Raw genomic sequence first — 72,089 nt, forward strand, 5'->3', positions numbered from 1 at the left:
GTGTGTGTGTGTGTGTGTGTGTGTGTATACCCATGTGGAAGCCAGAGGAAGATGTCAGCACCCCTCCCTCCCTCTCCTTTTCCTTCACTTCCTCCTTATTTCCTTGAGGCAGGGTCTGTCACTGAACACGATGCTGGCTGTTTTGTCTGGGCTGTACAACTAGTGAGTTCCCCGGATCTGCCTGTCTCCAATTCCCAGACGATGCTAAAATTTTACCTAAGTACTAGGCACATGAACTTGGCTCCTCATGCTTCACGACAAGCCCTATCATCCGCTGACTCCTCCCCTCAGCCTCCAGCTGTTTTGTTGAAACAGGCTTTGGCAGGGCTCAGGCTGGCTTCAAACTAACTGTGTAGCCAAGGATGACCTTGAAGTCCTGATCCTTTGGGTTCTACTTCCCAAGTGATGGAATTATCAGATCCTGGATTTAGACTCAAAGTCACACAAAGACGACTAGCCAGCATGCTAGGGTGCTGGTGGTGCACCCCTGTAAGCCCTGGGGAGCCACAGACAGAAAGGTCACCGAGAGTCCAGGCTACTTGTCACAAACAGGCAAGAAAATAAGAGCAATTATTTCATCTCTGTGTGTTTCTCTTTTGTTTTATTCAGCTTGTTCTGTTTGAGATAGGGTCTCATGCACTAGCCTAGACTAGCCTGGAACTTGGGGCCATCCTTCTGCCTCATTCCCCTAGTGCATTAGGACGCCAGCCCTCTGTTTACAGACTGTTTGACTCAGGGCATTATACATGGTAGGCAGGCACTCTGCCAACCAAGCTACATTCCCAGCCGCTGTTCTGTTCTTTGTATCTTCTAAACACACACACACACACACACACACACACACACACACAATATATATATATATTGTGTGTGTGTGTGTGTACGGGCATATATGGATGATATGTGTATTATGAGTGGGGGTGTATTATGAATATGTGGAGAAGTCAGAGGACTGTGTGCAGGTGTTGACTCTCTCCTTCCACCACGCAGGTCCTAGATATCAAACTAAAATCATCATGCTTGGTGGCAGGAACTTTTGCCTCCCAAGACAGCTCCCCACCCCCATGCCCCATTCTGCTCTTTAATGCTGAGTTGCTGGTTTTCCTCAGAGCCATAGATTTGAATGAACCTTAATTCCTATAATTCGTCTTAGCATCCCCGACCCAGCAGCTCTCTAAGTAGAGACATCCCATCAATGTCTTGGACTTGGTCTCTTTGGACTAGCAGGGAGAGTTCCCTCTAGTCTCTGCAGGGTTCCTCTCTTTCTCTTTTGATTTTCCTATGTTCAAAGTTGCTACTGTTCTGAGCCAAGCCTGGATTCCCAGCCTGAGAGGGAACCCTTTGGAAGGGAAACCGGATCTGCCTCTTCCTTTCCCAACCAGCCCTTCACTCAGAAGAGGGTGGGACTAAGTCCCAGTACCACCCACGGGCAATTCTGAGACCCTAGGGTCTGAGCGGTTCCGTTCAGTCAGTTTCCACGCTTGCTGTGGCATTGCACATGTGCACATGTACGGGTGGGTGCATGCTTCTTCTGTGAGAAACACTGGACATTCTGCAGCAATCCTTCCTGCCTCCGAACAGACCCATTAGCTGCTCTTGGGCCCTGTGTTCCACTATGCTAACATCTTCTCCCCTAGCGGGAAGCGAGATAGCTGTGATTAGTCTAATGAGTGATTAATTAGCGAGCAGGCTGCCTAGATAATGGGAATATGCTGACCCTACTGAATGATGGCCAGGAGGGACGTGGCCAGCAATGCCCAGTGGTGCAGCTCGTGTGACTTTAACCCTTGCATCTGCTCTGCACGAAGCACACTCGCCTTTCTTTGTGCAGAAGTGCTGAGGTTACATCCGTGCACATGCGTACCCTGGCGCGGGGCATGCGGCGCCCCATGCCTGCACGGCATCTGGTAAACAATGTCTGTCAAGGGACGTACGCTGAGTTTCTGTCAGCGCTCACATTCAGAGTGTATGTGTGTTCCTGTGCACATGTATCAAGCAGACACAGAGGAATAGTCCGCCATAATTAATGATAGAAATGAATTTATTTATTTATTTTGGTTTTTCAAGGTAGAGTTTCTCTATGTAGTCCTGGCTGTCCTGGAATTGTCTCTGTAGACCAGGCTGGCCTCACACTCAGAGGTCTACCTGCCGCTGCCTCTCAAGTCTAGACAAGTGGCCCCCAACCAGTCTTTAGCTGAAGCCAGGCCACAGTGACCATAGAGTATGCTAGTAGAATCCTGGCAGGATGTTCACCTGACCCAGTACATCCCAGTCACCTTCCTCCTTGTCTCCTGGGGCTCCAAGAGGACTGTCTTGGGGGCTATTCTCCTCAGCCACAGGCTACTTCAGGCGAGGAAGGAGCTGTTCTCTGGCCTATAATAAGAGCAGGCAGAGGCCACACCCAGGGAACACCCTTCATGGAGACCTGTGACTCCAGAGGCTGTGGGATGAAGCTCCACAAAGCATAGCTTAAAACCACACAGACAAACCGAATCACAGTTCCAGAAGCCAGAGGTCAGAGGTTAGATATCATAGACACCCCCCCCTCTCTCTCTGAAGGCTCTGGAAGAGGTCCTGCCCACTCCTGGATTTCTGGCTTAGATACTTCTTGACCAATGACCCTATCCCTCTTCCCTACCCCGTCCTCACGGGGTCTACTTGAGTGGTTTTTTGTTTTTGATTTTTGGGGGATTTTTGTTTGTTTGTTTGTTTGAGACAGGATTTCTCTGTATCTTTGGAGCCTATTCTGGAATTAACTCTGTAAACCAGGCTGGCCTCAAACTCACAGATTCGCCTGCCTCTGCCTTCCAATTGCTGGGATTAAAGGCATTTGCCACCACTGCCCAGCTTGCTTGAGTGTTTTAAATCTTTGTCTTTTTTTATTAGAACTCTCTCTCTCTCTCTATTTCTCTCTCTCCTCTCCTCTCTCCTCTCTCTCCTCTCTCCCCTCTCTCTTTCTCTCTCTCCTCTCTTCTCTCTCTCTCTCTCTCTCTCTCTCTCTCTGTGTGTGTGTGTGACTGCAGACACAGGCATGCCATGGCCCACATGTGAAGGTCAGGGACATCTGTTTGGAGTTGGCGCTTTTCCTATGATGTGACCCAGGGACTGCTTAGGTCCTTAGGTATGCGTGACAATCAACTTCACTCACTGAGCCATTTAACCATCTCCCCACCCCTTCAGCTTCTTACCAGGGTGCTAATTGTTAATTTGGAACCTACTCTAATCCAGGACAATTTTAGCTCGAGATCTTTGCCTCACAAACACCTGCAAAGGGGGCTCCGTGGGTAAAGTGCTTGCTGTCCAAGTGAAAGGACTGGAGTTTGGGCTCCCAGAACCTACAGAGATCCTGGGTGTGTGTGACCCCCCGTAATTCCAGCCTTGGGGTGTCAGGAGATCCCCAGAGCTGGCAAGAGGACTGACTGAATGGGATGGGTGAGCTCTAGGCTTGATTAACAGACCTTGCATCAAATAATAGGGTAAAAGAACTCTAGAGGATAATTCCCCACACCAGCCTCCAGGCTTGACATGCACATATGTCTTCATGCATCTCCACACATGTGTGATGGAGGATTCTCATTGGTTAATAAAGAAACTGCCTTGGCCCATTTGATAGGCCAGCCCTTAGGTGGGTGGATTAGACAGGACAGAATGCGGGGAAGAAGGGAAGTTAGTGAGACACATGCCTCTACTCTCTGAGAGAGATGCGATGGAGCCAGCCACCAGGTCAGACATGCTGAATCTTTGCCGGTAAGACACCACCTCGTGGTGCTACACACATTACTAAATATGGGTTAAAGCAAGATATGTGAGAATTAGCTAATAAGAGGCTGAAACTAATGGGCCAGGCAGTGTTTAAAAGAATACAATTTGTGTGTTGTTATTTCGGGTCATAAGCTAGCAGGCAGCCGAGAGCCGGGTGGCAGAAAGCGGCCCGCTGCTCTCACTACACATGTGTGCCCCCCACACATGCAGACATGCACACAAATTCAAGTATACACTTTGGACACACATGAAAATGGAAAAAAATAACTCTTGCAGAGACTTTTATCCTAAATATAGCCAAGAGCCAGGCCTTGTATGTATGTGTGTATGTGTGTATATATATATATAGATAGATAGATAGATAGATAGATAGATAGATAGATAGATATATTCACACACACACACACACACACACACACACACGTGTGTGTTTGTAGTCCAAGACTTTCAGTTTGTGGGTATCTTCTGTCCCCCACCTCTAGACATATGATCTCTGTTCCTTTGCCACTCCTTCTGGAATATGAAAATATGTGTCATTGCCCACTTTGCGCCAATACGAAAGAACGGTAATACACACAGTCCTGGGAGGTCAAGCCTGAGGGGTGGCAGGAAGGTGGGGGACTGGCATGGCGTGCTGGAGACGGTACGTTGTGAGATGTCTGTGCGGCTCTCCACCACAAGGCAGCTGCTTTGATCTCCCTGTGGCTCACTGGCCACTCAGAAGTCAGCGGAGACCTTGGCTCCATCCACTTGCGGAGGTTGCCATTAGGCTGAGAAAGGGGGCCAAGCTAAAGGCCGGTCACAAAAATCCCAAACTGTTTTGAATGTTACTGCAAACAAACTCGCATTTGCTGGGCATGCGTCAGAGGCCATGTAGAGAGATGAGTGGAGGCTGGGAAGGGTGGTACCCAGTCCTTGCCAAAGGGCACCCAGTTGTGCTTAGTGTGAGCAGGGTAGGATGTGTGTGCGACCTGGGCACAGCCGTGCTGCTCTGTTCCTCCCGACATTATGACCTGTACAGGAAGTGATCCTGTTGCCACTCTCCAGTGATCAGGGATAGAGTCCTGGTTTTGGCGTGTGGGGAAGGGCCTCTGGGACTTTGTGGAAATGCAGAAGAGAAGAATGAGGCTCCGATGGCCACGGTGGGTGGTCCAGGCTGGGGGGCCTCAGAGGAGTTTCTTCCTTCGGCTCCCTTCAGGGGTAGGCCATCCAGGAAGACTGTTCACTTGCCATTTGGCAGTATACAGTGGCACCTCAGGAGTCCCCACGGGGACAGCCAAATAAACAAGCATCTCCAAGTGGTACCAGAGGGAAGAACCATGCCTGCTATGGCCTCCCATCAGATGGGGGCGTTTCTGACCTTTGCTGCCTCCCCTTCTCCACAAAGTCACACAGTTTGGGGATTGTTGTGCAGACCCAGAAAAATTGGAAGGTCCCAGCAATAAACTAAGAACACACCCAGCCAGGCAGCCTCCTGAGAGTCTGAACTCCAGATCATAGGCCAGATGGGCCTTAGCAAGCTCCTCCATAGAGACCTCTAACCCTGACACCCAGACCTCCAACTCTGACTTTGCTGAACCTCAGACAGAGCTTGGTGCTTTCTGTGGACTCCCACTGGGCACTGTGAAGAGAGGGTGTCAAAGGAGCTGGCCCTGAGGTATCTGGAGGTTCTAGGGATCATCATGCTAGTAGACGGCTGGCAGTCCTGAATGAGTCCCTCAGCCTCCGAGACGGAGCCCCCTCCCCCAGGATATGGTGATGTACCAGTAGAAAAACAGCCTTTACTTCCAGGAATCTGGGACTCTGCCAGCCCCTGGACATCCCTCCCTGAGGCCACTGTCATTTAGAAACACATTTTGCGTCCACTGAAGAGTGAGCCTGCCTGGCAGGAAAATGCTCTCCCGGCCATAGTAAGACCAGCAGACATGTCCAAACAAAAACATCGCGCCTAGATCATAGAGTCACCAATAGCAACAGCCCCGGAGTAGAGGCAACCTATACCAACCAGGAAAGGCTGAGATGGCTGTGTACACAGACACAGGACTACGGTGTGGTTGAGGCAGCTGTGAAGCTCTGAGATGCCCTGCAGAATGGGTGAGCCTTGGAGACCTGTGTCAGTGACAGTCCAGACACGGATGAGTCTTCCAACACGGGCTGTCCTGTGAATCTCAGGCAACCTGGGCAGTGGCAGGCAAAGGAGGGAAGAACACATCTGGAGTGAGAGGTGGAAGCATGGCTTGTATGATCTGGAGCTCTGTGTGGAGAGCTCGCTGTGCAGCTAGGCGTAGAAAAGGCTTGTAACCCACTGTCCAGATCAGGCCCAAGGGAAGTGGGGTCTCCACGGTGTGCTAAGAAGGGACAGAATGATACGTGGAGGGTGGCGTGTTGCCTTGGGCTCTGTGTTAGTCAGAGTTCTCTAGAGACACAGAGCTGGTGCTGTGAATTAAAAGGGGGTCTTATAACCCCCAACCTGGTAGCTGCTTGGCTCAGCAGCCCCAGGCAGGTCTGGCTTCAGCGGAAGCTCTGGAGGAATCCTGGAGAGCAGCTAGGCTTCAACCCACACTGGAATGTTGAAGAAACTGGTTTCTGACATCAACTGAGGGTAGCAGCAGCAGCAGTAGCAGCAGCAGCAGCAGCGGCGGCACACAAGCAAGAAGCAAAGACAGAGAAGCAAGCAGTCCTGCTACCCTTGGAGCCCTTCATATCGGGGCCGCCACCAGGTGGCGCTGCCCACACTGGGGATGGTTTCCCCTCTCAGTGAATCCTTCCTGGAAATTCTCTTACAGATACAACCCTGAGGCTTGTCTCTTACTTGGTTCCGGATCCAATCAAATTGACAATCACGATTCACCATCACTAGCACCATGGGGAACTGGGGAGACGAGGGACAGGTGCAGAGGGCTGTAACTGTGTAGCTCAGAGGTGACAGTATGGGGCTCTGGCTGACTCTTGACGTCATGGCGTGGTTGACTTAGGCTGTTAGCGAGCAGTGAGGGGGAGGTTCTGGGTGGGTCTTTTGGTGATGTGTGTACATTCTCAGCCTGATTGGACTCTAAAAGTTTGGAGAATGTCCCCGAGCTGGACAGGACTGTTCACGGGAGAGCATTTGAATGATCATTCAACTACCAGGGGACTCAAAGCTCTGAGATGCAGTGATTCACCTAAGGCTACTGGGCCTCTGCCTGAGGACTGCACTCTGGACCAGACTTGCTGCCCAGCACACTCAGCCGCTCCCATGTGTGGCTCCATCACCGGCCCTTTCTGCCTCCCTTTCCTGGGGGTCTATCCTCTTGTCTTCTCTTCCCACAAGCTCCTCTAGTTCCTCATTCCCCTGAGTCCCCAGGGCATCGACCTGTCTGAGGCTAGAGTCAACAAAGGCCCAGCCACGATGTCTCTAATCTGGCTTCAACTACTCCTGCACGGAGCTGCTGGATCTAAAGAGAGTGTACCAATCTCTTCCAAGGGTGGGGAGCCCAGGAGGCATGTGTACACGGGACAGTGAACAGACGGGGATTTGCGTGTAGTTCTGGGGATGGCTGTGGCTTGTCTGGGCCAACACAGTGCTGGAGGGTAGAGAGCAGTGTGCGTAAGAATAAATAGATCAGGAGCTGGCCTTTGGGACCTATTGCCCCCATGCTGGATTACCTCACACAGCCTTGATGCAGGGGGAGGAGCTTGGTCCTGCCTCAACTTGAGGTACCACGTTTTGTTGATGCCCATGGGAGGCCTACCCCTCTCTGAGTGGAGATGGAGGAGGAGTGGGTGGGGAGGTGGGGAGATAGAAGGGGGAATAGAAGGAGAGAAGGGAGGTTGGTATGTAAAATAAAAAAATACTTAAAAATAAGAATGGGTTTCAGGGTTGTATTGGGGAACCAAAGCAATGACACAGAGACAAGTCTCGGTGTCCCCCCTGGAATCAGCATGAGTCCTGCTATCTCAGTGATCAGGGCAGGTAGGGGTAGGGATGTGTTTCAAGTTCCCCATGAGATTTGGCTACAGACTTCCTTGGTTAAGATAATGCCTGATGAGAAGGGCAACAATAACCCTCGCAGAGGGAGCCGATGGATGGATGGATGGATGGTTGGAGGCAGCGGGGTGGGGAGGTCAGGGCAGGGAGGCCTGACCCCCACAGGGGCAGAGAGTCCCAGGTACCGCAGATGGAACCCTGCAGGCAGGTGGTGGGTGGTGGAGCCTGCTCTGCCCTCGTGGGAACAGTGAAGGGAGGCAGCGCTGTTTCTGAAAACCCAGCAAGCACCATGGAGACGCCCGGCACGTCCACAGGACATGACGGTTCCCTCGGTTCAGATGGATGCAATTAGCTGGTGATAACAGGCACACAGCAGGTTGCCGCGGCCGGGAATTAGCAGAGTGTCACCTTGGTCCAGTAATTCTGGGGGAACTGATGGGCACCTGCCTGAGATAGCCTGGCTCTCTGGTGACTGGTGTCATTGGTGCTGTTCAGCCCACTCATCCTGAGTCACCATCTCGGCTGTGTGGGTCTCAAACTGTCTCAGAATCTAGAGTGGGCACAGCCCTCCCTTTCCCTCACCTGTTTTTCTGTCCTCCCCCGCGTGCCTTTTGTTACCTCTGGGATGGTCTGGCTTATTCATGTCAGAATCAAGAGCAGGGCCTGCCTTGTCCCTCCTTATTGGCCAGGCTGGGGGGGAGGGCATGTATGTGTGTACACGTACATGTATGTAAGCATGCACATGCATGCAGAATATGCATGACATGTGTGTGTACAGGTGATCATGCTCACACACACATATACACTGTGAGCCCCAACATCTCAATGGATACACATTATAACTGTGTGTGTTCATGTGCACATGTGTCTGTGTTACATGTATGCATGTATGTGTATATATGTGCATGCATGTGCATACACAGAAAGAAGAGAGCCTGCACCTTCTGGAAGCCTCTCCAAACCTGCCAGACCCAGCAGTCATGACTGTTGCCCATTGGATGGAACCCTTGGGTAAAGTTACCGGATGTGTGGGTGAAGGAGAGTCGAGATAAAAGAGCTGGGAGATTTGCAGCGTGTTACCTGTTTTTATTAAAAATCAATGGCACGATAGAGCGATTCTGCTCTGTCTTACTTAAACAATAGTCACCGCACAGGATTGGGGCCCCGGCCCTGCAAGCTGCCTCTACCCCCATCCCCACTCTCCCTTCACGAAATACCCAGCTCCTCTCAGCCCCATCAGAGCCGGGATTTACTGCCAGGCCTGCCGATTGCCTGCCACGCGCCTCTCTCGGTTTCATTCCTGCTATTTATCACGCTGGGCCCTGCCTCAGTGCCAGAGGGACAGTTAATCAAGGCAGACTTTCTACCTTGTCATCCCAGGATTCTGCTGGGAGAAAATGTGAACCGTAAAATTAAAACCATGGGAACTGGGGAGTTGGCAAAGAAGCTGGGGCTGAGAAAGGAAGGAAGGAAGGAAGGAAGGAAGGAAGGAAGGAAGGAAGGAAGGAAGGAAGGAAGGAAGGAAGGAAGGCAGGCAAAGATTCCCCTAGCTTCCTGTCCCACGCACGACAGAGCAAGACCCTAGTGGCTGGGGCTTCACCCCTGGAATGCGCTTCCTTCCACTGCTGAACTACAGATGGGTTCTGAGACCGAGGCGCCCATTCCCAAGCTGGGGTCCTTCATTCTGGAGGCCCACTTGTGACAGCATGCTGTAAACAAGAGGATGGCAGGAAGTGGGGACCCCAGGCTGCAGATGGGGTGCCCCTTCCTCCACACTCACGTGTCTTGTGGGGTCTGGAGGGGAGAACACCACGGATGCTCATCCCTGGAGGTGCTGCTATCCCAGCTGCTTGTGAGCCCAAGCCTGAGCCAGAACCTGACACAGACTGTAGTAGAGGGGGATGGGTAACTTCTAGATCTTCCTGTGAGTGGCAGAGTGGGGCTATTTAATGTTTTCTCCTATTGTGGGAGAGCTCTTGTCTGGGGAGACAAGTCAGAAAACAGCGGGTCTGTGGACCATGGGGCCAAGCTGTGGCCAGTGTACAGGGGAACCTGGTAGGACCTGGCTTCTGACAGGGAAGAGGGTCCTTTATCTGTTTCATGTAGAGCTCTTACAGTGATGTGGTGTGTGTGTGTGCGTGTGTGCACATGTGCACGTGAACACATGCGCTCACAAGTGTCTGTGCCACGGCAGACATGGAACAAATGACTTTCCAAAGCCCAAAGCTGGCAGGTGGGGGCCTCCCAAATCCTGATGCCTGCTGGGGTTGGAGTTCAGGATTTGGGAGTCAGGAACATGGCTTTCTTCCTCTGATTGTCTCAGAGGAAGCCGGGGCCTGGCCTGAAAACCCCAGTGTTAGACAGTGGGACAGCAGGTTATGATCTTCAACGCCAGCATCCAGTGTGCTGTCCCTCCTTCCTGACCGTGGGAGTCATCGCTCTGTGACCTGCTCCGTAAGTGTTGTAGAAACAGGGGCAGCCAAGAGACTCCGTGGAAATGAGTGACTATCAGTCAAGGCTAGCTTGTCCTGGACTAGAGGAGACATCTGGAACACCAATGGGGTTCAAGACTCAGAGTGCCCCAGTTTAGGAGGTAGACTGGCTCTGCAGGCCTGGCTATGGGGCATTCCTGAGAAGAGGAGCCCCCAAACTGCCCAGCCACAATAGAAACATAGTCATTCTCACTGTGTACTCCACCCTTGGGCCCTTGGTTCCTAACAGAATCGCTTCTAGAGGAGAAGTGGGGAGAAGGGGGGCTCTCTCACCTTCCTCTAGGGATCAGGTGTGTAGAGACAGGCTGGGTGGGTAAAGACTCTTCACTTCAAAATGGACTTTCAGCTTTGAGACAGCCGGATTGGTCTCGACTTTGGCTTCTTGGAAGGCCACACAGGAACACATACCGTCATGGTTGTCTTCTCTCTGCTTTCTCTCTGCCTCTATCTTTGTCTCTTCCCTCCCCTCCCCTCCCCTCCCCTCCCCACTCTGTGCCTGTGCACATACATCAGTGTGTGGAGACCACAAGTTGGCATGAAGTGTCTTCCTTGACAGGGTCTTTCACTGAACTGGAGCTCACTTACCCTTGAAGTTAGTCTGGCCGGCCAGTGAGCTCCAGGGGGCTGCTTGTCTCCATCTTCCCACTTTCCCCAGTGTGATAGGCACAAACCACTACAACGGGGTTTTACATGGAGGCTGGGGATCCAAAGTCCTGACCTTATGCAAGCACTTCATCTATAGAGTCGCCTCCCTCAGCCTCTCCGTCCCTTGCAGATAGGAAGCTATCTGTGCACGGCTTCACATGGGCATTTCATTCCTTGGACTGGCCAGTCAGCTCCCTCTGTGTGTCTAGATCCCAGCATCCTTTCCCTAGGACAACTTGGAGTATCGCAGGTGCAGCCTATGCTCCTTCTTAACAAGAACCCACCTGTCCCAACCCCAGCTACCCTCTGACCCACAGGCCCAACCCCTTCTTAGGAGTCTTGCTCATTGCTGACCAACTCTCACCCAGCCCTTTATTTCACCTGTGTCCCTGGATCCTGCCACATGCCTGAACTCCTGCACTAGCCTCGGCCGCCAGGCCTGCGTGCTGTTGCGTGGCTCCTTCTCTGCCCTGTCACGTGACCCTCTGCTAGTGTATATGCCTATCCATTTGCACATGCATGCTTCAGCATAATCTAGCTCCCCGCTCTGTGCCATCACCTGCCACAGAGAAGCTCAGATGTGTCTGCCTGTTCCATGAGGCTGGGTATCCCTTGCCCCATGTGACTCTTTGTGTTTGTTTGTAGTGCCTTATGAGGGGAGTAGTTGCTGGTGCTTCCAGAAGCACCAGTTCACCATGTCTTGAAGGCAAGAGCTTTCCTGCAGGTATCGGGCTGCAGGAAGTGATGCGCACATGGGTATCCAGGGAAGCAGATTCCCTGGTGGTATGCTTAGTTCCCAGGACCCCCTGTGACCCCCAGCGAGCTTGCACCTCGGCTGTGGAGTGCATTTTGACACTTAGCTGCTGCTGTGGTTTACCTTCCTAATTATGTTTGGCTTAGAACAATGTTAAAATTGTTTTTGCGTTCCCTGAGTACACAGAGCCAGGCCATGGGAGGCGGCAGCTGGGGATGTGCAAGGTGGCGGAGAGAAGACGTGAGGATTTAAAGGCTGTCACGGATAAGCACATGCTGGTAATCAAGAACTGCCTGTGCGGAGCCTGGTAAACAAACGGGGGTGAGGTGAGGTGGGGCTTGCACACCTCATGTGGGAGAGCTGGAAAGAGGGCTCAGGCCTCACGGACTGGAAGCCCAGCTGAGCCCCTGGCCAGTGCCTGGTGCCGACCTGGCTGAGAACTCTCCTTTCCCTTTGCTGGCTCCCATACCCTTTGATGAACCACAGGGTGTTATTCTTATCCTTTTCCAGAGAGGCAAACTGAGGCAATAAGAGGGAAGTCACTGGCCTGGGGCTCTAAAGGTGAGCTGCCAGGAGACCTGGGATCCTTTGTGGTACAGCCGCTAATGTGAGGTGAAAGTTCTGACCTACTTGGGGGAGGGGGGGGCACGGACATCAGCAGAGCATCGCTTGGTGTATGAGACCTGAGTTACATCTCCAGCTACCTGGAGAGGGCTCTAGGGCCTTCTCTCCTACCGTGACCCTAACACTGGATGCTTGGTCATTGCAGGACATGGAGCATGCTACTCATTTCAGCCTGTTCTGGAGTTTCCACAACTATAGACGATTCCCTCTTGGAAGCTAAGGGGCTCTGGGCCTGCGGGGGGGGGGGGGGTGAGGGGGAGGCTTTGCAAATTTTAACAGTTAGCTCTTGCTGTGTAACAAACAACCCTTTCGGCCAGTGGCGGCACAGGCTCACGGCTCACGTTCCCTCCTCATTCATGAATCCTGTCTTTTTCAATTGCCTTCAATAACCTTGTTGGTTAAAGTTGCCAGTCTCAAGATCAGCATCGTCTCTGTGGCCATTCATGGGCATGGGTGGAGCAGCACAAAATTTAAGTCACGTGACATACAAGTTCCTAGGTGAAGTCTGCCCTCTTCCTGTTTCTGTTCCCACAGTATCGTAGAGAAGTGTCCTTGTGAGGTTGATTTTTGCTTCACTTTTTACATTTTTATGCCGCTTTTATGGGTGATACACTGTTTGAAATGCACCCCCCCACACACACACCGTGAGGAAGGGCTGTCTCATGTTTCAACACACAAAGGCTGTGATGGATGCCTTATGGAGAAAGTGTGTGTATTGGTCACATGTATATGAAGTTTCGTCAGCAATTACATTGAATAAGGTGTCTGCGAAGGGATGCCCTTAGGATAAGGCCGGGAATGGGTAAATGGATGAACCCTGTGACCAGTGACTCCCAGTGTCCTCTGTATCTCCCCAGGAGCATCAATTCAGGGTCTGTTAACTCACTATTCCCTGGGATGGGACTCTAACTGAACTAAGTGAATAGCAAAAGCAACCGTGTCTTTCTTCATCTACACATTTTTATTTAGCGTGTGTGTAGTAAGGGGCGGTGACATGCATGCCGTGGTGAGCATGTTAGTCAGAGGAAAACTTGTGGAGGTCGGCTCACTCCTTATATCACTTAGGTCCTGAACCCTGAACTCAGGTTGGTAGGCTTGGAGGCGATACCTTTACCTGCTGAACCATCTCCCTGACCCGAGAGCAGCTATAGCTTGCAGCTGTGTCTGTCAGTCAGCAGGGTGGCAGCTGATCTGGCCGGTCACCACTGCTTTGAGCTGGGAGACTGCCAGGAGGCAGCTCCTTCCTGGACCCAGGTTTAACCTGCCTTTGTGGGATTAATCTGAGTCCAGGAAAGAATAGCAGCCCCTGGGACCATTTCTTCTCCCAGCCACACAGAGGCAGGAGGGGCTGGCAGTGGGGAACTCAGCCGCACCTCCCTAACTGACACCCGCTGGTCTCAGTCTCCTACCAAGCTGGTGTTGGGGATGAGGTGACGTGTGTTCCTGGGGGATAAGCTTCAAAACTACATGATGAAGCCCACTCATGAGGACTTAGACTTCGTGTCTTTGCTTGGACGGATACCAAATCTCCAGATCAGTTACCCAGAACGCAGGTTACTAGGCCAGTGGTTCTGACCTAAGAGGGACCTAGAAGGTACGAGAAGAGCAACCGTACAGTTTTCTCGGTTGCTCCTAGACACCCTGGTCCCTGCAGGGATCAGCATCTGCTGGAGTACAGGGTCTGAAACGCCAAAGGTGTGTTGCCAAACCCGTACCTGCTGTTGGAACATGGTGGAGCATTTAGGAGGTGAAGCCTCATGAAAGAAAGTTAGGTTATGGGAGGCATGCCTTGAAGGGGAGTGTGGAACCCCAGCCCCTTTTTGTATCTTTCCATGCTTCCTAGCCACCACGGGGCTCTTGCGGTGACATAGTCTGCTGCCACAGGTCTAAAGCAGTGACGGCTAAGGGGACGGAGGGAACCCAGATAAGCCTTACTCCTTACAAGTTGATCGCTCCAGGCAGCATGCTATGGTAGAAAGCCAACTAACACAGTGTCCAAGGGTACTTTCTGCAGAGACATCACTCCTGGTGACACAGGCAAATTGGGGTGGCCTCCTCCACCATCTTGCTTGAATGAAGAAACACATAGGGTGGGCTGGGACATAGCTCAGTTGTGGCGGAGTGCTTGCTTAGCATGTGAAGAGCCTTGGGTTTGTTCCTCAGTGCCACAAAATACAGGGTCCATCTGTCATCCCAGCGCTTGGGAGGTGGAGACAGAAGGATGGGAAATTCAAGGTTATCCTCTCTTATGTAATGAGTTCAAAGCCAGCCTTGAAGTCTCTGAGACCTGGAACCCTGTCTCAAAAAAAAAAAAAAAAAAAAAAAAAAAAAAAAAAAAAAAAAAAAAAAAAAAAAAAAAAAAGCAAAGAAGCAGCCGGGCGGTGGTGGCGCACGCCTTTAATCCCAGCACTCGGGAGGCAGAGGCAGGCGGATCTCTGTGAGTTCAAGGCCAGCCTGGTCTACAAGAGCTAGTTCCAGGACAGGCTCCAAAGCCATAAAGGCAAAGAAGCAAGCATAGGTGTGGCACCCTTCTGTGCCGGTCTTCAAGAGAGGATTCGCAGAGGCAGGAAGAACCACCCTCAACGTGGGTAGCACCCTCAGACAGGCTGGGGTCCCAGGCTGACTAAAGGCCAGGAAAGGAGAAAGAGCGCTGGCTCACAATGTGCTGACAGGGAGAGTGAACCAGAGAGTTAACACTAGGTGTGGGGAGCGGGAGAGAAGCGAAGCTGGGTGTTTTGAACACTTGTCTTGCGGACAGCTCTTGCAATTTAATCATTGAACACTCAGGCAGGTCTAAGGGCCAGGCTTGCACTTGGTTGCAACTTCCAGCTGTCTAGGAAGAAGGGCTGCGGATTCCAAGCTCACTCCAATTATGCAGCCTCTTTCAAAAGCTGTACCCCAGCCGCCTCACTTAGCCGTAGGGCATCTCCCTGGCTTCTCATCAGCAAAGGAGTCTGTTTCCCTCACATCCCTTCCTAGGGCCTTTGATATCGGCGTACACTGGAAGGAGGAGGGAATAGTTAACAAATTGATTAATTGTCCTTTATTTCCACTTCAAACAAATAAGGTAATTTTTAATGGATCAGATGGGGCTTGAATAAAAGGCCATTAATGACCGTTTACAAAAACGAGCCTAGGCATCCAATAGGCAAGTGGACATTCATAGACTTCCCAACGCCCTAGGCATCTGATGACCCTATTTACTTCTCTAAGACCAGGAACCTTGCAGCCTGGCCTAGGATACCACTCTGTGTGGATGTCTTTTTCCTGGAAGGAAAGGACAGGGTGCTACGCCAGCAATCCACAGCTGGGTGCCTCTGCAGAAGCGAGAGAAGGCTCTCAGCGGGATGTCTGCACGTCCGCGTCCATGGCAATGTGTTCACAACAGCCAAAAGGCGGAACTGACCCAAGTATCAAGGGGCAGCTGAATGGATGAACAGGATGTGGTATGCCCATACAGTGGAATATTACTCAGCCTGGAAAGGGAAGAAATCCTGACACATTCTACAACGTGGATGAACCTTGAAAGCTTTGTGTCAACCGCAAGAACACAAATACTGTGTGGTTCCACTCAAATGGGGTCCCTAGTATGGAGACAGAGTAAAGTGCTGGACGGGGAGGGGAAGGGAATTGTTCAGCGGCCCTAGGATTTCAGTTCGGAATGGTCGGGAGAGTTCTGAAGACGGCTGGTGGGGATGGCCGCGCAGCAGTGTGAAGTCACTTATAGGTACCAGACTGTGCCCTTGAGTGATGAAGAGGATTGTGGGTAGCAGGGCTGTGGATTGATGGGTGGCAAGCGTGTTGAGACCAGAAGCTCTTGGGACCCACCCTGTCTCTCTGTCCACACTGCTCGTGTCTCACCTTTGCAGTGACCATGACCACTGTCACGATAGGGGGCCGATGTCAATGTGATTTTTTTTGTGGTGTTGGTCATCTGGTCTCTTGTTCCCCAGTCACATGCCAACATGTACCATCACTCACTGGGTTCTCACTCTTGACCTAACTTAGATTCCCACACTTCGCCTTAAAGACTGGGTCTCTGGCTGCCTGGCATGCTGGAGGACTGCCTTCCATCGCTGCCAGACAAAAGATTCTCTGATCAGAACTGGGAAATATCAAGTGGTTTTTCTGGCCGCACGTATCAGCACATTTCCAATCTTTCGTGCCCAGCAGGCACGCATCCGGAGAAGGGCGTTGACAGGCTGCTGGTGTCTGCAGATGGCCGTCTGAGTTTAGTGCCCGGTGCATGTGTTGGCTTGTTGGTTGAGTTTGACCTCCTGCCCGATGATCTTATGAGAGAGTCTGCCAGCAGATGAAAAATAATATTTGCTGAGCCTGCTGTGGGGTCTCTGGGTTTATACGTCCCTTCAGGAGCATAGGCATTTTCAAAAGTATATTTGGTTTGGAAATCACCTTTCTGATGGAAAGAAGCCCCCAGAAGGACAGTTAAATCAACTTCAAGCTAGGAAGACTCCTCTGTAGACATGGTCCGTGTATCCTGGTGTTGAAGTGTTTCTGGCCATGATATAATTTAATCTTCATTTTCCACCCCACTTCTGTTTTTTCCTCTTGAAAGATGTTTCCGAAGGCTTCCTGCGAAAGATCCCCTCCCCCTCTTGCATGCACAGTGGTCTCCCAGTGCCTGACTGTGATTGACACAGAGCCGCTCTCTCTGAGATGTCCTAAAGCCACACTGGCCCTGGGTTGGGTGGATGCAGTACTGGGGAGAGTTTGGTGGTAGAGCCAGGTGGACCGTATGCATCCAGGAGCCAGGCTCCGCAGCCTCCTAGTGGTCCTGTTGTTGTGTTTCAGGCCCACGCCCTATCCCACCTTCCTTCCTGGAGTTATCTGATCCAGGCTCCCGGGGAAGCTGGAAATTCTGGGACAGAGCATGGGCTGGCTTAGTCAACACTTAGTCAACACAATCTTAGCACTTGTCTAGCCCCATTCTGCCGGGACACACAATGAAGACAGTACCTGAGACACACACAGTGTCCCCAGGTCATCTCTAAGACAGGGGTCAGCCATGGTGTGCATCTTCACTACTTTGCTGGTACTGTGAAGAGACACCATGACCAGGGCCCCCTCTAAATGAAAGTGTTTAACTGAAGGCTTGCACACAGCTTCAGAGTCTGTGATCATCACGGCAGGGGTTATAGCAGCAACAGGCAGGCGTGGCCCTGGAGCAGTGGTGGAGAGTTTACATGTGATCCACAGGTTGGAGAGAGAGAGAGAGAGAGAGAGAGAGAGAGAGAGAGAGACAGAGAGAGAGACAGAGAGAGAGAGAGACAGAGAGAGAGACAGACAGAGACACGGAGGGAGGGAGAGGGGGAGAGAGGGAGGGAGGGAGGGAGGGAGGGAGGGAGGGAAGGAGGGAGGGAAGGAGGCTGGGCCTGGTGTGGGCTTTTGAGATCTCAGAGCTCACTCCCCCCCCCCCCCCAGTGACACATCTCCACATGTCTTCTGGCAAGGCCATACATCTTAATCCTTTCTAAACAGTTCACCAACTGGGAACCGAACATTCAAACGCATGCGCTTAGGGGGAGGGGCGGTATTGCATTCTCATTCAAACAACCGCAGTGGGAAAGCAGAGAGGCCCATGGGCAACTCAAGGGCCACATGGCTGTGGTGCCATGTCACCACACCAAGACAAATGAGAGAGCTGAAGCCAACCTGGGACTTCTGGATGCTGGTGGTGACGTTAGCTTATGCCCAGCGGCTTCATTCTATCTACGAAGTTGTGGGTAGAGAGGAAGCCAGGCTCTGCCCACACCTCAGATGATGCCATTGTCTCCTCCGGCAGGGCCCCAGAGGGGACTGGGCTCCTGAGTTCTGCTGTGGAGAAAGGAGTGTCAAGGCAGGAGCAGACACCTGTGATGACTGGAATGGTAGAGGCAGGGAAATGCTCAGAGGAGGGGGGGATGGAGGCCCTCCCTGCAGGTGAGCATATGTCTGTGTGTGAAAACAGTCCCTCGGCAAGGCCTCACTTAGGGCTGAGCAGAAGTGACCCAGACACCTGGTCTGATAGAAGGACGGGATGGTGAGGAACCGGCTGCTGGAGACCTTGCCTGGCACAGAGATTCCGTGGCAGCCACATCAGGGCGAGTTGTTGGCCAGAACCGCAGGCTGAACACCATCTGCCAGGGCCTTCCTCCTGCCAGCTGCCTGTGCAAAAGGAACAGTTGGAGACAGCAAAGATGCTTTGTCTGTGTGTGTGTGCTTGTGTGCATACCTATGTACACACGTGTGTGCACAAGACAGATGAGTGCACACGGGTGTGCTAAGATAGATGTCAGCAGGTTATCCTTGATGGAACCCTGAAGGTAACCTTTGGTGGGTTGTGCTGGGAGCCTTATAGTCAAACACGGTAAACACGGGTTTAGGAGGCACAGCAGGAGCGCGGTGGCCAACTGGTAGTGGCTGGGCACCCTGTGCTGGGATGGTTGGGCCATGAAGGTGGCCTCTGCCTCTCCGTGCTCGGTTTGTCCCCTTGAGCCCCAGCCTTGGCAGAGGGAGCCAGGGGCTCACTGGCTACTGACTTCATTCACCTCTGTTCATCTCTCTAGGGAAGGGAGGCTCCTCCTTCCTTCCAGAAGTCAGTGCAGGGCTTGGATGGGCTCTGACTTCTCCTGTGTCCATCTCCATCCTGGGATGGTTTATTTTCATTCATTCATTCATTCATTCATTCATCACAGGGATGTACAATAAAGGATTCTGACTTGATATGTCCCTCAGGAAAGTGGGGAACAAGACCCAACTCTGCAGAATTCTGGGCTCTGGAGGAGAGACGGGAGGCCAGCAAGTCATGCAATGGCTAGTGACGAGAACGTGGAGTGTTTAAAGGGTGGGAGGCAGGCTTCTAACCCTGCTTGTGTGAGTAGCACTCCCTAGATGAAGTCACGGTACTGTCAGGGCCAATCAGGAGGACAGGGCAGGTACTAAGGTCTAGGAGCTGAGGGGAGCCACTTCGACTCAGTGTGACAAAGCAGAGAGAGGTTAAGGTGGGAGAGATGTCAGGCTGGGTTCAGTAAAAGCCTGTGGGCTTCTGGAGAAGCAAGAGGTGTTCTGTTAGGGAGGCTGAGGACAAAATTAACCTAGACTGTGTTCTTTCTTGGCTTATTTGCTGAGCAGGTGCAAATGAAGTTGAAAATGTCTTCAGTGTCTGAACAGCAGGCCCAAATACCTATCTTCATGGAGAGAGCAGGCTGGCTCCCTCCTCAGAGTGCCCGTTAGCTCTCCACGTCTTTGAAGACTCCACCCGCTTCTTGCTTTGGTCTGGTTGTTTCTTTTTGCCTTAGGCATGGCAGAGTGGCTTGCCTCAGGGGAGAGGAAGGAACCAGGATAAGACACACCGCAGTGACCCACTTCCTCCAGTCAGACCTCATCCACGAAAGGCCATTCCACAATGAACTTATGTACCTGCTTGGCAGTCCATAGAGTCTCCTCATGACCCAGTCGCCTTAGAATGGGAAGAGCCTTTGTGTGGGAGGGACACTTCAGAAATAAGCCTTATGTGACACTGTAAGTTTGCATTGCTGGGTTAGAGGGTGCTGCGTGTTCCAGGGGGAAGCATTTCAACTGGTGGTCTCAGCTCATGGGTAAACGCTAGGCAGTAGCAATAGAGAGGAGAGAATATGGATGACCCTGATCCTGAGTGCCAGGCAACACTGTGATTTCCATTTTAAAGGGATCCTGGATGCTGCTGGGTTGAGGGGACAGCAGGAGGCAGAGACACACAAGAGGGCCCTGGGGGGGGGGTGTGTGTGCTGGCTGTGGATTGGAGTGGGGGATTCTGGATCCATAACGTGGTAGGATTGACAGGCTGTCCTGGTGATGGGACGTGGGTGGGAACTCACATCGAGAACCACGCCAAGTACTTTTGCCTGAGAAACAGAGAGATTGCAAGATGCTATTTCTGTGGGAAGGCTGGAGCTGGAGCGTGGGGGGGTGGGGTTGACTTCAGATGTGTGAGATTTGGGGTGCCTTTGAACCTGGCCAGGAGAATGAATGGGTGAATGGTCTTTTGGCAGCTGGAGCTTTGGTTCTGGAGGTGTGTGCACTGAATCCATGTTGTAGAAAAAGGGGAGTTAGCAGCACGGGGTACAATAATATTTCAAGTCGAGTGTTGGAGTATCTGGAGAAGGCATCTTCCTGGTGGCAGATGCTGTATTCCCGCTGTGTCCCCACGTGACCTTGCTTCTGGGGATACCTGGAGAGAGGCGCACTAAATTATCAGAAGAGAGCCCTCACTTGAGCATAATCACCTACATAGAGCCCCTCCCCACCCCAAGCATCTCACTAGAGAATGGGTGAGGCCTTCACAACATCCCGTGTTCCCAGCTTGAGCACCCAGGCAGGTGGGGGTGCACACAGACCTTGACAACAGATGGTTCTGAAATAGGTGGCAAGTCCGGTGCTCACCAGCCTGGGCTGGTACAGACTTGCTTCTCCTGTACCCTGACGTCCCTTCCCCAGCCACAGAATGAGGGTATGGGACAGATGTAGAGTTTGCAGCCCAACCAGGAAACCTGGAGCGGGAGCTAGGCACCAAACAGAGCCCTGTACAGCTGGCATGGGCAGGAGACAGTGACGTGGATGTGGGGTCACCCTCTGCAGGCTCGGCCAGAACTGCCTGGGTAGATAGGATACGCACTACAGAATCAGGATAGAGGGACCCAGCGTGTGTGGACACTGGACTTCTCGATCCTGGCTGGAACTGAGGGCGTCTGTTGATGTCATAAGCAGATGGTGACTGCTGTGTAGCTGGGGGCAGCCCGAGCTGGTGACCGTGCACACATGTTCAGCTGCTAGGACTCTTGGCTTCTGTGGCTTCCTTCATTCCTCTGTCTCTCCAGGACTCTGCTGTTCTCACAAGGGCTCCTCATGGGTCTCCTATCCGCCCTGCCTCCCTTCTTCTCCCCCAATGTCTCCCAGACTCCAATCCCTGCCTCATGCAGAACGATCTGAAGACTGCAGCCTATGATGGCTCCCTCCAGCCTCCGCCCCTCCCGTTTTGCTACATCACTGTGCTAGGGGAGGCAGTAGCAACCCTTCGGGGCCCCACAGGTTCCACCCATCACTGCTCAACCTGGATGATGGTGTGGTCTACCATGGCTGTACAATAGGCCTTACACAGACATACACATATATAGACACACACAGAGACGAAACAGACACACAGTATTTACCCCCAACACCATGGAGAATAGGAAGCCTGGAAATGGGCAGGAGCTGCCAGAGAGCCAGTGTCACGACACAGCCCCAAGGAAAAAAAGATTGTGCAGTCAGGCTCCTGTACGAACAGCTCCCATCTACATCCTTCCCCTTCCCCTGTCCCTGCCTAAGGGCTGAGGAACATGTACCTGAGGTTCTGTCCAGAGGTCCTGAGGCCACAGTGGAGGGACACTTGTAGATGGGGCTGGTGCTGAGGGCCAGGCCACAGAAGGACAGACAGGTAGGGGCACCTGCAGAGCTGACATCCTGATCTCAGGACCTCTCCCTTTGTCTGTGATGGCAGCACTGCCAATGTCCAGTCTCAGCCTTGCAGGGGTCCGCACTATCATGCTGGATGCCCAGGAGTCAGAATGTAGCTTGTAAAACCACACTGGGGTGATAGACCCACATTCCTGTGTCTCCCGACTGCCATGCCCACCCTGTTCCCTTACCCAGCAACTAGTAGTTTGAGCCTCTTGTTTCTTGTGCCAGTAAAGCCTGTGTGCCCCCTTCCCCATGGCCCATTCACTACGTGTTTTCTTCAGAGCGGAGAGGCAGGGAGGTGATTACCATAGGGGTCCTCTCATGCTTGGCCTGCCCTGCCTTCCTTCATTGTCAAAGGGAGCCATCCAAGAAGGACCCCTCTTTCCGGCAGCAGCCTTCAGTTTAGAGGGCTCTGCAGCCATCATCGGGCCTCCCGTCGCTTGGAAGGACACAGACCCCAACAAGTCAATTGTCCCCGGTTACGTTATTACTATAAGACAGCGCAGATTTGAGGTCACCAGAGGGAAAGACTCAAGAGGTGGTGGAAAGAGTGGAGGGGGGGTTCCTAGGCCCCCTCCCCATGGGGTTGGTTATCTCATTTTCATGACATGGTGACAACAGTTATGGACTACCAGCTAGAGATGCCCCTAGCCACAGGGTCCATGATCTGGGGTCCTGAACGGAGGCATAGGGGAACCCGTATGCCTAACCTTAGACTCCAGCCATGATTAAGCCCTACTTCATGTTACCTTGTTCATATGGCTCAAAGCCCATCCCCCACCACATTCTCTCTCCTTGGCTGACCAAAGACCCCAGGGCCATCAAGACCAGAGGACTGTCTACCTGGCATAAGACAAGACCAAATGGCTGGTCCCCCTCCCTTCAGGCAGGATAAATTCCACAGTGTGCAGCCGCTACTTCCTAAAGCTGCATGGCCTTGACTTGCAGAGCAGACGCTAGGAGCAAGAGGAGCCCTGTGCCCTTCTGCTCCCTGGGCTGGCCTGGGATCGCCATAGAGAAACATCTTTGGAATGCCAGGCCATTCTCCCGCTGTCTGCCCCTAAGAGACAGAAGTGCTACACAGAGACAGGGCATGGTCCCAGAGGTAGAAAACCTATGAGGACCCTTGACATCCTGTTAGGACATTCATCTGCCAGCACCTGCCCTGGGAGGACCCATCCTCATTTCTTCATGGATCTCCCTCATGGAAAAGTGTTCTCATGGGGAGTCCCTAGCTGACTGGGTACCACCCATATGTTCTGAGAGACTCATAGACACAGTCTGTCTTTAACAACCGTCTTTAAGATGGACTCATAACCTTCCGCTTCTATGCGGAGAGGACCTTTGGGGAAGTGACTCACCGGTTAATTTCTGGTTTTTAAATATCAGATTTGCCTAAGAGGAGGCACATCTGCTAAGCATCCCATATCTTCCCCGATCCTCTAAGAGGAAGGGACATGGAATGCCCCGCAAATGGGGCTCCCATAGAGTAGCCATGCTTGGCGCTGTGACATGCAGACCCTCACATTCGAGAGCCAAGAGTTCTGCAGAGGAAGGTGTCTTTTCTCCCCACAAGGAGGTGGGGATGTTAAGCTCTAGAGGTGATGAGGTCACTCCAAGACGATACTGCCTCATGCATCGTGAGCCTCAAGACCCTGGGAGCCTCTGGAGGTTCACAGAGGCATGTGCACACGCATACACACACATGCATACATTTCTACTTGCATGGGTACACATGCACCATTCATACCCACATAATACATGCATGGAGGTGTCTATTGTTATCATCTGTCCAGCAGTTGCTGCTTCCTGGAGTTTCTGTTTCATCTACAGCCACATGAAATGTGCACACGTAATGGTCTTGGCAGCTCTCAGGATTTGGTCTGTTCTCGGCTTTCCAGAACCTTCTCTGAGGTGGCCATTGGTAGGAGGAGGGTTGACACAGGGCAGTGGGGGTGGGGGAGGGTAGCCAATTGTATGTTGCGCTTTGCGGGGTGCATACATAGCTGCTCTCACAGGGATGGTTCCAGGTATAGGCCAGGGCTGCATTCCAACCCAGGGACAGACTTAAAACAGGGGCGGGGGATAAAACAAGCAACTCTGAGTGACAGAGCCACAGAGAACAGCATATGCCACGCACGCACACATGCACATGCGTGGAGGGCAGCATGCAGGCAGGGAGACGGCTTGAGAGAAAATGAAATCGCGGGTAATTGCTTAGCTGCCACAGGGATGTTCCCTGCTAATTACGGCGTTTAGTAGGACTCGGGCTGCGATTTCTCCTCCGGTACTTGGACATACGGTCCCAAGGCACCAGCAGCCCATAATTATCCACATTTACCAAGAGCTTGTAAAATCTATTTGTCTAGCAGAATGTGAGTATAATTGCTGTAAATTAAATAAAGACGCATTTGGGCTGGGTCATGACCCGATCCAAGTTAGCAAGGGAGGAAGGGTGCAGATCCCCATCAACCTGCCCCTCCAAAGCCCTGCCGAGGTCCCAGATTCACTGCTGCCTGCGTCCAGGGAACCAGTTGTGCTGCCCCTGCCTGCCCAGCACAGCACCCCCCTGCTCGCATATGTTAGGGCAGCCATGCCTCTTGGGCTGTAGATTATTTGAGCTGAGTAGTGTTTGCCTCAGATGCTGGGAGACACTGTGTTGCCATTGGCCCAGCCCCCGTCCACCTCTCTCTGCCTGGCCAGCTTAGTCCTTCTTATGGCTTACTCCCGGCAGCCAGGGCCGGCTGTTGCTCTGGACTGACCACAGCCTACACACCCTGGTATGAGTATGGCCTCTATGTGCTACCTTCCTCGTTCTCTGCCAAAGGAAGCAGACCCCCAGTTGGACTCACACGTGGCTCGTCACCTGAGTCCTGTCAAGATGGCAGGGACGAGCAAATCTCCACCTGAGCACCTTCCATGAGACAATCAGCCAGGTGCTGTGTGACTTTTTGTGAAGTTGCTGGAGGAGACTCAGATGGGGGAGATGCCCAGGGATGGAGACCTTCCTGTAATGCAGAAAGAAGTTGGCCAGTGTCTAGAAAGATATGTGTGTGTGCGCACGCGTGCATGCACCTACGGGTGTGTATATGTGTGCATACCTGTGGGGGGTGTTCCTGTGGGTGTGTATATGGGTGTGTGCCTGTGGATGTGTGTATGTTATGTGTGCATACCTGTGTGTGTATGTGTGTGCCTGTGGGTGTGTGCATGTGTGTGTGCTTGTGATTATGTGTGTGTGACCTGCCTGTGGGTGGTGTGTGTGGTATGTGTGCATGCCTGCAGGTGTGTGTATGTGTTGTATGTATGTGTGCATGCCTGCATGTTGTATGTATGTGTGTGCCTGTGTGTGTGTGTATGTGTGTTCTCATTCCTGTGGGTGTGTGTATGTGTGTGTGCATGCCTGCAGGTGTTTGTACATGTGTGTGTGCATGCCTGCGGGTGTGTGTATGTGTGTGTGCATGCCCTGCATGTTTGATGTGTGTGTGCATGCCTGCATGTTTGTATGTGTTGTGTGCATGCCTGTGGGGGTGTGTTACATGTGTGTGTGCATGCCTGTGGGTGTGTGTACATGTGTGTGTGCATAGTGGAGGAGGCTGGAACTGGCAGCTGATGTCCTCTGATATGAGGTCAGCAATGTCCCAGTAAAATACATTTTGGGAAACTGAGAAGATGGCTCACCTATAAAGTGCTTACCACACACCATGGGTCCTGTGTTTGCTCTTGAGCGCCCAAGTGAAAAGCCAAGTATGGCTGGTGTCTGTCTATAATCAAGCACCAGGGAGGCAGAGACATATAGGGTCCTGGGCGCTTACTGGTCAAGACATGTGGCCTACTCGGCAATCCCCCAGGTTCCCAGCGATCTCAAACAAACAAGGTGAGAAACGACCCTGTGAGGTCGCCCTCTGGCCTCCAGATGTGTGTACACAGAGTGTTGTTTTTTCTATCACTGGCAAAGCATACTTAACAATGCAGCTCAGTGCTGCTTTTCCAGGGTAAAGATCGAGGGCACCACGCACACTTAGTGTTGAGGTGCCAGCTGTCGCCCTGAAGAACACCCAGTTTCTCTGGCTTCCGTCTCCCTCCCCATCTCCAGTCACACCTTCTAGCTCCTGTCTGCTTCTGCGAGTGGGGGAGCCTCGTAGAAGAAACCTTCCGGGGATGGTCTGTTGCGAGTGCTTCCCCCAATGCATCTTATTCGTGGACATACCTATGCCATCGCAAGGGCCTCTGCAACATCCTTTCTTTTTCTTCCCCCCGCCACTCATTCGTGTGTGTGTATGTTGGGTGTGAATGTGTGTGAGTGTGTAAGTGTGTGTGTGAGAGAGTGTGAATGTGTGTGTGTGTGTGTGTGTGTGTGTGTGTGAAGGCCTGAGGTTGATGTCATACTGAACCACATTCCATTGCAGGACTATTCTGTTGATACACTGGGGGCTCTTCTTCCCTACTGCTGCCTGCACTGAAATATGGTGAGCTAAGATGTCCCAGGCCTCTAGGCCTTGCAGGGCCTATTAACGGCAAGTGGGGTAAAGACTCAAGGTCAAACAGTTACCCCTCACTCAAAAATGCCCTGAATATCAAACAAAAGATAATTACCAGTAGGTCTTGGAATGTTCAGACTCCATCCTGGGGCTAGAATGTCCCTAGGCCCTGACAAGCGTGCCCATGTGCCAGGCTGTAGCTCTTTAGAAATACATCTGCGCTTAAAACAACAGAGATCCTACCCTGGTTTGCTGGGCTTCAACTGGTCACCTTCAGCTCTGAAGCCTTTGCTGGGTACTCAGGGCCACCTGGGCTCTGATGTCTGATGGTGTCGGGGGCAGTAGATATGGTGGGGTGTCTCTGAGCAGCCATTTGAACCCTGAAGACTCAGAATTCTGAGGTAGGTGGCTTTCCGTCCTCCATGCGCAGTGGGAGTCGCTGTTCCTCCTCTTCAGGCCTGCGTGCTGGCTGCTGGCAGGTCAGGGGTCAGGAACCCCTGGGGACAGAGTGCTAGACCATGATGACCTCTCCTGTGTCTGTCATTCTTGTCCTTGCGGAGCTGAGTGAGGGCCTCCTTGACTGTTTTCAGCCCACTGCCAGGCTGTGGCTAAACGGTTTTTCCTAGCCACAGGCAATTAGCAGCTGCCTGGGCTGAAAACACAGATGCTGACCATGATCCGCCAAGACTGTGCATCATGTCACGGGACCCTGCTCTTCCCAGCTGGTGGGAGTCCACGGATGCTAGGTTCTTTCCCCAGGGTGGGGCACTCTCCTCTGGGCTTGCTTCCTTACACCCCTGTACCACCTGAAGGCTTTCTCCTGGCCGGCTCTTTCGTGTTCCATAATCGTGATCTGAATTGGAACAGCTGGCAGACAGACAGGCAGAAAGCAGACCGACTGACACATAGACATGGGGCCAAAAGGAAGAGGAGAGACAGCAGGGGGGATGAGTGTGGATGGGTCTGGACCTTCACCTCGTGCCCGTGCGTAAACACGGGATGCACCTGTGTGAACATGTTGGCATGGGTCCATTCCAGGAGGCATCCTTTGGGAAGTTCTGTGTGTTAATCCATCTTTGCGAGGAAAGAGAGAAATTATTCATAATTAAAAAGTAATAATAATGTGTTGTGAAGGAACTCAGCAGCACATTACCCAGAAAGAAGGGGGAGGGCAGGCAGTCTATTTTTAATGGTCTCCATGGCAACAGAGATTTTGTTTACACTGATTTTTTTCCTCCCTCATTCTCCAGTAAGGCAATTGCTGATTTACATTTTATTGGAAAATGTACCTTGCAAATCCCTGATGTGGGCAAGGGGCCCCAGGATCTAGGGAGCCCCCTTCCCATCCCAGGATGTGGCTAGAGCATTGTGTGGTGCTTCAGGACCTGGAGAAACTGCAAATCCAAGTGGGCCTGTGGGAAGCTTCCCTCCAGCAGTCTGGACCACCTTATTTCCCTGCCCCCCCATCCTGCGAGGGGCACTGCCCTGCCCCCCGTGCCCACTGTCCCTGTTCTACAGAGACCCTTACCACCTGCTCGGGCCACTGGTCAGGTTCCCATCGTCTCCACCTCCTTCTGGGACAGGTAGGTGGGGGCTCCTGGGCACAGAGCCGAGGGGCAGATGGATGGCAGCAGTCTGCCCCGGGGAAGCCAATGCATGCAGTTGCAGGCGAGCCAGGTCCAAGAAGAATGGTGCAGACTAGGCGTGCAGGTGTGCGTGCTCCCTGGGCCGAGGCCTCAGTACCTGACTGCACTGCCCAGCCAGCTGCCTCCCAGCATCTGCCCTTTGACCTCATCTAGGTGTGGACGCACCGAGATGTCTCTTGCTGGAGTTGCAGCTCAGCCATCACGGGCTGCCTATTCCCACTGCCTGTCCCCACTGCCTCTTCCCACCACTAGCCTTGACTCTAGACTGGCTAGACTCACACTTGGGAGAAAGCCTGCTGCCCAGATGCCTCTACTTGGCGGCAGGTGCACCGGGCAAGCTCCCACAGCTCCTGAAGCACCCGTGCCCACCCACCCAGGCAACAGCCTGAAGGACCATGCCTCCCCAAGGCCCACTACCTAAGATTTCTATAAGACAGAGTCAGAAGCCTTTGGCTACACAGGGCCATAAGGGGCCACCCACGCCATCCACTCAGAGCTTAACTTCCTCCTTCAGGGGCCCTGTGGAGGGATAGCGGGGACGTGTAGCCATCACAGCCTCAGCAGCTTCCCTCAGGGCACAGGAACTGCCAAGGAGGGCAGAGTGCCCCGTGCCTCTTAGACTTCCTGTCAGTCTCTCACATGGTATCAGCGACAAACTCAGGGTCCCTTCACACCTCTCCAACCTGCAAAGCCTCGGGAAACGCCTGCTCTCCTTGTTTGCAGGAGAGGAGGAAGGAGCGCACACAGAAGGGTGTGAGGGTTCCCCCTGTTCTGCCACAGGGATAATATCACACATATAGCATGTGTACATACATGTATCACATGCACATACATTCAACATGTGTGTAAACACAAACATCACGTGTACATCCACAACACACTATCAATACATTCACACATGTGAACTCTAATACACATATGTACAATGTGTGTGCAAATACCACATGTTTGTATATGCATATATATCACAATATACTTTTATATGCATGCATGTGCACACACATAACTACCACAGACTCATGTATATTTATACATTCAACATGTGTCTATGTGCCACAGAAATTCATATACATATATGCGTATACATAAGCTTGCAACATGTACATATTCACTACATGCATTTATATCTGCACATTCATGCACTCATGCGTCCATGTGAGCATGAATATCCACATACATGTTCACAATAGTGCTCATATATTTATCATGCATTCAGCCTATACACAATTATTACACAAACTCAAACATATACACAAATATATTCCACATATGTTTATACACATGTAATCATAGATCCATGTTTTCACTGTATATATACATGTTCACATATTTGTAAACATTTGGCCAAGCATCCCCTCAAAAACTCAGGCAAAATCTACACAGCACATAGATGTATGTAAACATCCATACCCACAACCACCACAGCAAGTAACAGCACACATCTTCCACATACATTTATATACTATACACACATGTTCACATGTTTGTATGCATCCAACCCATGCATGCAGGCCACACACATTCATACCAAATATATACAACACATATCACATACCACACACATTCGCATGCACATATACCCAGGCAACACACACCTTCACACACATGCACATTAATGTAAGTCTACATACATGTTCCCATATGTGTAAGCATTTGGGTCATTCATGCACATGTGCACCATGCCACTCACATTCACAACATATACATCCATGGAGCACGTACCTTAACACAAACACACGTTAACATATATGTACATACATGTTCACTTCCATTGTTTTACCCTTCTGTTGCTGTGATAGAGCAGCATGACCAAGATAACTTTATAAGGGACTTTTTTGGCTCATGGCTCCAGAGGGTAAGAGTCTATCATGGCAGCAACTGGAGCACATGGCAGGAGGAGCTGGGAGCTGAGAGCTCACATGTCAGCCAGGAGCATGAAGTAGAAAAGACTGGACAAGAAATATGTATGAACATTCACATGTACCACATATGTTCTTACAAAACACACATTTAACATACTATACACATTCATACACATATATGTCCATGCAGTACATACCTTCATTCACATATACTTTAACATATACATACTCGCATCTTCACATATATGTAAGCATTCAGTCTATGCATATACACTACAAATATTCATACAAAATATACAGCACACATGTACTATGCCACATACTCATACTTTCACATAAACATAAACATGCTACCATGCACATTTGCATGCATATACAGCTACCCATGTGCACACCACACATCCACACACGTACATATACACAACACACATGCATCTTTATATGTCACGTTTCACTGGTCCCATCTATGGGCTCGCCCAGCTCTGTGAGCCCCAAGTGGGGGCTTTCTCTCGGCTCACACACGGAAGGTGCTGTGCCCGTCGGCTGCCTGAATTAATGAGGGGATGGATGAATGTTGCGTGTTAGGACCCACAGGCGAGACCCTGGGGCTGCTGTAGGTGTGCGGTCTCTTTGGGCAGGTGGAAGTGTGGGAGCCACAGGTAGGCAGAAGTTTGGAGGGAGCAGCACACAGAGGGGAGTCTGAGTCTGGGGAACAGAAGGAGAGATACCCACTCAGACATGAAGAAGGCTGGAGAAGTGGGAGATGCCTGAGTGGGGGCTGCAGGCTGTCCGTGGGGAAGTTCATAGGAGGGGTACACTGGAGAGAGCTGGTCCTGAGTGAGCCCCTGTCCCCCAGAACACTGCTGACTCAAGAGTGAGTTTGGTGGCTTTGGTGTGGACGGTCCCCAACTAACAATAGTTCTCTTTAAACCCCATCCCCTTATAAGATCCCCGGAAGCCTTACCTCTATTCTGAACTCTGCTCTTTCCCTGGCCAGGGTGGCCACAGGCAGCGATGTCACTTGTACGACGCTGAGCGAGCACAGAGGGAAAAGCCAGCATGCTCGCCCCAGAGTGTGTGTGCCAAGCTTGGGTGCAGGATGGGTAAGGGGTGTGACATGTGCTTCTGGCTTAGGTTGTTTTCACCTTACCACCAGAGGTCGAGGGGCATTTTGTTTGCATTGCAGTCTGACACACTGTGGTGTGTTTTCAGCCATATGTTTCCAGAATCAAGTATGCAGAGCAGTATAAACAGGAGATGAGGGTGCCCATGAGGCCTCCAGGGAGCCCCTGTGACCTGTACACTGAGCATGAGCCCAGTGCAGACACCTGCTCAAGGAAGACCCCGTTTCCCTTTAACAGAGGAGGAAATGGAGATAAAGAACCACCAAGTGGCTGTCTGAGGTCTCACCACTAGGAAGTCAAGGCTGTGCACCACTGCACAGAGTTGGAAACTAACTGGGGAGAGGGCGCTCAGTGTGGTTCTGCGGACAAGGCTGGGGGTGGGGAATTGAGGTTGTCCCCAGCAGCCAGGTTCTGAGGGCCTCATCCTCCAGGACACTTGTCTGACACCCCAAACACTGCAAAAGGACAGCTGTTGGTGTCGGAGGAGTGGAGGTTTCCAGGGGAGGGGGCAGGCAAGAAGGAAAGAGGAGAGCTTCTGTTCCAGGAGAAGTTACCAGGCATCTGTCTAGTGGCATTAAAAATCACTCAGGATACCAGCAGGTTGGCATGCCCTCCCAGGATGCCATTGGCTCCATCAGAAGATTCCAGAGGTGTCTGGGAGAGGGGTTCTCAGGAGTCCGCTAGCATCCTCGCAGCAGGACATATGTGGCCATGCCAGGATACATGCCTTCGTCTGAAGCCACAAGGCAGGGCTCCTGGCACCTGCCTGCCTTAGCGGCATGTGAGAACCCCGCTGCCAACTCCAAGGCGCGGCACACCTGCTCTGGGCTCTCAGGCACATCAAGGCCTAGTTGCCTATTGCACTTCTTGCCTGGAATGTTCCATATGGACAAGAGGAATGGAGCCAATTTCCCTCCACACACCACCAATGGGTCCCAGGAGGTCAAGCCTATGAAGAAGTACCTGGTCGCCACTTTATTTATACACCACTAGACTTTTGTTTTTTCAGAAAAAGAAAATATGAAGTTTTGGTAGAGAGAAAATGGAGCCCTCCTACATGACTGGTAAGAGTTAGGAACATGAAAAGGGCTAATTCTGTGTTATATGAACTTCACCTCCGTAAATAAAAAATAATGAAAATGTTAATAATAGAATTACTTGTTGGGAGAGGCCTCTAACACAAGGAAAATGATGATAATTCTAACAAATTTGGACTTACCTGTTGTTATAATTGTGTTGTTGTTGTGTAGATAAATTTGGTGTTAATTCAAGCTCTGGGAATTAATCTCATTGGCTACACACCTCCTATTAATAGAACATCATCAACACTCCTGTTAACTAGCGCCTCCTAGAGGCCACATCTAGATCCCTTGATCTGCGTATCTTTGAATTCCTGGGGGTCTCTGCTTCCTGGGTGGCCCTGGGACTTGACCTGAGCCCATGTTCCTGGTCCTAGCAAAGGCTGGACACTCGCTGCCTGCCTGGACCAAAAGGCTCTTAACTTGTGTGTAAAGTTTCCTGATGCTCCCCACCTCACAGACCAGCTTCCCCATCCGTAGCTCAAAACCGCATGGGAGTCTATGTCCATCCTGCCAGTGAGGTCGCCCTCTGTCCTCCCCTGTCAAGGGATGCCTCCCTCTGCTCAGAGACTATGTAGTAACAGCTGCACTGTAGGTCATGGGGAATTTACCTGGACCAGGTACCCTGCTGCCATCTCAGCTGGCATTGCTATGAATCCTGGCGTGGCCTAGGAGACGGCACCCTGAGGCAGCACCCTCATTTCACAGGTGAGGAAACGGGTCTCAGACAGAAGCAACGCTGCTGAGGTCTCCCATCTGGAAAGGGTGGAGGCAGGACAGGACGCATAACCGGCTGACTTTAGTGTCCTCCCGGTGACAAGCCTAGGCAGGACCTCATCTCCTGAGCCTCAAGGGTCTAGGAGGAAAGGTGTGGCTTTGTCTTTGGATACTGACTCTAGCCCAGGCCTGGTTCATGATACTAAATAAATGAATGAACACTGTCCCTTTCTTGTGAGAGTACAGGGTCCCTTGCTTCCTCCCCCCTCTTATGTAAGTTTGAAGAATTCCCGCAGGCAGCACGTTTCCTGTTCTGAGAGATTCCTCTGCTGAACAAGTCTCCTCTTTATAGTGAATGGGGGACCTGTGTGGGGTTTTGACTGGGTTGTTCCTTTCTAGATCCCCAATCAGATTGCTTGTTTCTGCAGAAGTAGGTGAGACTGAGATGGGGAGCAAGTGGCTCACCCAGAGTTCATCATCCAAAGTGTGTGTGTGTGTGGGGGGGGGGTTGTTCACTCACAGTCTTTGTGTGGCTTGCTGCTGCTCTTACTAAAAACATGTAAATACACTCTGACTCAGGCAAGGGAAGTGAGTCTGTACCCTACTTCCCCTTGGTAGTGGCTCCTCAGCATCCTTCCTGGAATCCCACACAGACCTACATCCCCTCCTCACACCCAATATAGAGCATTCAGTATCTTATGTTTCTTTGTATCCTTCTATGCCGGGGATACAGTCGTGATGGCTACATGGTATCAGCCTTTCCCCTCAAGGGCAAAGCAAGCTCCTTAAGCAGACAGAGGACTCCTAGATGTGGTAAGTGGGATTTTATCACCTAAGCGCCCATCCATGAAGTTTGCCCAGTGTCCATCAGAAGGTGGGGGGGGGAGGGCTTGCAAAATAGCTAACTGAATAAAAAGGTAGCTGCTGCCGAGCTTGACCACCCGTGTGTGATTCCTGGAACCTACACGATGGAAGGATAGAACTGAGTCCTGCAAGTGGTCCTCTGACCTCCACATGTATGCCGTGTATACATGTGTATACACACATGCACACGTGTATACACACACACACATGCACACACAAATATTCTCTCTTTCTCCCTCCCTCCCTCTCTCTCAACATAAAAATTAAATAGATAGATGATAGATAGATAGATAGATAGATAGATAGATAGATAGATAGATAGATGCATGCATGCATGGATGGATATGATAGATAGATAGATAGATAGATAGATAGATAGATAGATAGATAGATAGATAGATAGATAGATGCATGCATGGATGGATATGATAGATAGATAGATTAGATAGACAGACGGATGGATGGATGATGGATGGATGGAGAGAGAGAGAGAGAGAGAGAGAGACAGAGAGAGAGACAGAGAGAGAGAGAGAAAGTCATACTTTTTCTAAAAAAAATGATAGGACGGGAAAGCAACACAGTTTGCAGGTGTGACGGTGCCCTGGGCACCACTGTTTGTGGCCTTTGTTCCCTGGCTTGTCCCCATTCCCTGTGGTTGGCTGTAAGGTAGGATTTCATGGGGGGGGGGGAGATGAAAACAAGATGAGAAGAGGCAGCATCTCATGGTCCAGGAGGAGGTAGATGCTGTCCTGGACAGGTCCAGGAGCTTTAGCAGACCTCGGAGGGCTGGCTGTCCTGGGCAGAATCAGGACACCCGGTCAGAGCTGCAGTCGGGAGCTGGGGGCTCAGACCCTGTGCTGATTCTGTCTCTGTTCCTGACGTAGGCGGCAGCTGGGGAGAAGGTGTGGGAGCCTGCTTTTCTCCACTCAGTTCTGTCCTTGAGAGGAACGGCACAAAGGCATAAGAACATAGTTTCTAATACGGATCCAAACCTAAAGATGTTGGTGTGGGTGGACGAGTAAGAGCCCAGAGGGAGAACCACCCAATGTCCAGCAGGGTCATGGGGAAGGAAGCCATGGGATTATTGTCTTCTAAGGAGAAGTGCACAGCAATGACCAAGGGCCAAAGAGCACATGTGTGAGAGAGAGCTGAGGCTAGAACCTCCACAGACAACCAGATGGAGAGGACACGATTCCACTTCAAGATGGTTCCAGAACAGGAAACTTAATCAATCGTGGAGAGATTAGAAACCACAGTTGCCCTGGAGGTCTGATGTATAGACCGGGAAGCTAACGAGGAGGCTTCTGAATTGGGCCTAGGGTCTACATCCAGTGGGGTGCAGGCTGCACGGGTGTACAGGCAGGTAGTTTTGTCTGTGTCTGGATATGTAGTTTTTCCCTTGGAAGTAAAATAAAAGGGTTGTAAATAAATGTAGAGTCCTGGCTACTAAGTAGCAGGCTGGTGTAGAGCGTGGAGCTGGTAGCTGACCTTTACACGCATCAAAGGTGATAAACTCAGTTGGTAAATGTGCTGAGAGGAGACAGACAGCAGGCAAGCAGAGCAAGGGTGGCCCAGTGAAGCTTCTGGGGATGTGGCATCCACAGCCTCATTGGAAATGTTTGCTGCAAAACACCGCCGAGAAAGCAGTCACAGAATAAGCATGCAGTGGGCTCTTCTGGGAAGACTGGATGCTCTATGTGGTAGGCAGGGGTAGTGCAAATCAGCTACTTTGTGCTCTTCTCTGTGGGATGGGGAAAACCACAGCTTCCACTAGCAGACTTTCTGGAGTCCAGGCTGAGTTTCAGGACCAGGGGAGAAGCGGCAGAATGCAACATAGGCACCTCACTGGGGGCACCCTCTAGTTTGCACGGAGGCCTGATTACCCGTGGCAGCCCTCTGGGGGCACAGCTCCACATGGAGGAGCAGGTGCAGGTGGTGGAGGCAGCCTTCCCCCTGAGAGTTTCCTGGGATGGTCTGGCAGGCTATGAACCAGCCATCAGTCCAAGCAGGAACTGGGCCTGGGAAGCGGAGCAGAGGGCCCACTCTCATAGATGCAGAACGAGGTCCCACTCTCTAAGAGGTGGTAGGCAAACTGCCCATGCCCGGCTCCAGGGAGGAATACGATCAGGTTCTAAAGAAAGGGACCAGCTGCAATCTCTCCCAGCAAGCAATAAGCTTCCTCTCGGATGCAAAGAGGACATCCTGGGTGAAGGGGTAGTCCTTTAGACTACAGAGCACACAAGAGGCCTTTGCCATAGCCAGGTCCAAAGGTCCAGTTTAGCCTCTCTCTGCTGTGCATGTCCAGCGAGAACTGCTCTTTCTGAGTATGGGACAGGGTCAGACACCTTGGATAAAGGCTGCAGAAAGAACAGCTGAAGCTCAGAAAGGCCACACACCAACCAGAGCAGTGCCAGAAGGTATCCTGTGGCTACCTCAACCACGTGTTCCAAGGCTAGACCGCATAGCCTGTGGAAGCTGGCACCTGCCAACTGATTGTCCTGACTCCCACTTCACAAACGCCAAACTGATATTTAGTGGACGCCTAAAGAAGCCTGAAGCCCACTGAGTAGCCCCCAGGCCTCCACGCATTCTTTGTGTTCGTTGGGACGGCCCACCGTCAGGTGGCTCCTCCTTTCTCCACCTCCCTGGGCCACGCCCATCGCAGGAGCCCTCCCATTTCTTTCTTGAGTCCTCCTCGTTAATCCCCGTCAGCAGCAAGCAAACAAACTCCTCGCTCCATTTATTTCACGAGCCTCCCGATTTAATTAGGTTTTCCAGTTTTTCGCCTGTCCTGGGCCAATCAGCCTTTAAAACAGTGGCGAATTCATTTCCACCTGCTGTCGGAAGGCGGCTCTCCTCGGTTAGAAAAGTAATTACCCCATCATCACACATCAGGGGTAATGAATCAGTGTTTTCCGTTTGTAGCAGGTCATTTGTATCCCTCCATTCTGGCAAAGGAGGTGTGAACTCAGTTCTAGCAACTGCCACGTCCCTCATCCCTTCCCTTCATCCCTCTCTGGGGAGCCCCTCCCCCTCTTGGCTGGGGGTGGGGTGGGGGCAGCGGGGCTCGAAGGACCTGAAATCTCACTTTGGTTCCCGGCCCCCAGCCACTGAGGTCACCTGCTTCTGCTCGCCAAACTGCTTTCTGGAGATCATAGTAGGCGCGACCTGAAGTGGAGCTGATGTAGGATCCCACGGTGCCGCAGCCAGGGGGCTCAGCTTTGGGATACAGAGGCTCTCCTCCGCTTCTCTTACAGCCTGGAACCAGAAATCTAGGAACAAGGTTGCCTGCAGCCCAGGGGAGGATCCCCGGGCTACTTCCAGACCTGGGACTCCCAGAACTTTGGAGTTCTTTGACTTGTAGACACATCGCTCCAGCATACGCCTCGGGCATCCCACAGCCCTCCCTCCCCTGTGTCCTTCTATGTGTCCCGGGGTCAAGCCTCCTTCCATTCCCTCTGTCCCTCTCGCCACATCCCGACCCTACCCTTGCTTTAGCTTCATGGCAACAGTTCCTGCCTTACGACCTCTGCTTCCCTCACGTCCAGTTAATGTGACTCTGATATGATTAAGCGGAAAATTCCAGAAACAAACCGTTTATAATTTCCCAATAAGTCTTATTATAGGGTGCACCATCAGAACTGCTCCATTTTATTACCGTTATTTATTGTTGGTTATTATCTCTCACTGGACTTAATTCGTAGATGAAACCCACAGGGATGAACATACGTGCGGGAAAAACCTAGTGAATGAGCAGAAGGCTCAGTGTCACCTAATATCTCAGTCATCCACCAGGGGTCTTGGATGTGACCCCAGCTGGTGGGCATCCTGGGTCGTGTCTCCCAGGATAAGGGAATGACCACACATCTGTGAAGATTCTCTTTCTAGGAGAGGTCTGTTCATAGTTTCTACATTAGCACAATGCAGCCCATCCGAGGGGTTTTCCGTTTGATCTGTGTTCTCCAAATGCCCCTCCTCCAGATTTAGCATCCCCCTCCCACAATCTACCTTGCGTTCTAAGGTGCCCCATTGCAATGTGGGAAGGTCAGTGGGCTGGGGCTGCTGTGTCAAGCCATAGTATCTGGGCCAGGCCGTCCATCTGTAATGCTGTCTGCTATGGGGCAGGTGTTGCGGTGTGGGGAGGGGGTGCTCTAGAATGCTGTGGGGCTCCCAGAGGGACCCACAGACCTATCTTAGAGCAGGCTCAGCATGGAATTGTGATGAGGGGGGACCTAGAACAAGTAGGGTGTGTTGGGGTGATCCACCCCCTTTAAATAAACAATGGAGCTGAGATCTTTTCTCCCATTTTCTTGCTTCTCTCCCATGTGTATGCAAACACCGTCTCGGGATGATAGGACACACCAGAAAGTGGAATGAAGTGTTTGCATTTTAGGATCCTCTCAAGGTTGTGTTATTGGCTGACTGAATGATTGTTTGACCGACTGATTGATTGATTGCCTGACTGATTGATTGATGATTGGGCCCATGGTTTGTGACTAGCTCTTTTGCTGACCCTTTCCTGGCTGGAGTTGGCCTCTTTGAAAGTTGTAGTGTTCATTTCTCACCACTGGGTGGAGCCCACAAGCAACCAATGAGTGAGGGCTGGGTACCAAAATGTTGGGTGTGACAGAACCATTCAGGGGAAAAGTACCCAAGTGCTGACCTTCTTTCTGTTCATGCTCTTCCACCTAAGAAATGATCTCCCTTGACTTACTAACATGATCCTAAAAAAGCACGTGGGGGCGGCCTGCCATGTGTAGCTCTTCTTCTGAGGGCTCTGGCCTGAGTTTCAAACTTGAACATATGCCCCAGCCTCCCTTCAGAAAATGAGAGTTTTTGTCCATGTTCTCCTATGTGTCTTGCTTTGTGTCTTTGTGTGTTTATTTGCCAGTTCCTCTGCCTTCTACTTTGGCACGGGACAGGTGCTTGTGTCCTGTGCCTCCAAGTCGTCCTCTGAGGCATGGGAAAACAATGGTCCTTGCCCTGGGCCACACGCCGTGACCTCTGGTGTGAGCACTGAGCCCGGATCAGGAGTCCTCAGGACCCATCTCCAACTCCACAAAACACCTGGACAGTGCCACTTATATGCGTTGTTCACATATATGTGCCGTGATGAGTTGGGTGATACCCAGTGGACCGCAGGTTTCCAGAAAGTTCAGTTCCTATAAGCACTGAAGGGGTGTGGCCATGAATGCTTCTTCCAGCATGGAGCGTCCTGTCCCTCAGGTGTGGTCCCCAGGGCAGGGGACCAAGACATCTGCTCAAGCCAGAGCCTCAATACATTCCTGGCAGAAGCCCCAGATCTCTAGGTCCCCTAGCTACACCCCTCACCACACCTCTTCCTAGGGGAAGCAGAATGCACCTACTTGGGGATACCTTCTGCCTGCAGAATCTGGGCTCCTTTAGCCATTTGGTTCTGTATATGTTGTTGCCCTACTGATGTCAGGGGAGTCAGAGCAAAGGAGAGGCAGTGTCCCCTTTCCTCCCCTTCCTTTTCCAACCATACCCTCCAGGCCTAGCTGTTTGCTAGCAACTGGGGGAGGAAAGGCTTTATTTCAGCTTCTTACAGGCCAGGCCGTCATAAAGGAAGTTTAGGGCAGGAGCTCAAGGCAGGAACTGACGCAGAGACCAGCAGGGTGTGCTGCTTACTGGCTGACACCCCAGGACTGCCTGCCCAAGGGCAGCCCACCCATAATGGGCTGGACCCTCCCATGTTGAGCATCAACTCAGAAAATGCCCCACACGCCAATCTGATGAAGGTATTTTCTCAGCCTTTGGGGCATTTTCTTGGTTGAGGTTTTCTCTTGTCAGTTGACTCTAGTCTGTGTCAAGTTGACAAAAAGAATAGTCAGGAGACCTCCCTTCTCCTGTCCTCCCCTCCCCCACCCCAGCTCCATTCTCAACAGCTCTCTGCTGCCCCCACTTGGCACAAGCGCAGGGTCTCCAGATGTGCAGACGCATAACCAACTCCTGCCACTCCAAGAGTAAGAATCCAAGTAATGTCCATCCAAGAGGGTACGCCTGGCGGTTCCGGGCTTACTCAGGCAAAGTGCCCACTCCGGACTCAGCTTACCCCAGGGCTTCTCAGAGCTGGTTCCTGTCAATCATTAGCTAGGGATGGGCACACGATGTGCTTCTGGAACTTTGTAAGGAATTGGCCATTGCTGTGTCGTCGAGGTGGGCAGACATCCATCGGGTACGTTGGACCTGTCTCGCTGAACAGGGTCAGGAGTAAGGGCCATGTGACATCTGGTGGCAGCCCTTGAGGTTAGAGATAAGACAGGCCAAAAGCCAACTTCATTTTCCAGTCTTTGCGAAGCATCCCCTAAGATCTTACCTCCCTCAAACTCCTGCATAGACCGTGCCACCTCCACGCTCCTCGGGCTCTCATCTGAGCACCAGCATGAAGCTCCGGGCTCGTGTTCTGTTTTTTTTTTAAAAAATTCTTCTTCCTCAACTGCTCACTGCCATAGCACATGGCAGCCTGGTGCTCTGAACAGCCCAGCAATGGGGGTGTGACTCACCTTGGGGAGCTGGCGGAGACTGTAAAAGGCCACATGGTAGTTGTGTGCCAAGCGACTTGGAGAATGACTATGGCAGTGTGGTCCAAAGTTCTGACCAGGCCTCTTGGGCCGGGCCACTTTGTGCTGTGAATGTATATTTAGTGTATTTTTCTTTATTTCCGTGTCCCACTGGGAGGTCTTATGCTACCTCACAGGCCTGAAATGCATACAGAAACAGACAGGACTGCCCCAGCTTCCTCCCTTCTCAGCCTAGCACAGAGGTGCTCACCTGTGGCGGGAGTGGAGTGAGGCTCTAGTTTCCCGACAATGACTTCCACTTGTGCTTTGGGACCCACCACGCAATGATGGAATCAGTCTTGGTCCCAGGATACCCTCGGCACTGGCTTCCTGTCACAGCGACAGCCGAGACTGGCTTGTGTGGGCTGCTCACACAGTTTCTGAGTGACCGTAACCTCTGGCCCCCTGCTGACCCTCCGCCCAGTGCCTTCCTATCCTCTCCTCTGGGGTCCAGGCCCCAGCTAAGGAGTCAGTCTGAGTGGTGATCTCTGGCTCTGAACCCTGCCAGACACCAGCAGATGGCCGAGCGGTGCCAGTTAGCACCACCAGGTGGCGCCAGGGACCGTACAGCAGCCAGGCACCCCAGCAAGGTGCTAGCTGGTTCAGCGTCCTTTCTTGACAAGCCTCATCTGGTTCTTGCCTTCTGATATACAAGTTAGATAGAAGTAAGGGGTGGTGGAGGGGGCCATTATTAGAGAAAGCAGGAGTGAACCCCCGTCCCTCGTAATCCGTTGCTGTCACCGGGTGACTATGAACCCCAAATCCATGTCCTTAAAGGTTTCCGAATGTTTCGGGAGAAGCACTTCCAGCTCGCATGAGATGTGTTTCAAATTATATAAGTATATGTTAACTGAGGAAGAATGGGGCTTTGCTAAGAAGGAGCTGGGCATCCATCAGCAGCTTCCCCGAGGTGCTCAATAACAACCCCAAATCAAAGTTTCATAAGCATAAGTTATATCTGACTCGTGGCATTGTGGCTTGCTGGACTCAGCCAGGTCCTCTGTGGCCATACCCCGGTGCCCAACCTCATGAAGCAACAGCCTGGCAGTTGATAGACAGAAGAAACTCTGTTTACCCCACACGCTGGTTCTGCAAACTTCTTCGCCAGAAATAGAACACGCCCACTGCCACGGCATTGGCCAAAGCGAGTCACATGACAGTGCCCGACCTGAAATGGATGGGAAGGGTAGCCTGCTTTGTGGCTGGAATATTAGCAAGGTTACTAGCCACAAAACACCCGCTGATGCGTGGGTCCAGGTATCTGCCCGCAGCAGGGTCCTGGGCTCGGTTTAATAATCTAAGCAGAGGTCAGTTCACAAGTGGTCAGAGCCCTGCAATGATCTGAGGGTTAAATGCGGTGTTGGGGTCAAGGCTAGGATGCTGAGTCGAGACAACAAACCTCTGCCTCCATTGCCAGTGTGGACTGTCTGGGTAACAGCTGCTTTTAACAGGGGTGGGAGAGACGACGGGGCCAGGAGTTGCCATGTCCCCATTTGTCTCTCCCAGGCTCCCGTCCCATCCTGACAAGGGTTGCTGTCTCGGAGTGCGGAGGTAGAAATCAGAGAGAGCAAGCCAGATACCTGCCCCTAGCAGAAGGGAACATTGCTATGCGAATTTATTTCCACCAGGGGGCAGCAGGCATCCTCTGCAAACCACCGCAAGCGAGTTAGGGATCCAAGAATTCACGGACTAGGTCAGGCCTCGCTCCTGTTGCAGATCTCGAATCTGCGATGCACAGCACGATGTGCCTCCTCAAACACTTGCATAATGATCGCCATGTGAGACCTGGTGTCTCCATGTGCCCCCACTCCAACACACACACACACACACACACACACAGAGAGAGAGAGAGAGAGAGAGAGAGAGAGAGAGAGAGAGAGAGAGAGAGAGAGAGAGAGAGAGATCACCCATATTTGAGTCAGATTAAAATCAGCACAATGGCTGTCTTTTGGCCGTCTGGTCATGAACTTGAAGCTTAACATGATACAAGGGAGCTATGTATGGCACCATTATTAATAAGAGGAAACTGAGGCTCAAGGAAGTTAGATCACCTTCCACATTTTCCTCAGTCACGGAGCCGGAACCCTAGTCTGGGTGTGCTAGGTCTAAATCGTGTCCTCTCTTCCCCTCCAAGGCTTTTCTTCCGGACACCTTGTTACCTTTGGTCAGTAGGTACGAACGAGAGGAGCTCTGTGGCGCCACCCAGTTGACTGTGTTGGGGAATGTAGTTGTCAGGAGGGAGGCAGTGCGAAAGATGAAGGGAGGGTGGAGATTTGAAAGATTGACTTCCAGGGAAACCACCAGGGGTCAGTCTGAGAAAAGGAAGACAGAAACTGGCGGGGGAGTCACAGGCCACGCCCCACTGGCCACCAGGGGCAAAGGCTATGGAGGAGCCTGCCCAGAGTACAGAGGAGGGGAGGGAGGGAGGCGTGGAGTTGGTTGGGGCCTCTGAGATCTGAAGATTCCCGCCCCCCGAAGCTGGAGACGGAGTGTCTCACCCCTGGCATCTGAATGGGAAGAGGTTTAACACCACACACCCCAGTAGCTCCCCACTGTCTGGGCACACCCCAAGTTAGTCCCTGGCAGGTTAGAGGGCCAATGCTGGGGTGAGTGGGATGTGTGCCCTGTAGAACCACAGAAAGTCAGTGATCCGGGGAGTCTCGGAGACATTCCAGCAGGTGTGTGGGGCGGGGGAGAGGACAGCCATAGTCAATGACATAGCATCAACAGCAAGAGCATCCAACCACACAGCCCAGGCAAGAGGGTACTGTAAGAATCTCACATGGAGCCCGGTGTGGGATAGACCATAGGCTGAGGGGCTGAGGAATATGTTCCTGGTGAGGCCTCTGGCCACAGAACCCCTAAGTCCATAGACTCTTATCACCCTCTGGATGAATGTCTCCTCCTCTCCCTAAGCCCACCCTGCTGCCATCAGACCATTATCCCCTCCCCCCCCACCCCATTACAAGTGGCTATGTCCTGGAACACAGGAGAAATGATGTTCCCAGCCTTCGGTATCAAAGCTGGCCCTCCCTGCCCCAACCCCCACTCTCCCCTTTGAAGTTCTTCTCTTCATCCTTGAACCAGTTTATGCGATGCGGTGGAAGGCACCCAAGAGTGGTCCCAAGCCTGGCATTGTCCTACCAAGGAACTCTCAGAGATGTGAACCGTGTGTCTCTGGCACAGCAGTAAGATTGACTCCCTGGGAGTGAGGCCAGCGGCTTGGATGGCAACCCCCTGGGGATGGAGGCCTCAGAGTCAGGCAGGGGCATCAGGACGTATGTGTATTAATGTCAGCCTCTTCCAAAGGTGAGAAACACTGAGTGTATCTGCTGACATGTTTATCTACCGATTCCCGTGGTGTAGGTTTCTCCCTCCAGAACCATAGGCTGTAGATCCGTATCCTCACACAGCGGACAAAGGAAGCCTCAAGTGCAGAATGGGGGTCCGAAGCCTACAGGACCAAGGGGTTGTATTAGAAAAAAATCCAGCCTCGGTTATGTGAGTGTGGGCGTCTCCAGGGTCCCCAAACCATTGTCTCACCATCTCCAGTTTCTCCATCGTTGCAGATCTGCTTACTCTCATTGGACCCCCAGAAGCTGAGTGGTGTTGGGGGAGGGGAGGATCACCATGCCATTGACCAGGCCTGGGACAGGAAGGAGACAAGCAGACACTTCACACATTCACATTGTCCTCTGGGTCTCAGAGTTCACAGCCACCTTTTGTAACTGTCTGTGTGGTTGGGCTAAAGGATACGTTACCCAAAAGGCCATCGGCAGGGGCTAGAGTGACTGCCTCTCTCCACTGTGGGCAGAAGCCTTTTCCTCTCCATGCAAAGTGAGGGTCAGAGAATCTTCTAGACTAGGAAAGTTGGTGCCTATGCCATTCTTGAGTTGAATCTGGAAGCAGGTCCCCGACTCGGAGGGGACAGCTGGTGGCTGGTGGTTGGCGGAAGAGATGAGAGACACAGGGGCAGGGGGCAGGCAGGATGCGGATGGCAAGACACAGAGAGCCCTGGGTGCAGGTGGCAGTCACGTGGATGGTGGCTCCGACACTGTTGAATCTCTCTTGACCCCACTCTGTGGAGTGGGGGGAGTTGTTCTACATTTTTGTGAAGCCTGATCCTTCCTCTCCTCCCTCAACCCCAGCCTGAGGCTTGGTCAGAAATTCAGCCCTGTGCCCCTCTCTCAGGAAGGCCAGAGGGAGTTGGGGTGTCAGCCTGTGGAGGGGCACATGCTGTGCAGACAGACAGTGGTGGCAGAGGTGTGACGATGGCCTTGGGAATGAAATAGAGAGGGAGGCAGAGTAGCCTCTCCCTCAGGGCCACAGGTCCTCAGAGGAGGACCAAGGCTGATTGGCCATGAGAGAGGTCGCTCTTGGGCTGGAGTGAAACCATTCACCAGACCGCCTGCCTGGGAAAGCATCTTGTTTGCAAAGTTGCAAAGTCAGAACTTCCTGGCAGCCTGCTTGAGAGGTGACTGGGGAGGCTGGGGGCTGTGTCTCCTCTGGTCTGTGTGGGCATGGGGGCCATGCACAGACACACAAGGGCAGCACAGCCTGGGCTGGGGCTCCTTTGAAGTGCAAGAAGCAAGGAAAGAGACTGTGAGGTTCACTACTAAAAGGATTAGAGGGCCTGGCCGCTGGGAAGAGCCTGGAGAAGGCTCTCCCTGAGGCAGGAAGAAGGAGATTAAGGTGGGTCAGGTGACAGCAGCTGACAGATAAGAGGAGAGAGAAATTATGAGCGGGGCCTTCAGAAACCTCTGTGGAAGCGATGCCCAGGCAGTCTCTGGGCACCTGGCAGAAGATGCCATCCAAAGATGAATGCCGGTCACCTGCTGCTGGGTATTTGCCTTGAGGCTTGTCTGAGGACACTGGCCTTCTCAGTGTGGACACACTAGGGCTGTAAGTGGGAATGAGAGCACTGGCCTCTCTGCTGGGTCAGCAGGGACAAGACCTGCAATCAGTGCAAATCCTGCAGGTCTGAAAGGAGGAGCATCTGAAATAAATCTCTTTTAGAAAGCACCTGGCTTTGGTGGCTAAGAAAGGACTGCAGGCAGAGCTGGAACTGGCTGAAATCGGTTCAGTGTGGTGTTAATCAGGACCACTAGCTCCCTGAAGTGGGAGCCAACTGTTCTCCAAAGAGCCACTAGGGCACACCCAACTTAGCCGTGGCTCTGCCTGGACACTTTGGGGATTCTGGAAGGATTCTGTCAGGATGACGTTTAAGTCCAGCTATGGCAGGGCCCCTAGTCATGGCCTATATGGGAGCCTCTGTCTGAAAAGCCTGTGTGGTCAGGATGTCTGCTGACACACATACGAACATACACACTCGTAAACAGATGTGTATGAAGCATGAACATATGTGCACACATTGTACCATGTACACAGTGTGTGTACCCACACACACAATGTGTATTTGAGTATGATATATACTCACCACACACTATATCCTGTAATGTATACATGCACGCATGTGTATAGAACACACACGGAGTGTAAAAGTACAAATGTGTGTACATAGTGCATAAAACACACACATTGAACATATATGTACACATGTGTACACACTGCATTGAACACGCACATGGAGTATAAATGCACACATGTGTACAAACATGCATAGAATACTGATGCAATGGAATTATATGCATACAATACATATGCTGCACTGTGCATCCAAGCACATACATGTACAAACTGTATAGAACATAAACACGTGGAGTGTACAAACACACATTGTATATGCACAGCCTCATGGTACAGCACATACTTGCACATACATAGAGCTACACACACATATACATGTATGCATGTAGGTCAATGAGGTATAGGCTAACAAGAAATAGGCCTGGGTCCCCATTAGTGTTTTTAGGGACAACATCATCACTTTTTCTGTTAGCAGAGAAGTCAGCTTGGGCTGGTTGCGCCAGTGCCTGACTCTGAGTGCATAGCACATGGGTAGATGTCCCAAGTACGGAAGAGGAGACGGATGACCCTTCCCTTGTTCTAACCAGGCCCAGGCAACCGTCCCCTCCCTGAAACCCTATATGCAGTGACCCTGGCCAGCTGAGTCAGTGGCCTAGTAGGTATGGGTAAGGCTGGTGGCTGTGGACAGCAGATCAGTGTTTGGGGGTCCTAACAGCATGTACCTGGGTTGTTCTTGCTGCCTTGCGTTCCAACTCCTGCCTATGGGATGCCGGCAATGGCCGGTTAACATAGTGAGCACGGGTATGACAGTTAACACGGGTTGCTTTTGCAGGCCGGATCAGCTCAGGTTTATATAGGGACAGAGTTTATTACTGACATGGTCCAGTGCAAATGCTGTGTGTTCACATGGATGTAACCGGAGTCTATGTATGGATAAAATCTTCTAGATCTCAAGAGGGGCCTGGGCGACAAGGAATTCTGAGATCTTGTTTCCTGCCTCCCTTACCCTGGACAGACGAGAGGCCTCAGCCTGTGAATGGGGTGGAAAAAAATAGTTCAAGAAATAATAAAAAGAAGCTTGTGAAATGGGAATTTCTGCCTGCCCACCCCTCCTCCAGCCCATCATCTCCCCAGCCACCCTTCCTCCATCCCACCCCTCCTCCAATCCACCCTCCCCCCAGCCAACCCTTCCCCCAGCCCACCCTTCCTCCAGCCCACCCCTCCTCCAGCCACCCCTTCCTCCAGCCCACCCTTCCCCCATCCACCCCTCCTCCTCCCCACCTGCTGTGCTCTGATGTCCTTGGTTTCCAAGCAGATGAGAGTCAGAACACGGACTCTGTCGTGTTGAACACTGGTGTAGGCAGAGAGTACTGTCACCTTCCAGGGTTGGTAGAGACAAGTACTCAGGGAGAGAACTGGGCTTCTGAGAGGAGAGGCTGGGACAGGCCTAGAACAGCAGTGAACTGGGAAGCCTTAGGATAGGGACAGAAGGAGGGTGTCGTCTGGACCCTGGAGAGGGCTCGGGGCTTCTCTATCGGGATCCTATGGAGAGTACACACCCGGGTCCTGTTCTCTGCTGAACTTCCTTAGGTTACCATGCCTGTCACACAGACCCTTTTTGTACCTGGCCCTGCCTCTCTCTGGCTGTTGACCAGACTAATAGCTTTGCATCTTATCAGTGGCCGAGAGTGACAGAGCATACTTGGAGGGGTTAGTTGGGCAAGAGATTCCAGGGGACACCTCCGTGTGATGTGGGGCAATGGGGGGGGTGGTGGTCACTAGTGTTCCAGAACAAGTAATGTGGGCAGGTGGGCCCAGCTGTTAGGTGGGCACACTATGACCCCACCATGCCCTGGCTGGGACAAGGCCACAACTGTCCGCCATGAGGCGTATTGACTATCCCGCCTTTTCCAGATGCCTAGAACCCCCTCTCTTCCTGCAGGGACCTCACACGTCTGCTTCCAAATGTGCCCAGAAAGGCCTTGGCTACTGTTCTCGGCTGAGAGCCAACGACTGACATCCCGATAGGCTGCCGGGTGTCGTGTTAGCGCTCATGGCTGACAGTGCAGCCTGCCCACAGTCTCTTCTTGTAGCAAGGTGCACATAGCTAATCCCCAGCTTGCTGAGCTGGTGGGGACTGTGTGGCCGTGGCCATGCTGGTTCCAGTCCCTGATCAGCTCCAGTCCTTTTCAGTCCTGGGACCAGCAGGCCCGGGGTGAGCCCGGAGAGGAAGTACTCAGAGCCCGTCCTTCAAGTTTCCTTCTTTCCGTTCTTTTGCACCGGCTATGGGGCCAGGACAGTGTGGAAGGCAGAATTGAACCTTAAGGTCACACAATCCAACCTGCTGGTACCCCATGTGGTCTTCCTTCATAACATTCTCTGGAGCTAAGCACACCCCTGGCAGGTGGACCCCCACTGCTCCAAGCAAAGAAGTTTGCTTTGGGCAGACAAAAAAGGCCTGCCTGCATCTCCAGTGAGTGATGTTTGCAGACCTACAGCTGGTACCTGCTAAAGCTACAACCATGGAGGTCCTCCCCTCTCTCCTCCTGTCTACGAACCCCAAGATAAGGTGCCCTGCAACAAAAAGACTCTCTCTGTCCCCCTGTTGTCCCTGTGAGTACTACCTCCTCCCCCTGACCATCAGGACCTGACTAAAAGCCCCATCTAGGAGCTGTTCTCGAGGGTGGCTTCATCCTCACTGGTGACAGAGAAGTTTACCAAGCCCTGCTTTGCTGAGGGAGTTAAAAGTGAAGGTGAGCAGGGCTCACTTTAATCACCGCGTCCTGCTCTGGGTGTGGGCCGAACGTCATCCTAGCCGTTGGGTGGGAGCTGCTCACCACATTCCCTCATGTGACCCCGGTTTCCCCCTCACTCCCCACACAAGCAGAATGAGGCAAGGAGTGAGGGGTGTGCTGACATCCACTGTTGACTCAGAAGCCAGTCTCTGTCCTCAGACTCAGGAAAGAGGCCTAGAGCAGCCTGAGTGTCCCTTGAAGGGAGAGAGCACAGGTAGGGCTGAACCCCTGGGTTCTATAGCCCCATGTGGTGACTGCCCCTCACCCTCAATGACCTATCATTCTAACCACACAATTGTGCTTTCCTGCTGGATGCCCACGGAAAAGCCCCCATAAACCCTGGATTGCCGTGGCCAAGCCCTCCAAGAAATGTCACCCAGGGACTTGGAAGGAGCCAGTCCACCTGCAGAGGGCCCCCCCCCAAGGAGATGTGTTCCTTTTGTGGGTGCACATGCTGTGGCACACACGTGGTGGTTGGGGGACAGCCTGCAGGAGTCAGTTCCCTTTTTTTCACCATGTGGGCTCTGAGGATCAAGTACAGGTTACTGGACTTGGTGATAAGCACCTTTACCTACTGACCCCGCTCACCAATGAAATTGAGTCAGCAGCAATTAATTCTTTGTCAGGCAAGCCCGAGTTTTAGTGCTTGCAGGGGGAGAAGGTGACACAACCTTTGATCAGACGGTGTGTGTGCTGTGGTGGCTGAGGGGACAGGGAGTGACACCTCTGCCTTCCTTCGGGGTGGCTGTCTTAGGCTCTCTGGACATCAGTTCTCTAAATTGGGAAACCAGGGCTTTGGTGAGAAGGTGGTTGGGGAAGGAGATGGGCCACTCGGGACTCCATGACTCAGTGTCACCAACACGGTCAGACACATGCTCCGCCGCTGACAGTAAGCAGATGGGGGAGCCTGGGATCTGCTGAAGAGCACAGAGTTGACTCCACACTAAGTGTGACCCTGTGGGCACATGAGAAACAATTGAGCAACTCAGAAACATGCACCACAGCCCAGATGGGGAAGCCTCTCTTCACCAACATGGCCTTCCCTGCCACCTTCATGCTGAAGACTCTCTCCTGGGCTCCTGCTGGTCCCAACTCAGTGTTCACCAGGGAATGTTCCAGCAACATGGGGTTTCCAGATGTCTGGGGGAACCCAGGAAGGATGGACACTGTCAGAAACTGCTAGGATAGCAGCTGTAACAGTTGTTTGCTAGGAAGGTCAGCAGGGCAGGCATGAGGGCACTGTAGCCCACTCATGTTAGCCAAGCCCAGGTTGCTGCTGTAGGCATGTGGGAAGCGGAATAGAGGAAGACCCATGGGGCAGCCGACCTGTATGTGTGTGTGTGTGTGTGTGTGTGTGTGTGTGTGTGCTCTTAGGAAAGACCAGCTCTCTTGCCAGTGTCGTGTAAGAATTGAAGTTTCTTAGCGACATCATCAAGCAGTGAGACTCGGTGTGTTGGTGTGAATGGGCACGGCCTCCAGAGAATCTCATGTTTGACTATTTGGTCCTCAGTTGGTGGAACTGTTTGGGAAGGACTAGGAAGTATGGCCTTGTTGGAGGAGTGTGTCACTGCGGGTGGGCTTTTCAGGTTTCAATAGACTCAAATCATTCCCAATGTGCTTTCTGTCCCCTGCTTGTGGCTGTTCATGCCTTTGCTTTTCCATCATAGATTTTAGCCCTCTGAGACTCTAGGCTCAGTTAAACCCTGCCTTTTGTGAACTGCCCTGGTCGTGGTGCTTTGTCCCAGCAGCAGAATTCTAGCTGGTACACACAGACAGGCTAAGTCCTCTAGGAGTCTCTCCCCAGGATGTAAGAGAAGGCTTATTGTTCGGGTGACTGGTTCCCATCTTCACTGAGTGTTATGATTCTGCACGAGAGGGGGACAACCCAGGGCAGGTGAGGTACAAACAAATACACCATGCAGACAGAGCTTAAGTGGGGAGTTTATTGAGATAAAGGAGTGGGGGAGGGAAGAGAGACAGAGAGCTGCAGAGAGAGAAAAGGGAAGAGGAAGAAGAGAGAGAAGTGGGTGGAGTTTCGCCTCTTAGACAGGACACTGCTTGCCTGCACACAGGAGTGACACAGGCCATGATGGACTCTGTGAAGTCCTCAGGCGGTGGGGCCAGGTTTGTCCGGATGCTAACAGTGGGGATCTGGGGGCTCGTTGTCTAGCATTGGCTCCAGCTTCTGGCAGCATCCAGCTTCAAAGGAACCAAGTCCGGGAGGCCAGAAGTAGCCAAGTGTGGACAGGTGACCCAGAGAACTGTGTTGAAAACCCCAGACAGATCTCTGGCTTTGTTGATCCTTATTGTGTGTGAGTGGAATCCTTCTGGAATCTTGCTGGGTCTCTTTGAGTGCATGTGTTGGTGGCCACTGCTTCACACCCTGCTTGACAGAGTCCAGATGGGACACACAGAGAGAAGAAAGGACCTGCTAAGCTGCGGATAAAGCTCAGAGGTAGGGTGCTTGCCCGTCCTGCCCGGTGCCCTGGGTTCGACCTCAGCGCTGCGAAAAGAAAAAAGAAAAAGGAAGAGGAGTTGTTTTACGTATGTTTAGCGACGGTGGCAAAACCGAGTTTGTGACCTCCCTTGGGGCCCCCATGGGCCCTCCTTGGGGTTTCCTTCTCTCCCAGGTGCTTCCCAAATCACTCCTCCAAGAGGCTGAGGAGTCTGGGAAAGAAGAAGTAAAATCTGGAGACATCTGGACAGAAAGTCATTGAGACCTGCCTGGGAGAGACTTCTGATTGTCAGGAGACCCAAGAGTTTAGAAGCCCATAAAAGGAAGCAACTCTCTAGGGACAGTCCTGTCCCACACACCTGCCCCTGACAAGCATTTAGTGTTAAGCCACATCCACATAATACCCCCTGTGTACTCGTGTCATAGGCACCCCGAGCCTGTGACAGCTGATGGAACTGGAAGCCACAGACAGCCCTCTCAGACTCCAGCGCACACTCTTAGCCTGGAACACTCCACTCACTGTGGCAGCCACAGGCCCACAGGGACGGCTGAGGCTCCCATACAGCAGGAAGCCTATGCACAGGCAAGCCACACTGTTTTCCCAGACTCTGCCGAGAAGGGTGGTATTGTTTCTCTGTCTGCTTAGTGGCCACACCTAAATCTACTGATATTTTAACTGTCATCCGTGTCCTGTGGCCCCGCAGTCAGCACCTGGCAGCTCAGACGGCGGCCTGATGGGATTTCTAGTCCCACCAGCAGCACTGGCTCGGCGGCTGCAGACAAATGTCTCTATAGTTCTGTTTACCACTTAAGCCTGGGAGTCAGAGGTGGGGGTGGAAACCTGCTAGGTCAGAGAAGCTGAGAAGCAACCTTCCTTTTTGGCTGGAGACCCAGCAAGAGAAGTGTCTGTCTCTCCACTGGTCCCAAAGCGAAAGGACCACGAATCTCTAAGTCCCTCCCTAATGTTTCCTGACTCCTCCCTCTCTATGGCTAACTCCAGTCAACCACTCACTGGCTCTACCCACCTCCATCCAAGGTTAATTTTAGTAACACAATCTCGAAGTTTCACAGGGCATTCAAATACCCCACAACAGAGAGCCTGTCAGAGACCTCACTCAGCATCTGTATCGATTGTGCATATCAGGTTAAGTGAAATCATTTATTAGCCTCGTTCTCCTTGTTCTCATCTCTTTCTGTCGTTTTTGAGAGGGTCTCACGCCATAGGCCAGGCTTGAACTCTTGGTCGTTCGGCCTCAGCATCCTGAGTGCTGAGCTCACGGGCATGTGCTGTGGCACCAGCTTTTGTTTTGCTTTCCAGTGTGGCTTCTGGAGATGCAGCCTTGTATGCCTACCTTGCATGGTATTCCTCCTAGACACTGCTGGTCTCTAAGCACAGGTGGTTGTTGTCAGTCACGGTGCCTACGTGGTCTCTAAGCACAGGTGGTTGTTGTCAGCCACAGTGCCTACGTGGTCTCTAAGCACAGGTGGTTGTTGTCGGCCCCGGTGCCTACGTGGCTGATGTAAAAGGTGGACATTCAATACGGATGTTAGAACCTGGCGGGGATGGAATGCTGATGCATCCTAGCACGTGAGCAGAGCTGGGATTTTTGGTTCTATTGAAAGCTATGGGGGGAGGGGGCTCTGCAGCTCTCAAACATTTAACTCATGTGTTGTGACCCCTTCCTGGCTTCTAGCCCCACCCTGTTCTCTCCACCTTTCCATGGACAGATTCTCCCCTCGCAGCCCCCAGGCCTCCTTGCCGCCCCTCCCCAGAGCAGTGACACCTCCAGGTTTGGGAGGCTGAGACTCTATGTAGACCTTCAGCTGGTCCAGGGCAGGCAGCTTGAGCCCTGGTCCGTGCATCCAGCATCCAGAGGAGGTTCTCATTGTGAATGCGTGGCCTGTTGGATGCCGTGGCATGAGCCTCAGATAAAGTGTCCCTATGAAGAAGATAATTGAAAATCAAAAAAGACTTTGTTAATTTGATTAGGCAGAGCCGTAGTTGAATTGTTCTTCATCAAAAGAGATTTAATTTTGACATGCAATTAAACCCTTCTGCTATATGATCTGCCCCTCGCGCTGGAGAAGGGCTTGGCAGCCTGGGGCGGGGTGTGGTGCTTGGGACTGTCAGGTGGGGGTGGGGCTGAGAAGGGGGTGGCGTGGGAGGGTTGGGGGGGCAATGGAAATGATGACATATGAGGTCTCGGCCGCAGAGGTAGGGGCTATCACAGTTGCAAAAGAACGACCAGAGAGCATCTTAGACAGAATTTGAATATAGAAGCCGATTGACAGGAAGGGTAGGGATGAGACCCTTTCCAAGAAGAGCGAGGTCACTCCCAGGAATCCTGGGCAGGATATGGCTTGGATTCACGTGGGCTTAAAGACTTGTGTTTCCCAGAGGGAAAATCTGGGGGCACCTGGTTTTGTGACATACGGTGGCTTTCTAGGATTGTGAAATACCCTTGGATCAGGTCTGAGGCGGGAACACTGTGTTAATCTGTGCTGTGGGAGCTGAAGGGCCTCTCAGAATCTGAAGGACAGAGGGCAGAGAAGTAGTAGGGGAGACAGTATGGCCAAGGAGAGCCGGTCTGAGGCTAGTCACACCCCGTGAGGGTGGGGATGGCTACAGAGTTCACACGGGTTTGCTATGGAAACGCTGAGCACTATGGCGAGGGTGACGATGGATCACACGAAGCCTTAAGAGAACGGCAAAGCAGAGGGGCAGGAGAGACACCGCTGTATTCCTAATGGGAGACTTTTGTCAGTTTCAAAAGTAGGCAGGTCATTCTTGTGTGGGTCACATTGCGCTGGAGAGGGTGGCAGTCTGAAGTAGTAGGAGAAGTGGCATCAGTTGGGTTGAGATGCTGTCCTCAGGTTAAAAAATAAACTGGCCCTCCCAGGTAGCTCAGCAGGGCTGGAGCTGGGACCTGGACTAGAGTAGCCTGGAGAAGGTCCCCTGTGCCCCGAAGCCCACCACAGGCTTGCCAGTCCCCTTCCTACTCCTCACGGGCCTGCTGTACTACGGTGAGGAACATTCCAGATTACCGCCAACACTCCAGCCAGGCAGGGGTTATGGCCCGCAAGGCAGCGATCGATGTTCTGTAATTAGTAATTAGTAAATGTTTTCTGTTATACTCAGCCTCGAAGCCGGGGTCATTGTGCAAGTGTTGGCTTTAGCTTCACTGCCTAGCCTGGACCCAAGGGGCCTGTGACAGAGGGTGCAGAGGAAGGCAGCTTCCTAGGCCCCATACAGCTCCTGGTGGACCCCCCCAACCCCACCGCGCCTGCCTGGGAGGGAGTAGGCTCAGTCCCCTGAGATTCCCCCGTCACGCTTCCTAATGCCTCTGCTTGCTCTGAAGAGAGAGGTTGTGGGCATGGGCAGGTCTGGGGAATCCCCCCTCCAAGTCCTGACTTAACAGAGTGACACCCCCCCCCCAGGGATCCCTTAGGGCTTCCCTCTTCCTGGCACACTCAGAAGAGGGTGGCCCCTCCATTGCCTTCCCAGTACCTTGGACTGGTGGTGGGAATGAGCAGATCTGCAGTCCTACAGGTGGAGAAAAGATACTTTCGGGGGAGGAGATGCTTTCTAGGCTCTGGGGCTCATGGAGCCCGGGAAGGGGCTCTAATGAGTCCCCTACACTGTGGACATGTGCATCATGGCCATGTTAGAAGACTTGATGCCACCAGACACTTGCATAAAGGCAATTGAATATTATTTACCGGTGCATTTTCCTCCATCTGGAAGTTTAGGAGCTTATTCTGCTCTTTAAAAAAAAAAGGTGGAGTTTGAGAGATGGCTCAGTGAACATGGTGTATACTATAGAGGCATGAGGACTTGGGTTCAGATCCCTGACGCCTTCATAGAAATCAACTGTGGTGTCATGTAACCCGGCTCTGAGACGTGAAGACAGGGGCTTCCAGAGACTCACTGGCCAGCCAGCCTGGTTAATCAGTGAGAAACCTTGTCTCAAAAATTAAGTGGAAAGCAGAGAGTAAGACCCCAATATTGCCCCCGACTTCCATGTGCACATACATAAGCAAACATACATGCACACGTGCATACACACGTGTGCACAAACTCCCTCCTCTGTTCACAAAATGTTTTCATGGACTCTGGTCCTGGGGGAGATATGCCCTGCCCTCCTATGGGAAGGCTGGAGATCTCAGTGACAGAGACAGCCGCACTTCTGAATCCCTGTTCTGGTGCGAGGTGGTGACCTGAGGGACCAGATGACCCTAGGAAGGAGTCCTTGTGCTGACTGCTGATCTCTGGTGGAGATGCCTGTAATGGGGGGGGGTTCATAGGTGATGTGTACCCCAAGGAAGGGTGCGCTTCCCCTGAGGGGTTCAGCAGGAAGAGGAGAAGAGAGACAGGAGAGCAACCACACAGACCCACACCCCTTCAGTCACACCAGCCCTGACCACTGGCAGCCCTTTGCCCAGATCACCATCTTGTCTGAAGCATCCTGCTTGGGTGTACAAAGCCAGCCCACCTGCGGCTGAACTCGGCCTGCTTCCTAAGCCCGTCTCCATCTTCTATGGGGGACTCACGATCTCGTCTGTGGCATGGGCATCAGAGCATGGAAGGTGTCAGAGAGTAGAGAATGTTTGCTGAGCACGTGTGGTTCTGTATGCACGTGTGACTGTGTGTGTTCTGTTTTGGTCTACATGTGTCTCTGCGTGTTCATGTCTGTCTGGGTGAAAGGTGGGCATATCTGTGTATACACACCTATGTGTATTTACATATCTGTGTACACACACCTGTGTGTATATTCACATGTCTGCACACACATCCATAAAGCCAGCCAGGTGGCTTAGGCCCCCGAGAGGAGCCCCAGAAAGAGCCTAACGTGGGGCATGCATTGAGAGGAGAAAATTCTTCCCATCAATGACTCTGCCCGCAGCCTCCTTAGCCTGACAGGCCTCATGAGGCCCTGGCCTCAGTCTGCAGCCCTGATGGGAGGCCTGTGCCTCACGCATCTGCCAGGATGGTGTAGCAAAGAACCCAGGATGGAGGTCAGAGGAGGGCTCTGAGTGAGAGGGTTTAGGGGCTCCGAAAATCCCTGCCATTGAATGCCCAGATGTTAAAGAAGCCTGTGGTAGCCTAACTCAGTCCTCAGTGGCACATGGTGGACGGACAGGAGAGTTCTCTCTCCCCACCTGAGCCTCCTTCTCAAGCCAAATGTCCCTCTCCCCACCTTCAAGGAGACTGGAGCAGGAGTGTCCAGGGTGCTGCTCCCTTGATGTGAGTTTACTGAGTCCTGAGTCCCACTTTGTGGCTCCATTTTTCCCGAGTCTATAAATGGTAGGTGCTGCTAGGGTCCGGGGAACCTCTTCCATCTCTCAACCGAGTCCCTAGTGCCATGTGGCCCCACCATGTTTAATAACAAGCACTGGAGACTCAGTAGTGAAAGTCGGGCATCAGCCCAGAATGTTGGACTCACTGATCGAGCAGTGTTTATAACCCTGAATGTAGGTCCTTCCTCCCTTCCCATTGCCTGAGAATCAGGAAGGTTCAGTCTTACACGTCATCCAGGTCTTGGCCCCTGATGCTTGTGTTTGTTTCTTAACAAGGTCCGTGCGGGGGTTCACCGCTGTGTTTTGCATCCTGTCTGTTTAGAGTTTATCAGGCTCACGAACTCATCACATCTACAGGCAAGCTCGGCTGCTAGTGATGTTCTACTCTACACCCCGAGTTTGGGTAGGGGTGGCCAGCAGTTTGGAGGTGGATGGGTAAACCAGTGGACACTAGCAGGGGCCCCGTGTTCTCTATTCTCTCGTAACTGAACCTAGGCTGGCTCACGGCGTTTTGAGACTAGACCGTTCTTCTTGTTGTTTGTGTTTGTTTTGTTTTGTTTCTTACACTAGGAAAGGAGAGTGGTATCCTGTTGTCCATGTGCAGCTACGGACAAAAAAACCAAAGTACTGTGCTGGACTGGCCCCCAAAGGAGAGCCTCAGGATTAGGGGACAGAGAAGGACCTTCAGCCCTCCTCCGTGCTGGAGGAGAGAGCAGAGACTGAGCCACCCTGCTGTGCAGGAGAGCTGGCTCAGTCCTCCAGATACCACATTCAGCTCCTGTGGCTGAATGGCCGTGTGATGGTTGCACGGACCCCGATTTGGGTATTGGGAGTGCAGACCTTTACTAGAAGAGAACAGATCACATGCTGTATAGCTGAGAGAGGCTACACAGAGAGGTTGAGCAACTTGAATGAGATCACCCAGCCGGGGAGACAGAGCCAGTCCTGCGTGTAGAGGCTGTCAAGAGACAGGATGGAGGGGTGTCCCTTCGGTCTAAGGAGGGGTGTCCTGAGAAGTAAGCTCACCTGTGGGTCTGCAGTAATTTTTGCGGCTTCCCTCAGCCTCTGCCACCCCCACCCCGTCTCTACGTCTATTTGCACAAATAGGAATGACGGCTGGAGGCTTTCACTGCCTGCTTCTACATTCTGGGTGCAGTGTGGACAGGAGTAATGGATTAGGGTTGACCCCACCCGCAGCCTGGCACCTCACCCTCTGACGGTACCCAGTTAGTCTCCAGACCCCCCAAGGCACTCTGTGCCCCAACACGAGAGTTCCTCTGTGCTAGCTCCTGGAATATATGGGTGCCATGCTCTGCTTGGGCCCAGAGCGGCTCTTAGGGAGGGCCACAGCAATCATCCCTACCCCACTTCCCTGCTACAACCTCCCACTATCCCCTGCAGCGGGTCGATCCCTAGTCAATGCTTGTTGACCAACTGTCGGAGAACAATCTTCCTCCACTGTCTCTAGGATGTTCTGGGGGAAACGACCCAAATACCCAGGACCGAAAGGACTTTACCTTAGTGCTCAGCGCAAACACCTTGTTACAGGTCTATGAGGTGCTCCTCAGTGGCAGAGAGATGGTGCGCTGGCCCTATGGGGCCCCGGGGGCACTGGGAACTGGTGGGGACAGAGGGTGACTTCAGCTGAGGAGATGTGAGTAGAAGCATTGAAGCTGGCATAGGACGGATTGAAGGAGCTGGATTGGAGCAGTACCAGGCGGGGCACTAGGGGACTGGATGGCAGCTCAGTGGGCTGAGGAAGCGGGAGGACGTAGGATGGCGTATGTAAACAAAGTTTCTTTAAATCAAATCCTATTTGGAGTGAGCCACGGGAGGCTGGGTCTGTGAAGATCCTCTGCCTTGCTGCTCACTGTAAACATCTCGGACGCCTCTGTGTGTGTATGGAAGTTTCTCCAGGCAGCACACGCTGAAACAGGGAAAAAAAGTCAACAGTGACAGTCGATCCTGCAAAGTGTGTGTGCCACCGTGTGCATGCATGCTGCGTGAGCCCTCGCCTTGAGCACCTGGGTGCAGTCGCTGGCATGCTTCTCCTTGCTCCAGTTCAGTCAAACGAAAACCATGTTGTGTTTGCTGGCCTGTGTCCTCAGCAGCGAGTAATTAGCTTAATGACTTTTCTTAATTCTCAGCTAGTAGAAACCCCTGTTTCTGCAGGGAGAGCTGGTCCTTTCTAGAGGACTGGGGCTTGACATTGTTCTGGCCAAACATAGAACATTCCGCATCCCCAACTCAAACTGTGCAACCCCACCACACTTTAAACACAAATCCATAGAGAGACCCAGGAAGTTGGCAAGGTAGGAAAGAGGTGCCCTGGGGGAAGAGGGGTGGCCACTCCCTGCCGTGCCCTCCAGTGTGCTCAGCAGGAGAGACCTGCTCCCTTCAGGAATCTTGGCCAGGAGTGTTCCCTATAGGGAACTTCCTTATCTAAGTGGCCCCAGACAGATTCAGGGGAACAGGTTATAGAAGCCTCACGTGGAGCCTTGTTGAAGGGCTTGGTAGCTTCAGACCCTTGCCCCTCCAGAGCTTCTAGCCTGGCCCATTGATAACACTAAAGAAGCCATCAGGAGAGATGGTGCCAAGGAATGCAAGCAACATTCCTGGCCTTCGCTCTGAAGTTTGGGGCCGGTGACTACCTACATGGATATTCTGGGGACTATGGTGGGTTGGGTGGGGTGTTGGTCCTTTGACAGCCTCTTCTCTTTCTGTCTTTTTCTCTGTAATAGAACAAATCTATGAGAGGGATTGATTCGGTCTCTGTAGGAGGGTGTGTCCAGGCCATGGAGGTGAGAGAGAAGCATTGGGGTTTCAGGCCCACATAGAAGTGAGCTCAGAATCCTTTATTCTTGTGGCTGGGATCTGCCGCCATGGAAGCTGGGTCTCTATCTGGTGAGCCACACTCCACAGCCGTGTTCATAGCTACAACTCCACTTCTCTTTCAAACGAGTAACAAATTCTGAGCCAGTTGCCCATTGCAGTCATCTATCTTGACTGTCAGCTTGACTGGATTGAGGGGCGCCCAGGAGACTATCAAAATGCATCCCTAGGTGGAGCCGTGAGGTGAGCCGTGTTCCCAAAGGCCATTAGATCAGGGACTCTCTGACCTAATCCGTGGTTGGATCCATTGCTGGGTTCAGATTTCAGGGCCTGTTGAGCGGCAGTGGAACCGGAGACGGTAAGGCCTGATGGCAGGGGGAAGGCCACTGAGGGTATACACATCCTCAGGGGCTGCATCTCATCCCGGCCCCTTCCTGCCATGGCTCCATTCTGCTTCCTGTCCTCCGTGTTGAGAACTGTCCTCTTCCACACACCCCTGCTGGCGTGACTGATGGGGCCACATGGCCAGAGATGGAAACTTCTGGAACCAGAGTTGTTTCATTGCAGCCATGAAAGCCATAATGGCGGCAGCAGTCTACCACCAAGCCCAGGCTCTGACCTGTGGGACTTCCGGCCCAGCTGACCCCTTCATCTTCTCTTGCTGACTTCCAGGTCTGCAAGTTGGTACCCCAATCATCCCCACACAGCACCTGTCTGCATTATTGATTCCAGACATGTTCAACCAAGGAAGAGACTCCAGTCTGTATCTACCACACACCTCCCACACTCGTGGTTTATTGGGGACTCATGGTGGCTCAGGGCTGCTCTGTTCCTTTGATGCCCATGTGAGAGTGGTCGATGCCTCCCAAGTGCCTCCTTTCTCTGGGGCAGTGATCTGATATCATTGGTCACTTCCTTCCCACTTGAGCCTGTAAGTTGGAGCAAATCTCCAAGAGGGCGGGGCTCAACCCGGACACCAGGAGCTTCTTCAGGAAGGCTATGCTCAATGGGATGTTCATCCCACTGATGTCAGGTGACAAAGGGCTTGGTGTATAGGGACAAGCCTTTGTATATAGGGACAGGCATTAAGGTGAAACCATCAGACCTGGGGAGGCTATGAGACAGCCTTTTATGACCCAGAGAGGCATTATAATATAGTCATATTATATATAATTACTAATTATATATATATATATGTATGATTATACTAATTACTCTACTAATATAATAGCAATGGTGTGTTGCAAGCAGGGAGCATGTGCTATGTGCTAGGTGCATCCTCATGGTCCGTTCATTGTGCCTTTGGTCAATCTTGCCTTTTACGTGCCGACTCAGGGGTTTTGATGGTACCATTTTCCCGCTATTGACTGAGACAATGCTGAGAGAGCCATACTCCCAAATCTACAGTACAAGTGTGTGTGCCACTCACCACATGGTCCCCAGGACAGCCTCTTGCTATGGGATGAGTGTGACATGTTGTTTGGACACTTGGTCCCCAGCCAGTGGCACTGTCTTGGGAGATTGTGGAACCTTTGAGACATGGGCCTAGCTGGAGGCAGTGGACTATATGGTTCATAACCCTGCCCTGCTCCCCCCTCCCAATGTCTCTGCTTCCTACGCTGGTGAGATTTAGGTGACCAACTGCACACTTCTGCTACCGCAGTAGCCTTGAGCACCACTGGGCCTGCATCACTTCCTGGGCCGTAGTAACATCATGCTAGAATGCCATGAACAAGACAACGTATAAAAGAAAGAGCTTATTTAGACTAACGGTTCTAGAGGGCTAGCATCCATGATGGTGGAGGCAAGACGTGGTGCCTGGAGCAGCAGCTGAGAACCCAGACCTTGAACAGCAAGCCGGAAACGGAGAACACACTGGGAAGGGGGTGAGCTTTTGAAAAAGCCCACCCCCAGTGACATACTTCCTCCAGCAAAGCCACGCCTCCTGAACTTACCCAATCAGGGTCACCAAATGGGGACCAGCTATTCAAACATCTAAGCCTATTGGATATATGACCTTTCCACTGGTACAGTGCCTTTGCCAGGGAGGCAAGCCATGATGGATTATACCCGCTTAAACCATGACCCAGGACAAATCTTCCTTTAAGTCACGTATCCCAGGTATTTTTCCTCACAGCAGTAACTTGAGGCCCATTGTTACTGAACTTGAGGTCACAGTCTGTACCCCAAGAAGTCAAGCTCAGCCACCCATCCTCAAGAAGAAGTTAAAAACAGCCAAATTAGTAGTAAAAAGCAGAAAATGAAATGTGTTTAATATGGCCACATCGGGAGGAGGAGTGAAGACAACCAGCCGCCCCACAACCACCATCAGGGTCCTACCATGAGGGTAGGGTTTAAACAACAGGCACGAAGTGTCCTGGTCAAGGTGGGATCCTGCCAGACAAAGGCCCCGCATTGTCTGGGCTCCAGTGTTCTCTGCAATTCTCTGCAAGGTGCTTGATAAGTTGCCAACACCGTGGGAACGAAATCTCTTCAAGGGAGGCAAACTCCCCGTCTGACTGGCACCGCGCTTTAGCCAGCATGAGATTTCCTGGAGGATTCCACTTCTTTGGGGTCTATTGTTTCGATAATCTGATAGTCAGGTTGTACTAGTCAGGGTTTCTGTTGCCATGATGAAACTCTGTAACCACAAGCAGTTTGGGAGGGAAGGGTTTATTTGGCTTACATTTCCACATCTTAATGCATCAGTGAAAGGAACCTGGGGCAGGAACTCAAGCAGGGCAGGAACTTGGAGGCAGGAACTGATGCAGAGACCACGGAGGGTACTACGTACTGACTTGCTCTTTATGACTTGCTCAGCCTGCTTTCTATAGCTACCAGGACCACCAGTCCAGGGGTGACAGCATCCACAAAGTGCTGGGCCCTTCCCCATCAATAACTAATGAAGAAAATTCCCTACATGCTTGTCTGTAACCCAGTCTTATGGAGGCATTTTCTCAGTTGAGATTCCAAACTTTCTGATGGCTCTAGCCTGTGTCAAGTTGACATGAAACCAGCCAGAAGGCAGATTGAGGGACACATGTCTCTGCAGAATACCTTCAACTCTTTGATTATTTCCCCCCATCCTGTGGGTCACAATCCCAAACATGTGTCTTCTGCATTCTTGAGGAGAGGCTGTGCATGCACGTCAGTGTGAGCATGCGTATGTGTGAAGAGTATTCCTGAAAAACACGTGAACACGGCTGTGTGCAGATGGGCCACCAAGAAGGCACACCTCACTATTGCTACTGTGGCCAGGACGCTGCTGTATCCCAACTTCTGTGAGCCCCATGCTCCTTTAAAATATTAGCGGAAGTTTAACATGACAGTGGGTAGATGAGAACACGCCTGGCCCTGAGGTTTTATTATTGTCCTATGGTTTTAGAGGTTAGCATTGCCTAACCTTGTGAGCAGCTGAGGGTTGCTGAGAAACCAGCAGCTGGGCTGACCAGTGAGGACTCAGGGTGGGCTGCTGCTTGCAACTGAACTGGACCAATCCCAGCAGTATCTTAGATACAATATGGTGCCATTCATTCCACTATGCAAAGCAACCTGTGGGCAGGCTCCTGAACCGTCCTGCATGCGTGGTGGAGCCAGATTACAAGAATCAGACATCACATACGCATAAACTCAAACACGGGGCCCTCTTCTTCCTTTCTGTAAACACGGGCTTGACTAGGAAACCCTAAGTTCAAAGGCACAGAGAAGCCACACAGGGAAGCCCAGAGCAGAGTGGTGTGTTTGCTTGCTTCTTGGTTCTCAGACAGGCTGGCAGGCTGTGCTTCGTGAAGCCCTGGGGAAGGGAAAGAATCCTTCTCTTTTCCGGGCCCCTTCCTTCTCTGTGGCTTTCCTTGATTACATAAGAGCCAACAGTTCTGGAGGCCAAGACGGGCATGGGAAAGGGATGTTATCCAAAAGCACATGCGTTCTACCACAGTAGCCATGAGTGCTAGGATAGCTCGATGGTTAAGAGCACTTTCTGCTTTTGAAGAGAATTCTAGCTTGGTGCCTCGCACCCACAGGGCATATATCACAGTTATCTGTAACTCCAGGTCCAGGAGATCGGACGCCATCTTCTGACCTCCGGGCATTTGCATGCATCTATGCAAAACATTCATTAACACAAATTTAAAAAATAAAGTAAAAAGTTAAAAAATAATAATAAAATGAAAGCAGACGTGCTAGGACCTCAGAGGACAGGCAGAGTCTGCTGCAAGCATAGCTCGGAGAGGAGGGTTTTGCTCCCCCTTCTTAGTCTCCTTCATAGGAAATGAGAACAGATTGCATGGGGCACCAGTCTCTCTGAGCTGAGACTCTCCTGCAGGAATTCCAGGCATCCCCGCACCTGTGCTGTGTGAGAGAGACTGTGGGTAATTTTTCCTCCCCCTGTATGGAAGCCAGGTCCCTAAGTGCCAGCAGTGGGCAGCAGGAAGCCACCTGCAGCGGATGTGCATTTGCAGCTCACAGGGGCCTGATTTCACGGGGATGGCTGACAGCTGAGTGTTCCCCCCCCCCGTGAGCCAATCCCGCACTGTGTGCTGCCCATGAGAGTCTAGGGTGCTGCTGAGACCCCTGGGGAGTGTGCCTTGGCCCACCTGACCACATATGCATCGATCCTACCCCCCTCTGTGGAACAAGAAGGTGAGAAGCCCCAGTTTCCTTCAGGTCTCAGGGCAGGTAGGTGGACCACCTGCATTTGCATGCTGGGTAAATCCAACAGGGCCTGAGCCCTGAGCCAGGCAAAGGGCTGCCTTCTGTGTGGCATGAATATTTGTGTCCCCGCCCCCCAGCATCCTAGGGGGACTCCTTAGACTCTGGCTGACAAGTGCATGGGTTTGGTCAACAGGAACAAGGACAGGGGTCGAGCGGGAGATGAAACTCAGGCCAGAGGAGAGGAACAGGGAGAGGAGAGGAGTGACGGAGAGGTGGGGGAAGGAAATGTGTGTGGATTCGGTTCCTACGGGAAGGTGCTCTGAGAAAGGGCCATGACCACGTGCTTCACAGAAAGTGGCCTGGGCCCGTGCCTGTCAAGCAGCAGAATCAAGAAGAAAGGGGGGTTAGCTTTGCAAAATGTGACGTCTCAGCTGTCTTGTGGGGCGCTCTGGAGACAGAAGACAGGAGGGTTCAGCCTGCGTATACTGTCACTCAACTCTCATGGGATGTGGCCACCCAAGAGCTATAAGCGAGTGGCCTTTTGCCATCATAATGGCCGGGAAAGGACTCAGCTAGAAATGCTAACCAGCACCGGTTCCCACTGCTGGAGTGGAGTGCTCCTCCGTGAAGGGATCTGGGAGGGTAGCCATGCTGTCCACGAGAGCGAAGCTGTCCCTGGGGCGGTGACCCAAGCCCACTGGTGTCGGCTCCTTGCATATTTACCCTGCTGTGCTGGGTCTCTGCATCTGTCCTCCTCGAATCGAGCAGATGCCAGGGCCATGGTGCGGCAGGCCAGCATTGACTGCTTGTGAGGGAGACATCAATAAAGCTTTGTATGCTAGGGCCTGGCTTTGCCCCCACAGACGGCTGAAGCTGGAGAGTGGGACTCTCTCCGTGATGCTTTCTTTGATTTCTCAGGCTCTGGGGACCCTGACTTGGAAAGATTGAGATGTGATGTTGGCGCTATATAGCACACAAGAATAGCTCCCTTTCAGAGCAGGTGCTAGCCACCAGAGCCCACCCATTCCTTTAAAATCAAATAAATATTTCAAAGGTACGGGAGGGGATCTTAGGAGAAGAAGAGCCGAGATCTGCTGTCAACAGGGAGGCATTGGACGGGCAGTACACTTTGTGATGCAGTCACTTGTGACACAGTACCCCAGCTGACGGACACAACCACAGGGCAGATACAACCACAGGGGCAGCTAGGGCTGGACCTGATCACTACTTGGGCAGCAGACTGTTGCAGGGTTGCCTGTCCATCAGCTGTCTAGCTGGTGTGGTTAGTGGTCTATCATTGCTACCTCATGAGCCTCTAGGCTTGTACGGCAGTGCTTTCCACAAGGCCGATTTGGCAGAGGGGCTCTCGTTCAGCCTGGCTCCTTTGCAAATTAAGCAGAACAGCCAAGCACCTGGGGGTGTTACTGAGCGATGGGGGTGCCCTGAGTGCTGCCCTCCTCACGTTGGTCCTGATCAGAGTTGCACCGTGCAGAACTGTGGCACTCAGTGATGCTGAGGATCTCTCTGGTACAAGAGGGTGGTAGCCAGGAGGGGTGCCTGTCTCCATGGTGACGGGACTCCTGGAGGTGAGGCTACAGAGCTCTCTCTAGCTCTCTGTGTTTGCCTTGGCAGGCTGCAGCCCATTGCTCCTGCCCCCCATCCAGAGAGTCCAAGGAGTTCTCAATCAGCTCCAACCCGTAAGCACCGAGCGTGGGGTAAAAATGTTTAATCCACATTGTCAGGGGTTGGGAAGATCTGTTCCTTTAGTTTTATTTCTGCAGAAGGTGTTGTCAAATGTGCCACTGGTTCATACATGGGAAATATATTCCGCTAAGACGTTTTTCACCTGCTGCCGAGCTGGCTGCGGCGGGCAACTCATTGTCTCCTGGCTATAATCCATTTATCTGGCGTGCGTGTGGGAGCACCGGGGCCGCGCTAGAGCGCCACTGGAATTAAGTATGAATTAAATGTACCATTAAAATAAAGTGTTATCACAAGCATTTAATGAGTTTTATTCTTTAACGGTTTCGTTTTGCGATTCTCGATGCCCAGGCAGCTCTCTATTTCATTCCCTCCCGGTAGATCTGTGCAGAATTTGTCCAGTTACTTACCTTCCAAGCGGATAACGTTCTCCCTGCTTCCCGGGAGCGATGGTGGCCTTGAACTTCTGCAGGAGCTATGAGTTTGCTCACATCAGAAGGAAAGTGGCACGAGCTAATGTGATTGCTTTGGAAGGGGTTAAAAAAAGACCCGGGGGCTAAAATTCCTCCAGAAATGATATATGTGTGCATGTGTCCAAAGAAGGAAGGGGGAGGTTGGTGAGGGCCCTCCACAGAACGTACAGACAAGCCTCCTCAGCCCCCAAACCTACTCAGTATGCCCAAACCTGTTGGTTTTATTTAACTTACCCTGTTTGCTACTTTCCATTCTGCTGTGGTTTTCATTACAGAGGTGCTGTGGAAACCCAGGGGCCCTATTGGCGTTTGAATTGCTAGTAACAAGGGGAACAGATTAGTGACTCCCAGATCTTCAGCTGAGTGAATATGTAAAGGGATGCTGTTTGCAAAGCTCCCCCTTCCAAGGAGAGGGAGAGCAGGAACAGGAAGTGCGTGAGAGACTGAGTCTCAGTTGGGTGGGCTATACCCATCGCGTTTCTAGGAAAAACCCAGAAAGGTAGCTAGGCAGACGAACCCCAGAGTGGAGTCTGAGCTGGGGGCGGAGAGGAGAAGAGGTGCCCTGGAGAGGCACCTGGAAAGGGGCTAAGCCAGGCCCAGGTGAAATGGGATGGTGGCCTTGCTGTCCTTTGTATACACAGAGGCAGGCATCTTCTAGAAAAGTCTGGCAAACCCCAGTGCACCCCTGCATAACTGCAATAGCTCCCATCTTGGGCTTCTCTGGTCACACAGCACATCTACCCTTGTTGGGGGTACCTTGGGTCTCCTGCGTACACACCTGAAATGTTAGCCAGGGGCCTGGTTTCTTTTGTGTATGTCCACCTCAGAGGAGCCTCTCATCACCCCACAGCCTCCCAGAGGGAGACTGAGTGGCGTTTGCTGTGTTACTCACCATGAAGCAGATGCTCCTCTTCCAGCCATCTCCCTTGGCGTCCCCTGGTCCTGGTGTGTCGGTCACAGCTGCACTCTGGGATTCTGTTCACACGTGACTCTGTGCCTGGGGCAGGTACTCTGGCTTCAGCGGCACCCCCGATGCCCACCTGTCCACTCTATTGGAGCCTAGCAGGGAACAAGGCAGTGGACACCTTGTTTCTCTGCATCTCACAGTCTGGAACTCACTTCCTGGGTCACAGCTCTGTTGGAGGTTCCACGTTCCTCTTAGGACATCAGTGATACCCCAGCACCGGTTACTTCAGGGAGCCAGAGTTGCGCTGCTCGGAACCTGGAAGGTGACCTGCTGGGAATGTTTCAGTCATATGATGTGGTGGCCAAGTGGGTCCACGCTCATGTGCCAGGTATTTCAAGCCTTGCCAAGAGGCCTCTGGACATCGCTACATGCAAGTCGTAAAAGGCTCCACAGCCTGCTGCGTACAGCAGCTGAGCCAGCTGGCAGCATCTCCAAGCCCTGCTTCAGGGCCAGCACAGGTGCCGCCCACACCTGCCCCTCCCTAGACCTGACATCCTGGCTGCCATCACTTCCCATGCCTGGGAGTCCAGGGCCCTGTTTGGCTCCTGGAGCCACTGCCCTTGGCCATGCACCGAGCTAGTCCAACCATGAGCGGGGATCCCAGCCAAGTCCTACCTGTCCTGTCTTCAATTGATACTGAGCAGACAATGCTGACTTCATAGAGTGTGTGTTGCAGTGGGAGGGGGCACACTCATTTTCCAGACTATAGGAAAATATCCAAGAGCCAGAGAAAGCTCTCTGGGTGCTCGCCTCAGGCTGAGGACCTCAGTATAGAGGAAGATGGAGCCCGTCCTCTGGCAGGGGTGCCGATTTCCTGCTGTGCTTTACTTGGATGGCTGAGGACACAGAGAGGAGGCAGGAACATCCATCCAAAGCTGCCGGATTATTTACAGGGAGCTTCGGAGCAGCTCAGGGAGGGCCAACACACCACTTGCATATTAAAATGGAGATGGCAATTAACTACCAAAATAAGACATTTTTATAACGCTTTTATTGAAGTTTTAATGAACAAATAAAGAAACAGGGAAATCTGCATACGCCTTGCGAGCCATATAAAAATGACTAAATCAAGATGAAATGCAGGAACCAGCAACACCTCAGCTTCCGTGCTTTTCCAAATGACAAAGTGCAGGCTACTGTGCCTACGGACACACGTGCTCTGAACTCAGAGGGCAAGGGATGGAGGGAGACGTGAAGAGCTTTTCCAGAACACGATGAGACTGAGGGGAGACAGAGCCACCATGGACCACTGAGAAGTCCCCCAAAGAAGCCACGGACAGTGCCAGCTGCGGCTGGCGAGCAGGCAGGCGTCTTCTGCACAGAGGTACCAGGAACCTCCTGTGCTCAGGGGAGAAAATGGTGGCCAAGGGAGGTTCTGGCAACACCACCGGTGCCTCCACTCTCAGTGAAGGCACAGAGAGACATCTGGGGCACAGGGAATACAGTGGGGAGGTGTGTCTCTGTTAGGGGCACAGAGCTCAATGTGTATGGATAAACAATGCTTAACTGAACCCAGCCCACCTGACAGGAGGGCTTGTGTAGACCAACAGGCAGCGTTCCGTGAGGGGGGGGAGAGGACAGGTGGGGCTGTCACAAGCTGAGGACCAATGTGCTCTAGAGATCTCAATGAGAAGGGTCAATGGATGGGGCAGCGGGACAGATGTCAGTCACCCTCTTCCGTACCTTCGGGCTCTGATGGAGTTCTATTTGTTCACTTGTTTTTGATACAGGGTCTCATGTAGCCAATGCTGGCCTCAAAGTCTCTGTGTAGCCAAGAATAACGGAGTGTCTGATTTTTCTGCCTCTGCCTTCCAAGGGCGGGGATGACAGGGTGTCACCCACTACCCCTGGTATTACGTCATGCTGGGCACTAAACTTAGGGCTTCGTGAAGACTAGCAAAGTGTTCTGTCAACTGAGCCACATCTTAACCCAGATGTACACTTTGCTGACTTGAGGAGTTCCCTTTTGTTTGGGGGAAGCAAGCTGACTTTTCATCCATGCAGAGTGAGCGCCGTGTTCCGCGGACCCCGTCGAACACACACACACACACACACACACACACGTTCCCAGGAACAACTCCCGGTACTCAATGCACAAATCGGTTTACAATCACACCTCCGCTTTATTACAACTAATTTAAAACTCATATCGCTACCCCCTCCCCCCGCATGATTTAATCTGCTTCCTCGAAAAAAAAATCAAGGAATCTGATCCAGGGCCATTTTTCTCAATTAAAATTTGTGATTACATTTCTGTGCTTCCGAGGCTGAGCTCGGAGTGGGGCTGGCATATCATTGAACTCTTCCTAAATGGCTGACACCAGTCGCCCTATAAATTATCAGATGGTGCAGAGAGATCTCCTGGCTTCCTCCATGCTATGTTTTAATGGTTTGATTTTATAATAGGAGCGTTGAGTCCAAGCCAGGAGCTCCTCCACCGGCAATTTGAGAGCTTATCCCATCTTGCTGTTCCTGAAACTGGCCGTGTGGATTTCCACCCAAGGAGGACATAGATTCAAGAACAATGTCCCTGTCCCTGCCCAGAGCAAACACCTTTGCAGATTCTGACCTTAGACTGGTGTGTGTGTGTGTGTGTGTGTGTGTGTGTGTGAGTGTGTGTGCCTGCATGTATGTCTCTGTATGTTTGTGTGTGTAGAGACCTGAGTTCAACTTTGGGTGTTGTTCCTCAGGATAAAGCCACCATCACGTTTCTAACCGAGACCTGAAGCTTGTTCTTTAGGCTAGGCTAACCAGCCAGTAAGCCCAAGGGCCCATCTGTCCCCACTTCTTCAGTATTTTAATGACAAGTGCTAGCCAATGTCTGGATATTTTTAATGTGTATACAGATCAAAATCAGGTCCGCAAGCTTTCATGGCAAGGACTTTGCTAGCCGAGGCATCTCTGCCTAGATCCTAGGCTGAGAGGGAGCATGTAGCCAGTACCTATCCAGAGCCCGGGATAGAGATGGCAGGTGGAACAAGTACACTAGCTGACATCCGGTTCCATCCTGTCCAAGGCTGGCAGGAACTCTCAACCTCTGAGCTCCTGTCAACTCTCGCTTGGCTTTTGTCGGACTGTACTTAAAGTTGACATGATCTCATGTACTAGAAAACGAAAGCCTGTATAAGCGCACCCCACGACTCCCCAGTAACCCTAAATACAGTGGCCTTCTGCATTCACAGATTCCCACATCCACAGAGTGAACCAAACATGGATCAGAAAAACCCAAATGGGCATAAACTGAGCCCATTTGCTATACTCCAAAGAGCACACAAATAACACCTATCCTCATAGTGTCTGCACTGATAGAAAGCTCTCAGGAGAAATGGGCAGTTATTTGTAAACACAGCGTCCTACAGAACGGAGCCAAACGTCCTCAGAGCTTGAGACCTGCTGAGTCCTTGCACCCATCTCTTGGTTACCCAGCGCGGTATCTCACTCCATCTACCCTGTGTGCTTGGAACGTCTTATTAGCTAAGGTACCTTGAGGTCAGACAGGCAGGGAAGGTAGAGCACAGTCACAGAGACACGTGACAAAAACAAGCAAGGGGGATCCGGTGCCAGCTGCTGGAGCGGGGATCCTGTCTTTGACCTGCCTTGATCCAGGCTGGGGATTGTGATGTGCCTTCTCTATGAAGTCTTGGTCACACTGTGCAATTGTAACTGAAGCCATCAAGGCAGGATGTGGCCACACACTGTTGTAAAATAGCCACCGTTGTCATCAGATGTAGAAGTCACTGACCGCTGAGCTTGTTGACTGTTGTCTTAGTCCCTGTTCTATCGCTGTGAAGAGATGCCACAGCCAAGGAAACTCTTACAGAAGAAAGTATTTAATTGGCTTACAAATTGCGAGGGTTAGACAGTGACCATCACGACAGTGAACATGCCAGAATGCCGGTAGGCATAATGCTGTAGAAGTAGCTGAGAGCTTTGCTTCCTAACCCACCCCAGGGACACAGCTCTTCCAATAAGGTCAAAGCTACTAATCCTTCCAAAACAGTTCCACTCCCTGGTGACTAAGCACAGTCAAACATAGGCGCCTATGGGGGCTGTTCTTGTTTGAACCACCACAGTGTTGACATTTATCATAGAAGAAGGGGTGGGGAGGACCACTGGACCCTCACCTGAGTTTCCAGCCACCCTCCTGGCTATTTATATGCTTTTCTGCCCTAACAGCACATGGTTGTAGTATTTCAAGAAGGGCCAGACCCATGGGCTGGGGAAGGTGAATGCAAGAGGCGCTCATGCTCAGTAAAGAAGCTTAACACACTCTTCGTCCCTAGAGTAGACTCAGGTGGAATCCTACTCCAGTCTGTCATTGGGACCTTAGGAGCTGTGGGTAGATATTGTTTATATATGTATATAGAATTCCCAGGGAAGAAATTCTCACAACACATACCATCTCTGTTCTCAGGGTTGGCTCCTGACCTGAAACCAAGCATGTTCTTAGGAATTTGGGGAGCCCCAGGAGACCAGATTACTTCCTAAAAAATATACAGACCTTGATAACCATGAAATTCAGATGAGCCACCACTAGTTAGTTAGTTTGTTTTGCTGTTGTTGTTTGTTTGTTTGTTTTTGGTTTGGTTTTTTTGAGACAGGGTTTCTCTGTAGCTTTGGAGCCTGTCCTGGAACCAGCTCTTGTAGACCAGGCTGGTCTCGAACTCACAGAGATCCACCTGCCTCTGCCTCTTGATTAAATCCTCTGCTGGGATTAAAGGTGGCCTGTGCCAACACCGCTCAGCAAGCCACCAGTAGTTTTTAGCTTAAGTATGCCCCCTACAGAATATACTAGAACTGAATTATTTCTTTATACTGCAAATTAAAATTTAACTCAACATCTTGCACTTTTATTTGCAAACTCAGGGTGGCAGCCTCCAGGTGAGCAGGGTGTCCTTGGGCATTTAGCAAAGTCACTTTTCTCTCCTGCCCCAGCCTCCGGGGATCCCTGTGAAGTAAAACTGGACAAGCTTAAATCCACCTGACCCATATGCATCCCACTTCCCTCACCCCAGCCCCAGAAACAAAGATATTAAAAGGGTCAAAAGATGTCCTGAGATGGTTAATATTGTCACCCAGGAGACAAGCCTCTAGCTGTGCCTCTGAAGGACTATCTAGATTACGTTAACTGAGAAAAGCCACCTGAAATGTGCCACCATTCCACAGGCTGAGGTCCTGGACTGAATGCAAAGGGAGAAGGGAGCTGAATGCTGTGGTTCTTATTGTTCTGTTTCCTGACTGAATGCGACATGATCAGCTGTCTCATGGGTCTGCCACCTTGATCTTACAGGGAGGGAATGTACCTTCTGGCTGTGAACCTTAATAAACCCTTTCTTCCTTCACCCGCTTTGATCAGTTAGTTAATGCTGTAGAGATGAATACTTTGCATTGGTATGGATCTTGGTCTATCAATACA

Source organism: Arvicola amphibius, chromosome 4, assembly GCF_903992535.2.
Source record: "Arvicola amphibius chromosome 4, mArvAmp1.2, whole genome shotgun sequence".
Lineage (NCBI taxonomy): Eukaryota > Metazoa > Chordata > Mammalia > Rodentia > Cricetidae > Arvicola > Arvicola amphibius.